Source organism: Carassius carassius, chromosome 21 (genome assembly GCF_963082965.1).
Source record: "Carassius carassius chromosome 21, fCarCar2.1, whole genome shotgun sequence".
NCBI lineage: Eukaryota > Metazoa > Chordata > Actinopteri > Cypriniformes > Cyprinidae > Carassius > Carassius carassius.
The window spans coordinates 17861293-17932809 of NC_081775.1; the positions used below are offsets into that span (position 1 = coordinate 17861293).

Consider the following 71517-nt stretch of genomic DNA (forward strand, 5'->3'; position numbering starts at 1 on the left):
AATTAAGAGAGAAGCAAGGAAGAAGAGGCTACCCTCAGGTCCAGAGAACAATTTGGTGAATTCAGGCTGGTTACGTTACTCTAACGCTAATAGCTTCCTTTTAAGCAGGCCCCTTAAATGCTTGCTATTAACTTGTTTGAAGGTGGTTCTTCTCAAAATTGACAGCGGTGTGTTCATGACACTAACGTTAACCATTCAACTTCGAATTGATTCCGTAATCTTCCGGTAATAGTAGGCAAGACGATGTTTTGATTCAGACCGCACAAAGAGAAGAGGAGAAGATATACGGGTCTGTTGTGAATGTGTCTGTGAGAGCAAATATAGTGTAGTTACAGTAACTACAGTAGGTGCGTCAGAAATGATTAAACCAGAGGGGACATGTAAATAAATGTGAGCTGAACAAGCGCTTTTTTTTTTTTTACATATTGTTTCAAAGCAGCTTTACAGACATAACAGGAAAATGTTGAAATAATATTGTTAAATATAAGTAGGTAATACCTATTGCTTGACAAATAATATATATATATATATATTTCTCATTTTTGCCTATGTAGGAGATCCCAGTTTATTATTATTATAATTCTAATGATGACATGAGTAATGATACATGGTGATATTATTAATACACATGCTTATTCTTTCTCTGTCTCTCTTTCTGCCTACAGATGGCTGAAAAAGGTGAATGCTGTAGCAGCAAAGTGTGGGACTACTTCTGCAAATACTTTAACTTTAGTATTATAATTTATTTACAGTACACACACAGACTGTTAAAACCAGCTTCAACTGGAAGAAAGTAAAAGTGTTAAATGTTTAAAACCAGACTGTTTTTTGATCATTAAAAAATATATACTTTTGATGTGCAATTGTTTAGTCATTGAGACTGTAATCTAAGGCTTTTTTTTTAACATAGTCCATTCTGGAAAATGGTTTATACAGCCCACATACATAGAACAGGCAGATATTTTGCTATTGAATGTTGTGTAAATGCAGTTTATAGGAAATGGGTGTAATATCCAGATTATTTTTAAAATCAAAATATCGGCTTATAAATCGGCTCTTTTCGAGTTAATATCGGCATCGGCCCCCAAAAATCCATATCGGTCGGGCTCTATTATGTAGGTAGGGTAGAAGTAAGGGATTTATGCAATATGGTCATGCAGAATAAGGCATCAATATGTAATTAATAAGTACCAATAAAAATCCAGTATGCTTTATGCATGCTAGTAAGCAAGTGGTTAATAATGAGATTTGGGTTTTAACCTAAAGTGTTGCTATAATGATATATATTGTATGTGACCCACACTCATTTTATTATAAGATTTTGCCAAATTATATATGAGACTGTGCTGGTCTGTTTTTCTGTGTAAATGGCCCCTTACTCACCTCTGATCAGTCAGAACCATTTCAAAACTGTCACATTTATCTATTATCTTATTTAGACACTATCTAAATAAGCAATGTTGGAAACTCTGATTCTGGAGCTCACATTCTGAAGCAGGGAGATGTGCTGATAGCTGCCAGAGTTTCTCTTGTGTAATTTGTCCAGAGCAATTCAACCATTACAGGAAACAGATTCAGTGATGCCAGTTTCCATCAACAATTATTAAATATTTAAGAGCTACCCAATCAGAAAGAGTGTGCGGGGAGGGGGGGGGGGGGGGGGCACTGTGAGGGTGTAGGGGAAAAAATGAAATTGAAAAAAGAGACAGTAGAGTAATCGTAGTCATTCATTACATCAGGGTCGGGAAAACTTTGTCTTTGTCTTTGTGTAGGATCCATGTAATGTTTCAGGTCAGTGATTCAGGTCCAGACATTTCTCTGGTTTCCTGCAGCGCTGATTGAAGGTGCACAACTGATCTGTGATCAGATTAATGAATTCAATAAATGAATAAATGAACATTGAATGAATGTGGCACCATTCATCCTCCGTATCAGTTTCCACGTCTGTAATTCTCTTTGGCGGTAATATGATGCTTCACATTCACATGAACAGACTCTTTTTTTTTTTTCAGACCCCACCGAGGTAATACAGACGTCAGCTAGGCGAGACCCTCAGGTTATTGTATACTGAGAGAGAGAGAGAGAGAAAGACAGAGAGATATATAAGGACAGGATGAAACTCAATCTGTCAAAACTCAGTAACTGGCACAGTGCCCTGCAGTCATATGAGTCCGTTCTGTTAGCAGTGCAATAACTAGACTGTAAGCAGAGCTCAGACCGCAGGCTGCTATAGATCAGGACTGGCGGTGCTTTTCAAGACTGGGGAAGCACAGATATCACTGTGCATTGATCTATTTTTATTTTTGTGTCTGCAGTGTTGCACCGAAAAACTGTTTTTCAAACTTATACTTAACAGTGAAAATAACTGAACAAAATCAGAGCTGTATTTTTGTATAAGTACAAAAGAGGATACGCAGCAACCAAAAATATTAAGTGTTTTACAGTGGGCTTTAATTGTGTATCTATCTCCTAGCACAATGCATACGCCTGAGTATTAACTTTTTAAGAGTCAATAATTTACAGTCAAACCAAAATTTATTCAGACACCTTCAACATTTCTCACCTCATCACAGTTTATTCGCTATAGTTTAGAAAATAATATATGATAAGAAAATAATAAAATATGATAAGAAGAAGAAAGAGTTAAACTCTTGTTAATGCCATCTTGATAATGCCATCCTTCTGTTAGACTGTCTCACAAATTAATTAGGTTGAATAGCTGTCAGCTGTTAAATTTAAGTACACAATTAGATAAAACCAATTTAGGTATTAATAAAGGTATTAAAGGTTGCATTGGCAATTAAAGATTTTTTGTTTGTTTGTTTGTTTGTTTGACTGTACAGGTGCATCTAAAAAAATAATTTAAAAAAATTGTACACAAACTGAAATATTTCAAGAGTTTTTTTTTTATTCTGATGGTTACCACTTACAGCTTAGGAAAAAAAAAAAAATCAGTATCTCAAAAAAATTTGAATATTCCATTTGGAGCTTGATTAATTTTAATTTACTGGGTAGCAGACATCCCAACCTGCAAAAAGTCATTTCAGGGAGGTATCCCCCCCCCCCTAAAAAGGAAGGAAATAAATCTCAGCTGTAGTCACCTTCTCAGTGAGACTTTGCTGAATGGGAGAACTGAGATATATTAGAGCAGCCTTCCCTGCGCTTAGCCTCCCTAACATGTTGTGGTCCCTAACAGATATAAAAGCATAAAATATTATTTCTATAAGTTATAGGCCTATGTAATTATCCTTTAATTGTGTTTAAATATGTTACTTTTACTATTTATATAATCTGCTTATACAATTTATGTAAACTGCTTTTATTTATTTTCCATTGCAACTTTAAACAGGTCTAAGGAGTTGGTTGTTTTCATGTAGCCTTGGCAACTAACCTGAATAATATGCAGATGAAATTAAACTTGTCAACTCATCTCAACATGCCTTTTGCAATCATATAACCCTCCATGGGCAATGCTTGAGCAAGACTGTCATTATGTTTGACACCTATAAGACAGTAGTACACTTTCGTGTAGTCTGCCGTAAAATGTGTCTTATACTTTTTTTGTTTTGTGGCACTCTCCCTCTGCCATGGTGCTCCTGTTTCTAGATAGACATAACTGATTAATTTTGTTCAGGACAAGAGATAAAAGCCCGCCCACACTGACAATTGATTGGTTGATTTCCAGAAACAGGCCAATCAGGATGCTCTCTGTCTTACATGCGCTTCGCACACACGCACATTAGCGCACACACACGCAAGGTCTCTCGCTCCCTCTCCCTCTCTGCCGTGAGTGCGCTACACGGTTTGAAACACAGTAGGCCTATCTGTTTCGCATGCGCGCTTTTGCTCGCTCGGTCTAGATTCCGGGAGATTTTAACTAATTGGCGGGTCTCAGGGAGCCGCTTTCAATATGCGGGAGACTCCCGGAACTTCCGGGAGACTTGGGATGTCTGGGGTAGCAATTGTAGCAATTGGGTTAGTTTAGAGCATGCAACCACAATTATGGGAAAGACTACTGACTTGACAGCTGCTGTCACATTCCTAGAACCAAGCCACTCCTGAACCAGAAAAAATGTCAGAAGCATTTCACCTGGGGTAAGAAGAAAAAGAACTGGACTGTTGCTCAGTGGTCCGAAATCCTCTTTTTAGATGAAAGTAAATTGTGCATTTCATTTGTAAATCAAGGTCTGGAGTAAGGAGGAAGACTGGAGAGGCATAGAATCCAAAGTCCAAGTTTTCCGAAGTCAATGTTGATGTGGGTGCCGTGACATCTGCTGGTGTTGGTCCATTGTGTTTTATCAAGTCCGAAGTCAATGCAGCCATCACTTCATGCTTCCATCTGCTGACAAGCATGACTTGGCCCACAGTGCCAAAACCGTGATATTACTGTGCTTGATTGGCCAGCCAACTCATCTGACCTGAACCTCACAGAGAATCTATGGGGTATTGTGAAGAGGAAGATAAGTAACATCTGACAAACAATACTGAAGGCGGAGGAGCTGAAGGCCGCTATCAAAGCAACCTGGACTTCAATAACACTTCACCAGTGACACAGGCTGATCTTCTCCATGCCACGCCACACTGAAGCCCCAACCAAGTATTGAGGGCATAATTAAACCTGCTTTGGAAATATTGAACATATCTGTTTTGTAAATCTTTTTTTGATGGATCTTTGAGAAAATATTCACATTTTTTGAGATACTGAATTTTTAATTTTCCTAAGCTGTATGTCATAACCATCAGAATAAAAAAAAAAAATCTTTAAATATTTCAGTTTATGTGCAATTAATCTAGAATATAATAAAGTTTGCTTTTTTGAAATTCAAATTTTTTTCAATTTTATAGTGTTTATTTATATTTTGAATTTTATTTTATTTTTATATTTTCCATTATCATTTAAATTTTCTTTAAAAGTTTGAGTAATTTTATTATTTTTAGATTAGATTGTTTATTTATTTTTCTTTTTTTTTTAAATATCTAGTTAGCTTTTGATCATTGTTTTTTTTATTTGAGTAATTCTGGATCAGTTATGACAACATTCAGGATAGATTGTCTAGATCTGTTATGCTGCTGCTGCTGCAGAACAAGTAAACTTGCTTCTGCTAGATGCTCAAATCATAAATTTAAAAAGATACATGCTGCTGCTGCTAGATTGAGGAATCTAGACAGTTGATGTTGGGGAGGCATGGGAAATGCATGGTGTGCAGACATAGCATTCACCTAATACATCCTGGTTATAGGTAACTGGTTATGAGTATGTGAGTATCTGATTGACTGAAAATATTCAACTGAAGGAACTAATTAGAAAGCAAGAAGAGTTTCATGGCTGAACTATTCATTACTTAATCTTAAAAATGTTGCTATGTTTACTTCATGAAATGGAGTACAGTAAGTTTAAGTTTTTTATTTTTATTGTATTTCAGTTTAAGGATTATTTAAATGAAAGTTTAAAAGATTTTGAGAAATTTAGCATGAATGGGTGCCGTCAGAAAGATTGTTCAAACAGCCATAATAAACAAATTCATCATGAAGAGTTTTAACTTCCTAACATTAGTTCCAGGTAAAATATGAGTCTTCTATCCATGTTTCTTCCCAAAGTCTTATCTGAATCAGGAGAGAAATATGCACAGATCAAGCACTGTTTACAAGTGAAAATAGTGTTGGTTGTGTTGATTACTTACTGTCATTTTCATCAGCTGTTTGAACACAAATTCTGACGGCACCCATTCACTGCAGAGGATCCATTGGTGAGCAAATCTGTTGTTGGAGATGAAGAAACAAATTCATACTAATTCATCTTGGATGGAGTACATTTCAGCAATTTTTTTATTTTTGGGTGACTGTGTCTTTAACATTTATTTTATTTGAATGCATATAAAAAAATACATACAAATGATATATTCAGTTGACAATTACAGCATCATGGAGACAAAATGCAGTGGTTGAAATCCCCAAGTCCAATGAAGAGTCAGACACTTTTTCTAAAGCAAATAGTGCTCATGCTGATTTTATAGACTACCGGTGAAGAACTGCATCTGGCGGGACCCAAAATGACATGTTTAGAGCATCTTGTTCAATAAGCATTGATCTTTTCTTCATTAAATCAATGGTACAGGTATCTGCGATAGACAAAGCTCCTCCCCCAGGGAAAGTCTTCAAGGTTAGCTTAAAAAGGTGCAATGACTAACAGGCTAACCAGAGGCTGTTTTGTTTAAATGGAAGTCAGATGAGGCGATAAGCTCAATACACTGAATAAACTGCTCATCACTTAATATGACAGCCTGGCCGCAAGACATTTTCATTGTGGAGGGAGCTATATTTGGACTTTACCATGAAAAAAGAAGGTCTTTTTACAAGGGGAGTCATTTCATTACAGTCAATCATTCATTTATGGCACTTCCCACTCATTTCTATGGTTACAGACTGCCATACAAATTTTTAAAGCATTTCAATGAGATCACATAAGATTTCGTAATTGGGCCTTGTTTCTTCTTCCTGCCGATCATCAACCCACAGGTGATTTTGAGACCTCTAGATGAGACCTGATGGACATCATCCTGATGCCTTAATTTCAGCTTGTTCTTCTGAGCAGGAAGAAAACATGGTTTTAATGCAGTGTCTGAGCAGAATGAGATGAGAACAATCAGTCTGGATGACTGCTGCGATTCTCAGCAGCTGTACGATCATTTGATGGATTGAGACACTGAGGCATCAATGTCAGAATGAAAAGACATAATCTGTCAGAGTTAATCATATAAATAATTTATCATTCTGGTGAAGACACTGAGTGATCCGAGGGCCCTCTGCTCAGAAGGGGAGATGATTTAAAGTGGATAAAAAAAAGAAAAACAAGGTTTAAAGTGACAATCACAGTTAAGCATCCTCATCTTAATCACTGACTAAGTATACATGCAAAGCAATATTCTGATATTAATCAGAATTTGGTCATATTTTTATTATGTAAATGCCATTTAAAAGTATTTTGTTCAATATTTTGTTTAAAATAATTTGATTAGGCCAATATACTACTTTTTTTTATTCATTTTTATCGTATGTTGTCCATTTGAATGAATTCTATAACATTTTTGTGATTTCATTGTTTTTATTTTTGTTTTTTTATTACATAAAGTCAAACTAAAATGATAAAAAATAAGTTTTAGGTAACTATAATAACCTTGTTAAAAAAAAAAAATCTACCAAAGGGGTTACACAAATAATCAAAGGGAAAACACGATTATTTTTCACCACATTGGCTATTGTTTTAAGCAAAAACTCGTTTTGGTTCATTTTTAAGAAAACAAGAGTTAATATCTCATAATTTTTCTTGATTTTAGAGTGCTAGATATACTGGAAAACAAGACAACATGCAGAGTAAGAAAATGTATTCAAGTGTCTAGAAATATGAATATGATTACTATTCACAGTATTGAGTCACATAATTATACCTTATTCAGAATATCCACTTTAAATGATATAGAAATTATTTTTATTGTATATTTGTTCATGTCCAAATAAAAATTATTAGAGAAAGAAAAAGATTGAAAGTCACTGAATGCTCTTTGTTTATTTGGATTATAATGATTACAGTATACAAAAATATTCCAATCTTCAGAATAAAATCTCAACCAGAAAGTATTGTTGTTAACCCATATCCATTGTTTTTACTGATGGAGCACTGCTGGAATTGTGGGATACGGCACACCTGGTGCCAATTGTGCCTCATCGACACTACTATAAATTCTTGTCACCAGCACCTGGTTATATGAACCCAATTTCGTGGCCAGAGGTAGCAGCTAAATCATTACGCCACAACCAAAATGATCACCGCCAGGTCTCACGCCTAGAAATAAATGGTCTGTTCTGCCATTCCCTTTTCCCTTTGAAGACACAATGTGTCTTTTGTTATCACAGCTTTCACTTGCTAAGATACTCTCTTTATCTTTAGTTTATTCTGGGGAGTAAAAGGAGGGAGGAGTCCTGCTAATTTATTCCTAATCAAAAAGTCAGTTTCACAGTGATGTCTTTTGAACTTCATCCCTTTTTAGTATGTACAGCACACAACTCTATCACTCAGCTATGCAAAAAAAGGTTCATGGAGGAACTTGATAAAACGCTTTTGCGCTCCCAGTTGTATCAAGAGAGGTGAGAAGAGGAGGGCTGGGGAGAGAAGAGGGTGTGAAAAGAGAGGTGAAGATAAGAGGGTGAAGATGAAGAGCTCTTTGAGCTGGTGAAGACAGACTGATATAATTACGTGAGATTATATGCAAGATTTTTGGATTAATCAATATTATTCTGAAGTAATCTAAAAAAAAAAAGTGTTCAGTGAGAAAAGAATGTAATGAAGGAAAGTGAACTGTTTTATAGGAGGCAAACAGCTTTCCAAATGGCTTTTTGGATCCCAGTGCAGCAGTTCATTATTGTGGACAACCTCTCTTAAAGCTCATTTCTAATGAACAAAAACATCCATAATTAAATCACAGCAGAACTCGGTTCTCATTTACTTTTAACTCAGGAAGTGAAGTGTGTTTTCCCGAGTGTTTTATTTCAGATGTGACTGCTCTGTTCGCACAGATCATGGTTTACACTGAATGACAATGATTTCACATGCTGAATTCATTTGGACTCTTTCTAAGAGTATTCATATTCCACATTTCATTGTAGACGAACTAGATATTGTCAGTACAAAACGTGCCTACTTTAAATAAAAATGTTTTGTTCCTAGAAATAAAACAGACTTGCCATTTCTGCTGAAAGGTTACAGAAGACATCTAAAAGCAAAAGACTAAAGACAAACCTGAAATATTTCTAGTTCTTCAAAACCATAAAAAAAGAGATATGTCTCAAAAGACTAAATCTCCGTTAATCTTCTTTTGGATCAAAGAAGGGTAAGGACATACTCTAATAAGATTTCCAGTCATACTGGGCCTCAGAACTACTTTAAGAAGACAGGAAACACAATTAAAGCGAAGTCATTATTTTCTTAATTAAAATAAAGAAATTCATCCTTTTCTTAATTAACATTCCCCCAAGCAGAATCAAAATCTTTAGAATCAAAAATGAGAGAAGAAGAGAAGAGAAGAGAAGAGAAGAGAAGAGAAGAGAAGAGAAGAGAAGAGAAGAGAAGAGGGGAAAATGTTCATTATACAGTGTTTTTATTCCTGCATTGATCCAGTTCTATATTCACATAATGTTCCATCACTGTAATGTAAAACACTCTTGTATGCCATTTACTGTAATCATGTTGGGCTCATTTACAGTACAGTAGTTCCATATCCTCTGCCTCGCTTCTTCTGATGCCCACGTCTTTTACCTCTCTGATGAGCTCTCTCTTGTCGAGAGCGAGTTGCTTGGAAAAGTTGTGTCACCCACAGATCTGGTTTCATTTGAGAAGCAGAATAGTGTTAAAAGGTTTCTATCGCTTTAAGATTCAAGCTACAACATACAGCACCTCTGCCAGTGGTGATGCGTGATAAATTAGAGCATTCCCACTATAATGCTGTCTGTAACTGATGCCAGTGTGTAAAGTGGAGTCCACTACACAATTTCACGCAATTATATGATACTGCAGTTGAGCTCAAGCTCACTGTGTGCTGCAAGAGTCACTTGAAAGGTTCCATTATAATCAAAGATCGCTTGCAGTGTGGATGGGTGCTAAACTATAGCTCATTGCGTATATAATCAATATAAAGGAAAGGAAAGGAAAGGAAAAGAAAGGCTCTCTCTTGCTCAGAAAAAAGAGAAGAAAATGTTATAAAATCATTCTCAGTCATTCTACAGAACTGCTCAAGAGAACTTTTTTTTTGTTACCATTAAAAGATGAATCACCCAGAAATGGATTCGGAGGGTTTTCCATTTCTCTAGTCAACAGTCTCACATTTAAGCATGATCATTATACAACATTTACAAAGAACATCAGCGGCTGACAGCACAGTTAGCAACTTTAGTATACTGCACCTTTGAAGCAGAGGACTAGTTAAGAGATGCCTTGACTCACAGAGCTACATTTATATATTGCCTTCATAAAGGTCTGTAGCATAAACTAATCCATCACGCATATTTATCCCTTAGCAATAGCTCTAAATCAGTCTGATCGTAGCCACTGTCACTCTTCACCAGACTAGAATTAAAATACAAAAACAGGAGATATGAGTTATGGAATATTAATAACCCTCATTTCCAGCACTCTGCTCTTTCAGATGCTAATTACAGATTAACAACTGAACACAGGGCTTAGATATGACTCAATGTAATATCACCCTGCCTGGCAGATGAGCATAAACTCACCTCGGCTGGATCTGTTCTGTGTTTTAATCTTTATTAGTATTGTGAGTTTGATCCATTAGTCACTTTCATATAAACTACTAATCCCTGATGGATTAGCAATGAGAAAAAATGATTAAAAATGCTTTTGACAATAAACAAAATGTATATAATGGTTGTGTAAGTATAGAATGGTTAGATATAGTTAGAACTGATTGAATTCTGGTTACAAGGTTGGCTCAGGATCGGTATAAAACTAGTTTGTTGCATTACCTTAAAAACATTGCCACAGTAAAAGATGCAATGGGGATTAGAAATTTAAAATATACCAGAATATATTGCCTACAGTTCTATGTGTATTTGCACCTTCCTGGAATGTGGTCAAAATCCTCCAAATGTGGCTGAGAGAGCCGATCACAATCCAATTCACATCTGTAATATGATTCTGGGTCTGGATGCTGTCTGTTGTTTAAATTGAAGAAACTTTTTGAGAGTTTAAAGTTTCTCACTGGAGAAAATGAAACATCCGAAATGTGTGGGAATTCTCCCATGAGATGTATCGATTAGTTAATTCTTATTCATACAGCTGACTGTCAGACATCCCACATCTGTTACAAACAAAGTCACAGAATCACAACTTTCTTCTGAGAAGAGGACTGTGTGGGATACAGGGTTAATGGGGCCCAAGTGAGATCATGACAATGGCTTCGATCAGTAATATAAAAAGTAATATAAAAATGTGTGAGATGATGAGTTATTTGTTTTTGTAATGAGAAAGAGCTAATAAAATAAACACAAGGTTATATTCATATATATTATATATATATTAGGTGATGTAACTTTTCAACCTATTTTTAGCACCATTTTTTCCTGTAGTGTGACAAATGAACTACTAAATGTCTTTCTTAATATCATGTCATCGAAACTGAATTCATAATTAAACAATCTTTTGAAATTATTTCTTTCCTTTTATTCTTGACAATGTCATGTGAATGTGTTATCAACTAGTAAGCATTTTCATAATTTATTTTCTGTTGAACTTGAGTGTTTTGATGAACATGTCCGTGGTGATAGATGCATTACTCAGGTTCACTGCAGTGCACTGTATGAATAAATTATGCAAATTACTGTTTATTGTTGTACTGTTTGCTTTTATGTATGCTACGGTTGTTGTATTTGCTGTCGCTTTATTGATCTTGTGGTGATTATTTAGCGCTTATCTTTTACTTAATATGTTTTCTTCTTGTTTATCATTGTTCTTGTGGTTTGTGCATGTCAATGTGTTGAGGCTGATGCATGTTTGCATGTCCACGTTTGGTGGAAGTGTTCACCCACATTGAAAGGATTCGGTACGTTGCAATGGGATGAAATTAGATCTGACACATTTGTTGAATGAAGCAAGACCTAGATCTAATTTTATCGGTTCCACATCATGCTACTGTAAAGTGAATACGAAGCATCTTCACATTTGAAGTTATTATGTACCCATTTAATACGGGCCACCTCACGAAGCCCCCCGGGATGTTAGGGCCCTAGGAGACGTCCTATATATAACTTATGAACCAAACCTAGTTGGAATGGAGATGGCCGGTTCTTTGCAACCTTGAGTGGTTTTGTCCCCAAGGGTAGAGTTTAATGCAATTTTTTATTTAACCTAATCCCTACTTAGATCTGTCATGTTGACAATAGATACACCAGAATCACTTAATTTGCTATCTAGTTACCGTACTTAACTGTCTATTTAAACAAAGAACCACTTGTATGTATTATTAATGTACCAAATTTAAATTGTGAAGAGGAATAATGACTTATTTTTAAACCTTTTCCTCACACATAGATGTCATGTGACTTGAAATGTAGTGCATGACTCCCATCCACCACTTTTAGGATGTTTGTGCTTTTGAAGATTGTTAGTTACAATAATCTTCTCTCATCCTTGATCCATTTCCCTTTGTGTTCCACAGATAATAAAAATATTTTATATGGCTTTGGGTTTTAAAATACCTGAGGCTGAATAAATAGTCGTTTTCATTAAACTAATCTCTTAAAAATGCAATTGCAAAGCAGTTTTGCTTTTATTTACTTATTTTAATAAATTATTAAGATTTTTAAAAGCTGTTTCTGACAACTAAATGTTTGTAGGCCTTTTTTAACACTGCATGTTTTCAAGAGAGAAAAGAATGTTCACTTTCATTATACTTAAACTATTATTTGACAGGGAACAAGAAAAGTGTATGCATGTTAAAAGTGCAATTTTTCACAGCAGAACTTCACTGTTATTCTTGGCTCCTTTATCTTAAATTGCTTATTCTCCCTCATTTTTATGAACCAAAAGTAACTGCAAAAGGAAGAATAATTTTTCATGATTCCTCATTATGCAAACATTTGGCAGCTATACTGATCAGTCAGATTATGGTGGTCGTGGTTGGAGGGGAAAGCACAAAAGTTTGTCTAGGTTCAAAGAGGGGCATGACAAAAAAATTTGAGAACGACTGCAATACACGTCTTTAAACCTGTCACACTGTGAGTTCGGAGACATTTTGCAGATTCAGCTTTCCTGATGTAGCGTTGTGGCTCCGAGCAGGGTTGCATGATAGAGCTGCTATTCTGCATGCAAATGTATAATAACTGACTGTCATACATTATAGTTTGTGGCAGTGAATATACTATGCATCACTGGCTCCTGGTTGATAATAATTCACTGTAAGTTTATGGGTATTTATTTATTGTAAAGGAATGAACTTGACACATACTTCTCTCTCCTCCTCATTTACACTCCTAAGACATATACTTTGTGTCTTTCTACGACTGTATTTCACTCTGCCCCTTTCTGCAGTCCGTTTTTCTTAGAGAGATGCGTGGAATTGCGAGTTACTGGTGTGAATATTTAATGCTAGCTTGGAGGGGAGAGAGGCCCATAAACAACCGAACGCTGGATCTGTTCGAGCTGTAACTCTTCTGGCCCGAGCTGTAACCTCCCTCTCTAAACACCTTCATTCATTTTAAATTACATCTCATTCAGTTCTCCAACTGCCCGCAATGCTTGAATGCTGCTCTTTATGATCTTTAGTCCTGAAGTATATGTGTATCACCATGATGACCCTTATGTGGCACATATTTTCTTTCGTACCTATGAAAATGATGTTTACAGTTTTTGCAGAGGTATGAAGTATACACACAGTGAATATGATCAATTATGTTACACAACATCTTACAACATTTCCGGTCATTGAAATCTCTTGGCTGAGCAGTATTCCAAGAACACTGATATATACAGTCCAACAGTACTTTTCACTGCTTGTGTTTGCATATTTTTTAAAGTTTTTTTTTTTTTTTTTACTTGTCAGTTTCTCAAAATGACAATGTGAGCTCGTGCGAGAGAAACTAAAAATGCTTCAAGAAGTTGCGCAAGATGTCCATAATGTTCAGTGTCCACTTCTCAGCCTGTGTATAGCCTGCTGTTTAGATTTTCCTGTGATTCTTTCTAGAAGTTACATTGATAGTAAGTAGCAACAAGTAACTGCAATCAGGGAATCATTCATTCAGCTGATTTGTTCAAAAACACAAATTCATTCAGGAACAATTGACTGAGTTTCTGAGGGAGTCATTGAATCATTCATTCGACTGAGTCATTCGAAACAGATTCATTGCAGACTGCTGTGTGTTGACCTTCTCTGGCTTTGTTTGGAAATATTTTCATTGGTGGATCAAAACTAGACAAAATAACTGATAATATTGTCTCTAAAATATACAGTAAGTCACATTATGCTCTTGTTTATTGAACTCTTGTAAGCTGTGTATATATATAGTGAGTAAAACAAGTTTGCAAACATACCTTTAAAAATGAGTCTGTGTCTGTTATAGATATCTTTGAATTTGACGTGTCCTCCTTCTTTCATTCTTCTTGTGCTTTAAAAGACCTATGAAGTGTATTTACAGTTCTCCACAAATGACCTCTATCAGGATGAACACTTTGGATGAATATTTCTCCTGGACGTCGCTTCTCCTCCCATCATCAATAATAAATCAAGATCAAATCATAACGTACGTATCAGGTCTGAATAAAACATGAGTCTTAATCCTGAAAGGAAATGGAGCCAGTTTCCAAAGGTATATTGTGACATGAAAATGTATTAGTGAAATGAGCTAGTAAATCAGGTTGGAGAAATCTCTGAGTAAAACATAAAATATGCAAACGCAGGAGTATATTATTAGATCTACGCTAATACATTCATTTAGAGTGCTGCTTAGTGTGTGATGGAATACTAAGATCTGAAGCACTCCAATGCTACAGAGATTTCTTCACACAAACGTCGCGCTCTCGCTTCCATCAACAATCTCTTTATATTCTGTCACTCATTGTGTGAACTGAGTCTTTCTTTTATAGATTGGAGGAAAGCGAGTTTAGTGAAACTTAATGTAATAGGCAAGCTCAAGATTACATCTTTCGGTCCCTATCTCTCCCGAAGTTATTTGTCTTGCACCTCATTGTCTTTCTCTCTTTTTACATATTTGTTAATCATTATGACAGCCTTGAGCATACAGTTGTCACTGAAGCATGTCAGTGAGTGAGAGAAACCTCTTTTTCAGTGTCATTTAAAGCGGGATGACAGCTCAGTTTGGTGATTTTACAGAGTGAGTTTAGTTTAGATGCACTATGTTTTTATCTCAAGTGGTTTCTTCAACAGCTAGGGCTGTTCAAGTTTTCACAGCAGTATTGTTTATTTGTATTTTGGCAGTGAGATGATCCATTTGTGAACCTTTGAAAGAGTCCAGAAACTCAAAGTCCACAGCTCTCACTAAATTACCATGTTTAAGTTGTTGTAGCTGCATACCAGGCCTTGGGATCTGGCTTGTGTCAAATACGTATAAACGCATGGGATCTATAGGTGCTGTTTGTTAAAGTAAGAGTGTAAAAGCCTGCAGATACTGTATATCAACATCTGTTGGTAACTATTTGCTAGCTAATTTTTGTGCATCATTAATATAGTTAATAGAGAGTGTTTGTGTTTCTGCAGTTGCTGGATAAAAGCCTATGTTGCAAATATATATTTTTTCAATTTATTTTCAAATAGACTCAGCAAAATTGTACTTCTAGCTACGCCTTTGCTACGCTCATGCAATGCATCACTGCTCTGGAATATACTTTTACCTGTAAATACGGCCATGGAAATAAATATGCACTGCTTAGGCTTGTGGTAGAAAAAGGCGTTGGATTTGCCCCTTGACACCCAATTTATTGTAACATTTGTTCTTTGATACATTTCTCTGTCATATTTTGTCTCATTTTGGTGAGTACGGATAAAAATAGCAAACTAAATGGAGCCATTCGCTAAAATATAGTTTATTAACAACTATTTAAACAGGGATTGTGTAGAAATGCTAATGCTCCCTCCACATGAACAAATACTAGTTTATTTTGTATTTGAGACAATTATACACCACCTTTCTCCTACATCAGAGTAAACTTCCAGTGACCCAGTTAAACCCAGCCTCTCTCAATCTGACGACACAGTCACTAACCTAACCTGTCTGGGGTGAAAATGGCACATAATCATTCACAACAAGGTTGTAGCCAATTTCTCCAACATGCTTGTGCATAGACCTGTTATGATTATGTATGTTGTATATATTATATTTATGGTAATTGAATCAGCTCAGAGATGTTCGAAGCAAGAGCAAAGAAGTGAAAAAGATGGAGCTAAATAAAGTTTCAAACTCTCATTAGCATCAGTGATGATGAGTCAATAAATACAATTATTAATGTTTTTTCTCTCTCCCTCTTATCGTCTCTGTCTTTCTCTCTTTTATATCAGAAGCAGTGTCTCTTTGGTGCTTTAAGGCTTTAAGGGGGATTATGACAATCAGCCAGAGCTTTTGAAAGCCCTTTAGAAATAATTACCTCTGTCACACGCTCTTTCTCTCTTTCTCCTACTTATTTATTGATTTAGAAGTGGTGCTATAGAACAATGGAACAAATATGAGTTCCGGAACACATTCAGAATGTTAAAAACTTAATTTTACAGTGCTTCTTAATGACCATTAAAAGCCTTCTAGCCATTACAGAATGAAGTGTGCAGGCAGACCAGCATGCTCTCAGAAGAAAACATCACTCTGTTGAGTTTCATCTGTCACTCTGGTACCGTTATTAACTCATTTAGAACGTTTCACTCTGGTGCCATTATCATCTAATTTCTGTGGTTTTCCAAAGGGTTTGCTCATCCAAAAATGTAAATTCTGTCAACATTTACTCACTATCGTGGTTTTTTCAAAACCCATGTGATTTTTTGTTTACCAAAATTTAACACAAAATGTTCCTTATGGCTGAGCAGGGCTCAATATTGTATTATTGAGGAATACAAGTATTCATTTAATAGCAAAATACATGACACAAATTTTAGTTCCAGTTCCCTCACCATTCTTCTGTTAATAGATGAATAGCTCAGTAATGTAAACTTGGCTGTGATGTTGCCACAGTTACATTATTAGACGTATAATGACACCCCCCTTAACACCATTGTGCTTTGCCAAGATCCTCAAAATACTTTCCACAAAGTACTGATATTAATTCGCTGAGAGAATACAAGTTTTCATATAGATATATTCTGTATTAATCCTTCACAGGAAATAAGTCACTAATATACATCATGTGTCATACCACTGGACTTTAGAATATGTTGTACATAGAACAGAGCACACTGCGTAATAACACATCACATAGAAACTATATTAAATACACCAGAGTAAATGGTTTGTAAACCCAGTGTCTAGTCACTGTAACATTGTGTTTAGAGACTAATGATAGTGTTTGTTTATCTTTGACTAAGAAGCCACTGATTTTTTTTTTATATGATTATTTAAACTGAATTTTGTCTATTTTTATTAATAATTTCAGGGGGAGAAAAGAAGGAAGCATCAACTGAACATTTAAAAAGATGTCAGAGATTTTCCTTCTCACCGAACAGAGTTTACAGATCCGGAGGGTTTCACACCATTCCCACAGCACAGACATACCCCCATGCTGTTTTAGCAAGAATAGCAGCATACTTCTTTATTTGTAAGTTGCTCAATGTGTTTATGTGTGTGCAGACTTTGCTTTGAGAGCAGATGGATATCAAGTGGCTTTAAAGGGATGGTTTTGTCCAAAAATAAAAATTCTGTCATCATTTACTCGTCTTCATACTGTTCCAAATCTGTGTGAGTTTCTTTATTTTGTTAAACACAAAACAATTTTTTTTAAGGAATGTTGGTAACCAAACAGTTGCTGGTAGCTTCTGATTCATATAGTATTTTTTGAAGTCAGTGGCTACTGTGTGGTTAAATATAAACATCACAAATAAACATTCAGTAAGTATAAACATCTGCTTTTCATAAGTTTATAGGCATGATAAAACTTATAGGGATAGTTTACCCAAAAATGAAAATTACCCAAATGATTTACGTAACTCAAGCCATGCTAAAGTAGGTGTATATGACTTTTTTCTTTGAGTTATATTAATAAATGTCCCGGGTTTTCCAAGCTTTATGATAGCAGTGAATGGGCGTTGAGATTTTGAAGTCCAATAAAGTGCATCCATCCATCATAAAAAGTACTCAACACAGCTCCAGGGGGTAAATAAAGGTCTTCTAAATTTAATTGATGTACAGTATTTATGTGTGAAAAAGATCCAAATTTATTTATTTAAACCATAATCATATCTTCTGCTAACTGTCTTTTGCCCATTCAGGAGAGCGGCGTTCCAGTGGATGATGTAGGACAGGGCTCTTCAATTAGTTTTCGCTGAGGGCCGAATTCTGCCAACGATACCAAGCCATGGGCCACTGACCCTATATATATATATATATATATATATGTGAATATACAATGTTGCAGCTGACGTTGCGTTTAAATTTTCATGCCACATTATTTGAAATAAGCGTGGGCCAAACATTTTTCTCTAGCGGGCCGTCTATTGAGGAACCCTAATGTAGGACATAGGCATAGATAGATAGACAAAATGTGGAATTTCATGTCTTCGTTTTTGGATTGAAAGCATCACTGAAGCTGCATGAACCACAATTTTGCGCAAAACCTGATGATCCTTATATCCAGCAAGACACTTCATGCTTTCATGATATAGAAGGGATCAAATTAGATTTTGAATTCCAGTCCAGACTATTTCAATATAGGCAACTTTATTGAAATAAATTGTACTACAGAAAAGAAAAATATCACACATTATAATCAGACATAAAACAAAACCTAGATAGATGGAAAGAGAGAGAGAGAAGCTGTTTAAAAATAGAACTCTGACAGAACCATTGGGACCAACACATGTTCATGAATATTAATGAACCTCACACATGTTCCAGGATTCCAAACAGACACAAATCTCTCTCTGTCTTCATTTTCCTTTATCTGTCCCTTTCCCTACTCCACACTGATAAATGAATTACAGATGGAATTATTGGGCAATATTATTATTTTTTGTTCTATAGCTTGTATTTAATCTTCATACCTAATGTGTGTTTCTTTTAGCTCTGTCATCTCACAGAGAAAGTACAAAGAAAAGAACAGTTTTTTAAGGTTTAACGTTTCCTGAACTGAGGTAAATATACTCCACAAAGTAATCATGGCCCTCCCGGTGCTTATTTATTTGTTTCAGTTACACATGCTGGGGTGAGAACTAGAGTTTATAGAGTAAATGAATTAATAATGAGCAGCCCCTCCCCTTTCCCCTCCCCACTGCTTACATTCCTCAGGGATTCCTCCCTCATTAATAATTCATCCCCTGTCAACTCAAGTATTCCTGCCCTCAACGATGCGACAGTTCACACTGGGATTACGCATGTGGGCCTGTGTGTGTCTAACATGGATGGTTCTCTCACTGTCTACTTATATACACTCCTATTCAATGATGTGTGTCTGCATCTAGATGTGTGTGTTACCTTCCATCCACTCCATCGGAGATAGACCATGCCATTATTTAGGTCATTCTATGTGTCAAGAAGGTCATTATCTAGGTCATAATGGCTATTTGGAATGTAATGAATCTTTTTTTATTTTTTTATTTCCTGTGTTGTAGACAAACACCTGCTGTTGCACACTTGGCCAGTCTGAGATGAAGTGCCACGCTTGGAGGTGGGTGGGGGGTAAAAACTCCAAGAGTGGCACACCAGAGCCTGTTTTCTTCTGTGATTGAAATGAACACACGCAACACACACACACACTTCAAGGCTGTGTCTGTTTTGTTAGTTGGTGCACTAAGGGTACACAAAAATGACTAATTTAAATAAGCCAGCGCAAACTGTGTTAAAAGCCAAGTGAGGACCTGTCTCCTCTGGCTCAAGTGACACATAAACAATTGTGCAGTCTTTGTGTTTCTGCAGCTGCTGTGGTTGAGTTTGGCATTTACAAGATACTCCTCTCATTCTGTTTATCTAGCATTGAAGACAAATGCTATTAAACTCTTCTTCTCTCTGCAGATGATTGACCCGTGTCTCCTCTATGAAAGGACACCGGGTGTTTGAATGGGCGTGCTAATATGCAGTGCTGGAGGATCTGATTATCAGGCAATATGTGTTTCTCCTCTACAGTTCTCAAAGGAAGAGCCTTGGAGATTCAGAGTGGCATCTGTAGAAAGCCGTACAAATCCTATTATAGAACTTAACCTTCTGTAAAACTTGCATTAAGGCTTGCCTCAAGGTTACTTGTACCTTTAGAACTTATTTGCCTTGAGGCAGTCTTTCTGGCTTTCAGTATCGTTCAGTTGCAGGTAGTTTTGTGAAGGAAGAAAACTATTTTCACAAAAACATTTCTAGCAAATTTGACAAATTTCAAAGGAAAAGCAACAGACACATTGAATTAAATGGGAAATGTTGAAGTAGAAATACTGAAATAATATTTTCTTGTAAAATATACTCTTGACATGGATGTTCACATATCCAGGTCTAGAAACTTTTCCAGCCGAATCACAAATAGCATTTGTAGATAAAAATAAGACAAAAAAATATATATCATAAAAATGTTTCATACAAAAAGTGTATTGCTGCACTTAAAAAAAATTGTTAAAAAGCACTAAAACTGTGTAGAACCAGAGGAACCCCATTCATTTTAGATTTTAGATGTGTTACTCCACTTTCACATGTTGGCAATGAATAGGAATTTACAACAATTGCAAAAGCCATTTCAAATCAATTTTATGCTTTTCTGAGGTCAAAAAGTCTTGTGTGTGGGCCCTGGATTATTTCCCTATTAGGGGAAAAAGGTTCACAACACATTATCTTTCCACTGATGTATGGTTTATTAGGATCAGACAATATTTGGTCGAGATTCAACTATTTGAAAATCTGGAATCTGGAGGGTGCAAAAAAAATCAAAATACTGATCAAATCACCTTTAAAGTTTAAAGTTCTTAGCAATGCATATTACCAATCAAAAATTAAGTTATGGTATATTTACCGTGGGAAATTTACAAAATATCTTCCTGGAACTTGATCTTTACATGATTTTTTGCATAAAAGAAAAATCTATTATACAATGTTTTTTTGGCTATTGCTACAAATATACCCCAGTGACTTAAGACTGGTTTTGTGATCCAGCGTCACATATAGTACCTTAATCAACACAAAGAACCACTGAAGAACCATACTGGGCTTAACGGGGTCTCTATTATGGTAGGAGTGCTACTGTCACAATCATTAGCTGGAGTGATGATTCCAACAGAGGGCATTCCACTCAGGACTCTGGCATTTTTTTTCCATCCCCTTTTTCGAACTCCATTTCCCACCCTGCCTCATTCCTAGGACTGATTGCACACACACCTGCATCTAATTACACACACACACACACACACATTTAAGCAGCACAATCACTCTCAGTCTTTGCGAAGTCTTGTTTAGTTTTGTCTGGCAGTTCCAAGTGATTTCCTAGTGTTTGTTCCTTCCGTGTTTGACTTTGGATTGTTTATACCGACTGTGATTCTCTGCTGCCTGCCCCGACCTCTGCTTGTTACTGTTGCTGATTTTGGATAACCCTTGACATACCTGATGCTGTTTTATATATTCTATTATGCTATAAATAAATTAAATCATGTTTGGAGTGAAATGAGGGAGAGTAAGTGATGATCAAATTTTCATTATTGGGTGAACTATCTTTACATAGTTACTGAAAATTTTGCCCATTACTCTCTAAAAATTATTGTAAAAACAGGATCAAGTGTACTGTTATTATGAAGGAAATTCCCCTATATGTTTTATACGAGTTTACATGAGTTAAAGGAAATGTCCTGATATACTGTACATACATACTTTCTTGCAGTGCTTTCTTGTTTTTCTTGTTCTTGCAGTTGTCTTTGAATAACATGTAAATGTAAAAGTCAAGTCTAAACGGGTGTTTGCTGACATGACAGACTATGGCAGATGCTGTGTTTGGTATGATCATTTACATGACAAAAGGTTTGAAGCACACTGGTTTTTAATGTCACTTTTATCACTTACTGGGCTTAGTATATTTTATGTCAGAGGTTTTATGAGTAATCATGTTTCCCTGAGGGTTTGCCTCTAATTTTCCACCCTCTGCTCTATTGATTCTCAATTAAAAACAACTATCGCCTGAAAACAAGATCATGTCACAACATTTCACCATTCTCATAGATCAGCTCTCATCATGTAAAGCCTAAGGAGCAGTTCTGAGATTCCTTGCAGCTGAAACCATTCTTTTTCTGGTGTAATCAGCAACAAGGTGCACTTATTTGAATGTTTACAGCATTCCATATTAGAGATGTTTAAATGTAATAACTTACTTTCTTCTGACAGGATCCTTTTTAACGGTATAGTTCACCCAAAAATGAAATTTAGCTGAAAGCGTAGCTTTATTTGACCTAAAACCATCACTTCTTGCCAAAATCCATAATAAAGCTTCCACTAGTTAAAAAGTCCACCTCTTATTGTTCTCTAACATCAAAATTTACCAATAGTTTTGTTCAAAACTTTTAAACAGTACCTGATCTGTGAATATTTCTCTCCTGATTCAAATGATTAAATTCTTTCAATAGAGAAAGAAATATTATGCACATATGACTTATATTTTAGCTGGAAGCAACCATTTGAAGTTAAAAATGTCTTAATGATCTATTTATTACAAACACACAGCTTTCCACTTCAATGTAGTCATGTTGATTACTTGTGGATTATTGTGATGTTTTTATGTGCTGTTTAGACTTTCATTCTGATGGCACCCATTCACTGCAGATGATCCATTGGCAAGCAACTGATATAATGCAAAAGAAAATCTGTTCTGATGAAGAAACAAACTCATCTACATCTTAGATGGACTGAGGTTAATTTTCAGCAATTGTTCAGTGCTGGATAAAATATTCCTTTAATAAAAGTCTTCTTCTATCTTTAAACCAGCTGAAACAGAAGTTAAATGAAATTTCAGTCAGTTTTTAATCAGAATAAAATGGCAACAATTTTAGTTGGAAATAATAAAATTTTTATCTTACCCCCAATGTCACTAACAAAATCAAAAAACCCTTTTAAAAACAATGTTCGTCAGTAATTTCTCAGCATGATATTAACATTACATGTCCTTTACCTATGAGATCTGGCTTTGACCAATCGGATGCCAGCTCTGTCAATGAGCTCCAGCATGCACCCCACACACAGGTCCTCATTCTTTCAGACAGCACTGGAGCAGCTCAGGGCCTCAGCAGTCATTATGTCTTAAACTCACAGGGGTGTAGACACACTCATCCTCACCCACAACTGGTTTATGAAGCTTTTTAGCAATCTAGCAAATCTGATTCAGGACCAGCAGCGAAGATCTTCCCTTCATTCACACCTGACAGATTAGACTGTCACATTCTTCCTCTCTCTACTGGATGAATGAATGGAAAGGACGTCCCTAGGAAAAAATGTGTTCTCTCTCTCATGCTGCCTCACACCACTGTCCATAGAGGACACCCTTTCAAAATTAAGAACTATTTCTACCCCAGAGAGAGCACCAAAAATGAGACAAAGGGTTACTCTCGCCTCTCCTTCCTCTGTTTTCTCTGCTTAAATGCTTTGGATATGGCACTTAACATGTAGTGCATGGTAATTGCTGTAAAATCTCATTGGTCTTTCTATCCCATATGAAATATGGTGGAGATGAGCACAATGGTTCTGGAAGTGCTTGGACTGATTAATATTTTATGATTTTTCTCTCTTGATTTGTGAATAAGTGAACAGAAGAGCTTCAGCAATGAGAGAAAGGCTCAGCCCAGGAGAGACCCAGTCTGCCATCTAACATATTCAAGGTCATTAGTTACCCAGAGGCCTGAAGCCATTAAAACTGGTCAACATTTGTAGATCCGATAACTCTTAGGTTGTACACTATCGTTCAGGGTTTTTATTTATTTATTTTTAAAATGTTTTTAAAAGAAGTTTCCTAAGCTCACAAAGGTGTACTAATTTGATTACAATAAATAATAATACTATTACAATAAATAATAACATTAGCAATAAGAATAAGAATAAATAATAACATAATAACATAATAACATTAATAATAATAATACATTGAAAACATTAATGCATTTATGCATGTTAATGTTAATTTATTACATTAAGATGAATAATTGCTGCTCAGTTTTTGTTTAACTTTTGCATTAACTATATTCTTTACTTATGTTAATATTTAACTTATTGTAAAGTGTTACCTATATATTTAACCCAATGATATTGATCTAAACAATAATTTAATATAGCAGTCCAACATGTATAATAAACCAGTCCATTGATATATACAATTCAACTTATTTCAATATGTGCAATAGGATATACAGTATCATAAAAAAACACCTTTGTAGGACAAGACTGGGTTGGATTGTGAAAGGTGTGTTGCAAGATGTTGAAATGGTAAGAGGCATTCATGACATCCGCCAAAATGGAAAGTCATTTCAGAGGCAAAGGTATTTCATTTTGATAAAATATTACATTTGTTCTTATTTGGAGTAACATGCACCTATTAATCGTCCACAATGAGATCTGGAACATGCACTAAGAAAGTAAATAGGGCCCATTCTGATTTCAGTTGACTTGAATGTTAATAATATCCTTGAATTCTTGCGTTGTTGTAATGCATCTCCTTCATCCCGCAATATTATATAACCGTTTTTCAAGATGGTATATCACAGTGCCATGCACAGTTATAGAAAGCTTAAATTATTGTTGAGAAATAAACGCTTTAATAATGCCCTGCAGTCATTGTCAGACTATGCACTTTGATGTAGTTTACTTTCAGAGAATTATGAATATTTCTGAGCTTTTGATTTCACAGGCACAAATATTTATGTCAAAGCTCTAGTCACATACTTTATTTAGGATAAATCTCTCTGTTCCTGCATCAAATAGTTTATAGTAAATACATCAAAGCCCCTTCCCACCAAAAAAAAAACCCTCTGAATGCCAAGTTGAATGCACATCTTTTAGAATGTGTTCGTGTTCCTTTTTAAAGCAAAGCATTAAAGAGAAATCAAGTTTTTATTTGTCCTGTAGAATACTGCTTCATTCTCCTCAACAACTGACATCTGGGAGAAAAGCACCTCTGTCTATCCATAAATGAATAAAAGTAACACTATTCAAGAATTCAAGAACACTAATTATGGAAATTACAGAATCATGCTCATAGTATAGGAACTGAAGATAAATCTTCTTTTTGCATTGTTACAGATGCATTCAGAGCTGAAAGGTGTCATTAATGCATTAAAAATAAAGGAACATGAGACAATTTATGGACCATGACAGACGGTTGCTGAGATGGTGTGAGTGCAACAATTGTTCTGTTGTAAACTTAATCACCGTGGGCTATTTTCTCAATGATTTTGGCATTTTATCAGTCTCTCTCTATCTCTTTCTCTCTCTCTGTGTGTGTGTGTGTGCTCTTGTTTTTGTGACATATCAGGACACAACTCTGTATATTGACATGGGTATGACACAGGTATTATTAGGAGAGGGTGACTTATGAGGACATAACCCATGTCCCCATTTTTCAAAACGCTTATAAATCATACAGAATGAGTTTTTTTGAGAAAGTAAAAATGCACAAAGTTTCCTGTGAGGGTTAGGGTTAGGTGTAGGATAGAATATATAGTTTGTACAGTATAAAAACCATTATGCCTATGGGATGTCCCCACTTTTCAAAAAAAAAAAAAAACATGTGTGTGTGTGTGTGTGTGTGTGTGTTAGAAAGAAATTATGCTGATACTTGTCCCCATTAAAGAGTGGAATGGGTCTTAATGGGCCACTGTTCCAGTTTAGCCATGACATTATGATTGAAGGTGAGTTCTTTTGTGAATATACATAATAATAATGAGCAAAATTTCAAAGGGCTGTTACATGGTCAGTAGAAACCCACTGCCTTTTCCATTTCACTTTAGTATCTCCTCCTACATAACTAGCCCTTCATAACCAGAGATTTGACTTAACAGCATGTGAAAATAAAAATACAAATATTTTAAACATATAAAGTGACTGTGAATGCATTATAAATCAACAGTTAATACATATTATGTAACAAATGATTTCTGTTTTGAAAGAAAAATGTTGTTCTCTTCAACTTTCTGTTTATTAAAGAGACCTGGGGGGAAAACCCATGGTGTTGACAAAAATATAAAGCAGCATGACTGTCTTTAGGATATACTGAGCACTTTGTATTAATTTTTAAATTGTAATAATATTTCACAGTATTGCATTTATGAGTGATAATATATATATATATATATATATATATATATACACACACACAAATATAATTTTAGTTTTTTTGTTTTTTAATTAGAAACTGACTGAAAGACTGTGTTGGTGCATAGGTGTGCTATCTGGTGCTCTGACCGTCTCTGACTCTGGATTGCTCGGCCCACTAGTTCTGCTGAAGCCAGCGGTGGACTCACCCAGAGACAACTGAGCATCAGCAAAGCACTCTGGGATGGAATGGTTTGCTCACTTTGCTGAGTTCTGCTGAACTCTCAGCTCCGCAGGCTGGAAGAACCTCGGTCAAACATTATTGGTAGGTTCTTCTCCCTTCAGTGGGAGCTTGTATCTTTGGGCTTTAGAGAAGGTTTAACTCTGACCCACATTTCACCATTACTACACTGATCTATAGGCCAAGACACCAGGGATTAAATTAAATATGACTAAATTACTCACACAAGCACTTACTGCCTGGGTACAGGGAATAGAGCCAACACTGAGCTGAAGAAACTGCACGCACTCCTCGCCACTGTCTTGTGCCCAATACAAGACATTGAGTGCCTCAATGAACAAGTAGAGCACCTTGTCCAATTTAAAGGACATACAAATGACATGTTATATAGCACACACCATTTCCTAGCCCTGCTCTCATGCCCTCACTTCCCACTGGTATTAGTCCATGCACTTATGAAAGTATGAGGCAGAAAAGCAGGACTGAACTGAGACAGAATGAGCTCCACTATACTAGTGTAATTACATTTTGATTCTCACTGACAGGAGATCATTTTGTTTTACTGGTTAAAGACTAAAGACACACTGGCTGCAGGTTTTTGTTCCTGTTTTGTGAAACAAGACTTACTTTCTGAATGTTTTTGTTTTGTAAATACTGGCTGGTGATCTTTCACACTACAGAAAGCAAAGCTTATTATTATTTTTTTTTTCAAAGAATAAAAGAGGATACAGCACTGGTTTATTCTAGTTCAGTTCTAGTTTAGTTCCTACAATACTAACATAGCCTACATTAAGTATTTTGTAATGCTTGCTAAATTGGATTCCAAAGATGCAGTAAATGGTCTCTTGATCCATCAAACAGGTTCAAAGTTGTCGTAACTGGCAGTTATGTGCTGCCCTCTGCTGGTCATCGCTGAATGCGACGTTTGAGGAACTATGCCTGCTTTACAACGCTGTACATCAATTTCCATATTCATGAGGCTAGGCTAATGATGTTCAGTAACTATAGGAATTAAGCCATGCATACTGTGGGCGTTGTTTCCCACAGACTAGGTTTGAAAACAAAAACAAAAAATTCTGAAAATAGAATTAGGGTAGACTGGGTACAGTTGGTACAGGGATACATTTGAAACACCTTAATTTGCGTGCGCAACAAGTCTGATCTGTGATATTTGCTTCGCACATGCGTATTAGTGTCCTCTTCGATCGTGGGAAATCTGAGGTACGTGCGCTTCTCCAGTCCGAAAATATCGGAGAGACTTTTTTTTTTTCTAAGGTGAGTTTTTCACTTCACCACGTCCCTTCCACATCGAATAGTTTCTCATCCTTACATGACTGCTGTTTGTGATATTTTTAAACTGTCTACTTCTTATTGACATATTTTCTAACATGAAGGACATAAGGATATTAGGGCATGTTGTAAAATATGCCAGCTGATAAATGAGTACAGTTGATACACCCTTTCTAGGTGGTTAGATCTGCAGTTACAGAGGCCCAAACTACATTTGCCATAAGTGACAGAGGTGACTCCAAGAGTGCATATAGCATTATGATAGACTGAATGACTGTTGTTTTGTTTTTGGTTTATTAGGCTATTTTTATTATGTTTTATTTATAATTTTTTATTGTTATTATGTTTATTAGGTTATTGTGTGCATTTGGTCTGTTTTATTACTGCTGTTTGCAATATATATATATATATATATATATATAATTTTTTTTTTTTTTTTTTTTTTTTACTGCTACTCAGCCTCCTGTTACTATTAAAATGATGAACTGAAATTAAATATTGTATCACTGTTTGCCATTACTGTACAATGTTTTACAAATGAACTACTTTTAACTAAACAGATAATCAATAAAATGGAAACAAAAACTGTTGAATTTTCATTTTTAAAAGGTATTTTACATTTGCAATTAATTGGTTAGGCAGCTTTACAGCATTACGGATAGTGTCTCAACTGTTCTCGGGTACTGTTCCAACTGTACCCATGTCAGTAAAAAAAAAAAAAGCTTCTTGTGTTAATAAGCTAATTGTGGCAAATATGACCTACTTATGGATGTTAATAATTATTAATATTTTAGTAGACAAGTAAAGGAAATGTCATATGAAAAATCACTTATTTTCAGTCCCTAGTTTTGGTGTGTTAACGGAAAAAGCAAAAAGTATTCCAACTGTTCCCAGTCTACTCTATATTTTTTCTTAAATAACACATAGGCCTACTCCTTCAGTCCGTACTATTCTCATATCATATACAAGTGTGAACTTTATTCACCCGTGTGTCTTCCCAATCGAAAGGTTGTGAGTTCGAGTCCCGGGCCGGCAGGAATTGTGGGTGGGGGGAGTGCATGTACAGTTCTCTCTCCACCTTCAATACCATGACTTAGGTGCCCTTGAGCAAGGCACCGAACCCCCAACTGCTCCCCAGGCGCCGCAGCATAAATGGCTGCCCACTGCTCCGGGTGTGTGCTCACAGTGTGTGTGTGTGTTCACTGCTCTGTGTGTGTGCATTTCGGATGGGTTAAATGCAGAGCACAAATTCTGAGTATGGGTCACCATACTTGGCTGAATGTCACTTCACTATGAAGTAGTGTTTACTGTATATAAGGCTTGCATGATTTCCATACAATTAAATAGTGGTCATGTTTGTCAAGCAATGTTTAAGACAATTAATTTTCAGTGAAGAACATGCTTTTCAGTGTGTTCTTCACGCACATTTGGCTTCAGAAAAAAAATATACTGGATATAGCCAAATCCTTTTCAGAGCCAATGTTCTTCATCCTTTCCTTCAATGTAAGTGAGCAGTGTGAACAATATCAGCTGCAAATACACACAAATGCATATTTTTTAAAAACACTATAATAGCTTGTTTTCATTGCACTATGATTTGGGATGCATGAATTAGGATAGACGGTGTTTAAATTGGGATGCAGCAGTAGCAAGGTGCAAAGTGTGAATCAAAGGGAAATCAAACCTACACACATCTCTCACATCATATACACATTTTCTTTCTCTCACACGCACATCGTGACTCACCTCCACTGAAACAGACACTGTAAAAGGTAACATTCATCATCAGTCTATCCAAAGGATATCAAGTGGCACTGATGGAGCTTTAAAGACACACACACACACACACATGCACAATGTGTGCACTTCAGTCTGCAACACTATATGACTGATTACCATGTTTATTTGTGTTTGTGTACCAACCTTTGTCTTTGCTTAGAAGTGTATTATTTAAAGTCAATCCACAAATAATAATGAGAGAAATTATATTTTGATATCTGATAACACAGTTATACAAAGATTATACAATGTCAAGTATAGATCGTTCAGTAGGGTGTGGTTCAGTCTGTAATTTCAAGCATCATGTTCTTATGTTTAGGGTGTGTTTCAGATTGAGGTTTGGCTCTCTTAGTTTAGCACTGAGATGATGCAACAAGGGATGTTTTTCTTGTTCAAGTGTCGAGTGTGTAACCGAGGATCCTATAAGCACTCTTGGACTCTGTAACTGTTCAAAAATGAATATGCCTCTGTTGTAATACAATAAATTATGTCTAGACCTTTACAAAAATTCTGAGCGGAGGCACTAAACAAGTGGTTCTCAACTTTTTGTCCAAGGTGATATTTAAAGGCACCCCATGTTTCTGGTACTTCTGCTGCCTTTGTTTTTTGCCCATCCCCCCTCCCCCCATTCAAACAGAAACTTGCAGTGTCAATGTATTGAATAATTAAATATATTAATAATAAATTAGAAAAAATATTACATTATGTATTAATTTTGTTTGCAATTACAGGATGATTGTTCTAAATTATATAAATACCCCATAGTATATTTAGACATTACTTAACATAAATTAAAAATATCCATTAATTCGATTTTTCACAGTCTAAAAATTTCACTTTTAATATTCCCATTCAAACCCTGGTTGGTAAAAATGACATTTGCTGTCAACAAATTACAAAAAGAAAAACTACCTTTTTTTTGTTTAGATTTTTAGCTATTTTATGACCTTTGATAAAGTTTACTTTTGCAATATTGTTTTGTCTTATTTTCAATTATAACTATTTACACAATGGCAAGAAAATGAGCAGGATGAAAATAAAGTATGTCAAAGTCTGGATTTGATCAATTTTACAGTAAAATAAAATACAATACAAATTTTATTTCTATAGCACATTTAAAACACCTACTGTTGACCAAATGCTTTCCAGCAACATTACATACAATCACAGAAACAAAATGTAAAAACCTCATCCATCTAATCAATTTTAAAAGCTCTACCAAAAAGGTATGGTTTCAATCTAGACTTAAAAGCATCCACAGGTGGGGAAGATTTAATGTGCATTGGGAGAGGGTTCCGTAATCGAGGAGCAGCACCTGCGAAAGCCCTTCGAGTTTAATCTCATTTTGGGAACATGAAGAATCATATGATTTGAAGATCTCAAGTTTCTAGAACTTTGATAAGGAATGAATAAGTCCACATTATATTTTGGAGCAATGCCATGCAATGCTTTAAAAACCATCAGCAAGACCTTGAATTCTAAATTCTACAGGCAACCAGTGTAAAGAAAACAAAACTGGAGTAATCCAGCAGTATATGAATACCTATATAAACAGAATTACAGTAATCGATGTTTGATGACACAAAGGCATGAATAATAGTCTCCAGATCCTTAAAAGAGAGAAATGTTTTCAGTTTAGAGATAATTATGAGTTGATAGAAGGCAGCCCTCACAACACTAGTAACCTGCTTATCTAAAACTATCACTGAATCCATCATAACACCCAAATTCTTAACATGATCTTAAAGACTAATCTTTATAGTGGCAAACCTACTTATAATTTCCCTGGAAGCAGAAGAAGGTCCAAAAACAACACACTCAGTCTTATTAGTGTTCAGATGAAAGAAAATTGCCTGCCAACCAGGCTCTTATCTCACCTAAACACTGAAGTCCATCAAATGATTGAGAAACATTTGGAACTATTGGGATATATAACTGATTGTCATCTCTGTATAAATTATACATAATGTTATATTTATGAAAAGTTGTGCTCAAAGGGCCCATATATAATGAAAATAAAATAGGCCCAAGTATAGACCTCTGTGGCACACCACTATGTAATTTAGCTGATGTAGAACACAGATCTCCAAGACAGAATGAGAAAGATCTATCTTTTAAATATGATTTAAACCATTCTAGAGCAGTGCCCTTAACACCTACATCTTCTAAACGCTGCAATAAAATACCATGATCAACGGTATCAAAAGCAGCCATGAGATCAAGTAAAATAAGAATAACTACCTTTCCTGAATCAACTGCCAATAGAATATCACTAAAAACCTTAAGAAGGGTGGATTCTGTTACTATGAAGAGACCTAAAACAGGGCAGCTGTGGCCTAATGGTTAGAGAGTCGGACTTGTAACCCGAAGGTCACAGGTTTGAGTCTCAGTGCTGGCAGGAGTTGTAGGTAGAGGGAGTGAATGAACAGCGCTCTCTTCACCCTCATGGCTGAAGTGCCCTTGAACAAGGCACTGAACCCCCAGTTGCTCCCAGGCGCTGGATATATAGCTGCCCACTGCTCTGGGTGTGTGTTCACTCTTCACTGCTGTGTGTGTTCACTTGGATGGGTTTAATTCAGCGCACCAATTCTGAGCATGGGTCACCATACTTGGCAAATGTCACAACTTTCACTTTTTTCACTTACACTAAAACCTGACTGGAACATATCTAAAACAGCATTCATATCTAAATATGATGTAAGCGGAGACAGAACAACCTTCTCTACAGTTTTTGATGAGAAAGGTAGTTTTGATATAGGTCAGTAATTACTTAAAACAGTATAGTCCAAATTTAGTTTCTTAAGAAGTGGCTGCACTGCTGCATGTTTGAAACAAGCAGGAACATTTCCATTAATTAAACTACTATTAAAAAGAGATTGAAGAGTTTTACCTAAAAGATCAAACAATTTTAATCATCTTTTGATAATTTGATGCAAAAAGCATAATGGAGTGATACTGAAACTATAGAAATTAATTAAAACAATATTTAAAATATTTTAAAGAAGGAACAGGATATGTAAAATATGCAAACATTAACCTCCACAGTGATTGCATTATTCAAATTTGAATAAATATGAATTACATTTTCAATAAAATGATTCTAAATGAATTACATTTGTTAATGAGTTAAATCTGTGTAATAAAGAAACAGGATTTCCATTTATTAAAATTATTATGATGATGTATAATTTAAAAAAAATTGTATATAAATGTAATTTATTCAAATGAAAATTTCAGTTTTGATGAAAATGTCAGTGATGATAATGATTTATTATGAGTTGCACAGTGGCTGTGCTATTCATCATATCTGTGTAATTGTGTGTGTGGCTTCAGCTGGTGTGGAATAGAGATGTCATGACAGCCAAGTGATATGGGAGAAAGAAAGAGGGGAAAAACAGCTTCACATAGAGAGAAAGAGACAGCCAGAGACACAGTGAGAGTGAAAACAAAGGGCTAAAGATCCTGAGTGGAATCTATTAGTGTAAAAGCTCTGAGGATGAGAGACAAATGGCCTGGTTAGTCGATACTGGCAGCAGCAGTGTCTCCTGTCTGGTTTTATTTCTTTTCAAACTGAGATCACGACCAGAAGGACAACTCATTTGTTTTATTAAATATATCTCTGTCTTTCTCTCTCTCACACACATCTCTATCTCAGAGGGAAATAAAAACAAACCAAATAATAGTAACAGAACACAGGCAGCTTTAAAGACAAATGGAAGTAAAATGAGTGAAAAAACACATATATGAACATACAGCAACACACACATACAGTATGCATTATTTTGTTATTGAGGGAAGTGCTTTGCAAATATTCTCATTACAGATGACCTAAAACCATTATGACATTCAACAGCATCCAAATAGCTTATAGAAAAGCATTGAATGATGATTTCATTACACACATACAGAGGCCAGGGTGCAGTGGGGAATTACGCACATAAACACATCTCATTTGCATACATAAATGCATCTTTTTATCCATTTCACCGCGTCTCAATTGAACCGCGATTCAAAACAATTTCATGCATGCAAGAATAGTGCGGTGACCACACGAGCCAGACAAGCACTCATTCAGGTCAAACAAAAAACCAAAACAGCGATCAATCTCAATACAAACTCACAAAGTTTAAAACAACAACAACATTACACCTAGTCAGGGTAGCGCAATACTTAATTTCTGGACAGGAATGAAAATGAGACTGTGATAGAAAGTCCGTTAAATGGATTTCACTGATTATTCAGCTAAAGAAATGTCTTTCAAAACTCCATAAAACAATTGTTGAGTTGTGAAAGTTACTTTAAGACTTTAATACAGTGCGTGCCATTGGAAAGACCAGTGCTGTAGTACTATAAGGTCCTATAGTTACTCCAAAAAATGTATTATAAACTCATTAATAGTTACTCCTTTCAACAGTAATATTATTACTTATTAGTTTCTGGCAACAGTAATTAGTTGCATTACTAGTTACATTACTTTTCTTTCACGCCCCACATAAGTTGCATATATCTTCAACACAAAATTCTTCTAAAATGTTAATTACAATATATTTCTGCCTCATCATTTGACCAAAATCCTCATCGCATCGCAGACACAAGTTATTACAAACAATCAGTGGTGATTAATAATATCCTATAAGTAAAAGTGTTCTATTATTCTCATTAATTGTCATGCTGAAGCTAACTGTAGCTATAATTTCTCTGTTATACCCATATACAATTATATTCCATGATGTATTTTAGCAGAAGAAATCATATAATTTCATAAGAAAATGTTTCATTCTCAAAAAATATTTTATACAGTCTATATCGGGATCAGAAGGATATGGATAGGCAAGCCATGCAAGGCAAAAGTAATGCCACAACTTACACATCAGGGTTCAGATCACCTTTATTCATGACAAAATCAATGTGATGGGAAACTTTCCTCTGCTGAATGTAAGATTTTTCATATTCCATATGCCTGCTGCATTGGTGACTTCATGCTTGTGCAAGTCGAGACTAGTAACTAGCTGTCTTGTGAATAGTACTTGAATATTCCTGAGGTGAAATTAATATCCTGCCAGTCACTCTTTCCAAACAGTCATTTGATGTCTTTCCCTGTTTGTGTCCATGAGGGGGCGCCATAGATGAGGTTAGGAGGAGCTTATTAACATTCACTGAAATTCAAATAAAGGCGCATTTATTAGCTCACCTTTGCCATGACTCATTACTACTAGCTAGACAGTATTTAGAAACACATCCGGTTGCATTAGAGAGTAATACGTATCGGGTCTGAGGAATCTATACATGTTTTTACGCTTGAAAATATCATCAATATTTTGTTTTTATAAAAAGTAAGCATGTTTTACATTAATATTTCATGAATGTCTGAAAAACATTTACCTCACAAACGAGTAATGTGTCCATAGTTATCGATACAAATTAAAATGTACATTTAAAGAGACCCTGGCATTTGAACAGTAATGTACTCAAATCACTACAATAAACTGCATGCAAAATAAACAACCGTAGACAAAGACACTGAACCGACGCTTACTTAGCTCCTCCCCTTACATCATAACATCCAATCCGAACGGATCATTCTGGCTAGGGCTCTCCGCCTATTGGCTGAACGATCTGTCAGTGGCAGCGGTACATATTTTCGGCCGGGACAGTAGCACGACCAGCAGCAGCGAAAGTGAGAAATAACTCCGTGAACTGGGATAATTCTGACCGCGAGGACTGATGAGCAAATAAAAACACATATGAAGGTAAAACAATTAATATTTCATGGAATTTTCTTTTTTTGAAAATGATAGAGGGCGTGAATGTGAACTGGAGAGTGTGCTGGAGTGGAAGAGTGAATCTCATGAGATCCCAGGATAGATTTCCAGTACATTATCTCGCTATATTATGACATGTGCACATCGGTTTTAAATATGATAAACACTGATTTCTTAGCCACACAGTATTCTTTCATACTCGTGCACTTAATGCAGCATCACTAGACTTGTTTTTATGGATTTAGATACAACTAGATAATTATTTGTATGAGCTTTATTGTATGTTCACTAAATGCTATATAACACAGTGTTACAAACAGTCTTTTGTCCCTGTTTCTGTTTGTACGGGCTGATGTCAGACATCTGATAGTTGGTTCTTCACATATTTGAGAAGTGCACTGATTTGCCTGTTTAGCAGCAAATGTTCAGAGTGATTTTTTTAAAACACTGAAAGGAAAGCTTTGTGTCCAACAGGAAACCTGATATCCACAGAAGTGCTTTTTTTTGCTAAGCAGGACTTGGATTTATGGCTCTTATTGCTAATCACGCAGCTTATAAAAGATTAACCATGCACTGATTCTTAAAACATGGGACAGATCTTCACCTGCCATTATTAGTTCCTGAAACGGCAACACTTTCACTTGGATAATCAGAATAGGTAGAATAGGTAGAATTCAAATATATATTAACTTAAGAAAAGCAGTTAAATGTGTATATTTTAAAGAACTATTACTAATGTCAATGTACTTGCTGTGTACTTTAGGTTAGGTTATTTAATATATGTTATAAGGCTTATATCTGTGTGTGTAGTTTTAGTCAACACCAGATATTTATGAAAAAAAAAAATGAATGTATAAACGTGCACAATGCACATACAGTACATAATATCTGCACAAAGTACCAATCCTCACCCTCTTCCCATTTTCACATACTATGAGTTTAACTAGCTCATATAGGTAAAAATATTTGACACATTGTTTTTGTGATTTTGTGATAGCGTTTATCCTTGATCTTTAGCACTCTTTGTGCCAGTGTTTAAGAATCTGCAAAACTTTTTTTTCTCGTAATGGATTTGCTTTCAGATACGTTTGCCTGAGATTTGGACACATTTGTTAAAATGTTAATCTGAATGTAATCGCTCAGTTGATGTGTTTATTTGAATCAAATAAGCAGTGATTTTTAAACAAGCAGACATGTGAGTGTTTGTCAGTGGTTGAAGAGCAAAAATGTGGTCTAGCCTGTATGCAGTGAAATGCTCTGTTTTGACTGGCATGTCAGAATCAGTCAATTGAGAGCTGGGTTCAAGACATTCTCTTGGGTCAGGACGTAATTACACCAAAGAAGAGCTTGCTTTATTTTGCAGATTTTCCTTTAGGTCTAATGTATCCAGTTAATGGCCAGTTTTCCTTCAGTTTGAGAATGTGGCCCATATAACGTCAAAGACTGTAAGTAAGTAAATAAGTAAGATTTAGCTGTAAGTAAATCAGTGCTTAGAACAATAAACATTGTGGGCAAATGAGAAAGTGCTGGAATGATCTTTTTAGCAATAATGTCAATGACAGCAGAAGTCTGAAGTCATGGTTTGTCACCTTAGTAACCACTGGGTGGTTTGTTTGATGCCCACTCTATACAAATTTACTTCAGAACCGCAAATCTGCAGCAATGAGGAAGCTATGCTCAGTAAAATGTCAATGTCAATGTCACCTTTATTTATATAGCGCTTTAAACAAAATACATTGCGTCAAAGCAACTGAACAACATTCATTAGGAAAACAGTGTCAATAATGCAAAAATGATAGTTAAAGGCAGTTCATCATTGGATTCAGTTATGTCATCTCTGTTCAGTTAAATAGTGTCTGTGCATTTATTTGAAATCAAGTCAACGATATCGCTGTAGATGAAGTGTCCCCAACTAAGCAAGCCAGAGGCGACAGCGGCAAGGAACCGAAACTCCATCGGTGACAGAATGGAGAAAAAAACCTTGGGAGAAACCAGGCTCAGTTGGGGGGCCAGTTCTCCTCTGACCAGACGAAACCAGTAGTTCAATTCCAGGCTGCAGCAAAGTCAGATTGTGCAGAAGAATCATCTGTTTCCTGTGGTCTTGTCCTGGTGCTCCTTTGAGACAAGGTCTTTACAGGGGATCTGTATCTGGGGCTCTAGTTGTCCTGGTCTCCGCTGTCTTTCAGGGATGTAGAGGTCCTTTCTAGGTGCTGATCCAGCATCTGGTCTGGATACGTACTGGATCCGGGTGACTGCAGTGACCCTCTGATCTGGACACAGACTGGATCTGGTGGCCACGGTGACCTTGGAACAAGAGAGAAACAGACAAATATTAGCGTAGATGCCATTCTTCTAATGATGTAGCAAGTACATAGGTTGTTATGGGAAGTGTTTCCGGTTCCGGTTTACCTAATTAATGCAGCCTAAAAATCCTTTAACGGATTTGGATAATAAAAGCATATTAGTATGTTATGTGTATGCCAGGTTAAAGAGATGGGTCTTTAATCTAGATTTAAACTGCAAGAGTGTGTCTGCCTCCCGAACAATGTTAGGTAGGTTATTCCAGAGTTTGGGCGCCAAATAGGAAAAGGATCTGCCGCCTGCAGTTGATTTTGATATTCTAGGTATTATCAAATTGCCTGAGGTTTGAGAACGTAGCGGACGTAGAGGATTATAATGTAAAAGGAGCTCATTCAAATACGAAGGTGCTAAACCATTCAGGGCTTTATAAGTAATAAGCAATATTTTAAAATCTATGCGATGCTTGATAGGGAGCCAGTGCAGTGTTGACAGGACCGGGCTAATATGGTCATACTTCCTGGTTCTAGTAAGAACTCTTGCTGCTGCATTTTGGACTAGCTGTAGTTTGTTTACTAAGCGTGCAGAACAACCACCCAATAAAGCATTACAATAATCTAACCTTGAGGTCATAAATGCATGGATTAACATTTCTGCATTTGACATTGAGAGCATAGGCCGTAATTTAGATATATTTTTGAGATGGAAAAATGCAGTTTTACAAATGCTAGAAACGTGGCTTTCTAAGGAAAGATTGCGATCAAGTAGCACACCTAGGTTCCTAACTGATGACGAAGAATTGACAGAGCAACCATCAAGTCTTAGACAGTGTTCTAGGTTATTACAAGCAGAGTTTTTAGGTCCTATAATTAACACCTCTGTTTTTTCAGAATTTAGCAGTAAGAAATTACTCGTCATCCAGTTTTTTATATCGACTATGCAATCCATTAGTTTTTCAAATTGGTGTGTTTCACCGGGCTGCGAAGAAATATAGAGCTGAGTATCATCAGCATAACAGTGAAAGCTAACACCATGTTTCCTGATGATATAAAGGGTAATCAAGTCAACGATATCGCTGTAGATGAAGTGTCCCCAACTAAGCAAGCCAGAGGCGACAGCGGCAAGGAACCGAAACTCCATCGGTGACAGAATGGAGAAAAAAACCTTGGGAGAAACCAGGCTCAGTTGGGGGGCCAGTTCTCCTCTGACCAGACGAAACCAGTAGTTCAATTCCAGGCTGCAGCAAAGTCAGATTGTGCAGAAGAATCATCTGTTTCCTGTGGTCTTGTCCTGGTGCTCCTTTGAGACAAGTAGACTTAGTAGACTTGACAAGGGTAGACTTGACGAGGGTAACATATAAAGCGTGAAGAGTATCGGCCCTAGTACTGAGCCTTGAGGTACTCCATACTGCACTTGTGATCGATAGGATACATCTTCATTCACTGCTACGAACTGATGGCGGTCATATAAGTACGATTTAAACCATGCTAATGCACTTCCACTGATGCCAACAAAGTGTTCAAGTCTATGCAAAAGAATGTTGTGGTCAATTGTGTCAAACGCAGCACTAAGATCCAATAAAACTAATAGAGAGATACACCCACGATCAGATGATAAGAGCAGATCATTTGTAACTCTAAGGAGAGCAGTCTCAGTACTATGATACGGTCTAAATCCTGACTGGAAATCCTCACATATACCATTTTTCTCTAAGAAGGAATATAATTGTGTGGATACCACCTTTTCTAGTATCTTGGACAGAAAAGGGAGATTCGAGATTGGTCTATAATTAACTAGTTCTTTGGGGTCAAGCTGTGGTTTTTTGATGAGAGGCTTAATAACAGCCAGTTTGAAGGTTTTGGGGACATGTCCTAATGACAATGAGGAATTAATAATAGTCAGAAGAGGATCTATGACTTCTGGAAGCACCTCTTTCAGGAGCTTAGATGGTATAGGGTCTAACATACATGTTGTTGGTTTAGATGATTTAACAAGTTTATACAATTCTTCCTCTCCTATGGTAGAGAATGAGTGGAACTGTTCCTCAGGGGGTCTATAGTGCACTGTCTGATGTGATACTGTAGCTGACGGCTGAATGGTTGCAATTTTATTTCTAATAATATCGATTTTAGAAGTAAAGTAGTTCATAAACTCATTACTGCTGTGGTGTTGGGAAATGTCAACACTTTATTTTTCGTTAATTTAGCCACTGTATTGAATAAATACCTGGGGTTATGTTTGTTTTCTTCTAAAAGAGAAGAAAAGTAATCGGATCTAGCAGTTTTTAATGCTTTTCTGTAGGATATGTTACTTTCCCGCCAAGCAATACGAAATACCTCTAGTTTTGTTTTCCTCCAGCTGCGCTCCATTTTTCGGGCTGCTCTCTTTAGGGTGCGAGTATGCTCATTATACCATGGTGTCAAACTGTTTTCCTTAACCTTCCTTAAGCGTAAAGGAGCAACTTTATTTAAAGTGCTAGAAAAGAGAGAGTCCATAGTTTCTGTTACATCATCAAGTTGTTCTGAGGTTTTGGATATGCTAAGGAATTTGGATACATCAGGAAGATAACTTAAAAAGTCTTTTGTGTTAGAAGTGATGGTTCTTCCATACTTGTAACAAGAAGTAGAATTTACAATTTTGGCTATATGAATTTTGCAAAGAACTAAATAATGATCTGAGATATCATCACTTGGCTGAATAATTTCAACACCATCAACATCAATTCCATGTGACAGTATTAAATCTAGAGTATGATTTCGACAATGAGTAGGTCCTGAAACGTGTTGTCTAACACCAATAGAGTTCAGAATGTCTATAAATGCTGATCCCAATGCATCGTTTTCATTATCAACATGGATATTAAAATCACCAACTATTAAAACTTTATCTGCAGCCAGAACTAACTCAGATGTAAAATCACCAAACTCTTTAATAAAAACACAGCGCTTCAACACAGCGCTTCAGTTTAGAGTTTAGGATACAGTATGTTGACCTCGTTTGTGCTGGGTTAATGGGTTTGGGTTAATGGGTTTGGGGTTACTATAATGTGCCAAATCACTGCATTTTGCTTTTATGCAAGTGTTATACAATAGCTCCCATTGTGAAATCATCTGCATGGTGCTATTTTTTTGTTGTTGTTTTCTATGATCTGAATACGGCTTCAGAATCTCGAATTTGTTGAAGTTGTTAATAAGATGTATCAGTGACAGGGAGAAGCAGATGCTCGATCAGCTGTTAATATAGTCAAGATGAATTAGTATGCATTACAGTCTCGTCTGGAGTCTCTTTCTGTTAATATTTGATTAATGTGTGTGTGTGGGGGGGGGGGGGGGGTGAATTCCTGGAATTCCTTTCGGTCTGTGTAATCCATATAGTGTTTCTCTTTTTCCCGCTCTCACACTCTCTGTGGCTGTGTGAAGATTGTGTTTGTTGCCAGATAATGGTTTTATTGGGCTTGTACAGGTTTAATGTGGGGTTACAGCATCAGAGCGGTGCCGTGAACCACACACCAATCTGACACATGTCCCGCTCTCTCATTACTGCTAATGATTCATTAAGCAAGCTGACATTATGCTGTGGTCTGATGTTTCTTTTAAGGATTACCCTCAGCAGCTGTGGGTTAAGTCTGAGGTTTAGTGAGTTTTCAGTGAGATGAGAGAAGAGAAAAGGTCTGTTCTTACAGAAGCATAAGATGCTGTAAAGGCAGTTCAAGCTAAATAATAATCTAGTTGTCATTGTTTACTCATTATCATGTCATCCCAAAACTGTATGCATTTTTTTATCTTCTGTGGAACACAAAAGGAGGAAGTTTAAAGATGGGATATAGTCTTCTTTTCTCCGTGCATTTATTCATTTTCAAGCACTGATAAAATCACATGAATATGGTCCATACTTTAAAGTCATATCTTTCCAGTGAATCTGTAGTTTAAATAACTGGTCCAAATGATTAGTGTATGAATCATGCCCATCTTGTTCTTGAGAATAAAGTATAAAGTAATAAATATCACTCTTTTTACCTCACATATAGCTTTAATATGACATATCCTGGCTAGTTGAGATTAAACATCCATCGGCCAGCTCAGTTCAGATAGTGGCTCTGCAATCAAGCTGACAATTTTTGCCAGAAATTTAAGTGTCCCCAACTAAGCAAACCAAAGGCAACAGTGGCAAGGAACCAAAACTCCATCAGTGACAGAAATGGAGAAAGAAACCTTGGGAGAAACCAGGTTCAGTCAGGGGGCCAGTTCTCCTCTGGCCAGACGAAACCATCATGCTGTGAACAAAAAAATATTGGTCTGTTGCTACAGGTTTTGTTAAGCATGCAAGAGGACTCTGGTTCCAATGACCTGATGTATAATTGTGTTTAATAAACCAAACAGAAGTCCAACTGATGTGACAGCCAGTGATTTGGCATTTTGAATAAAACATAAAATTATTACAGACAGTATTTCCTAATCCAAATGGTGATAGAACCTGAGCAGATTCTGTTGTTGGAAGGTTGTCAGCTGCAGTGTTTCATTTCTCACTTGTCATACCTGTGTTTGTCCAACTCTCACACAAACAATATAAGTGCATGTGGCTTTTATAGGTCCTCTTGAGAGGAAATGAAGCCAGGAAGGATGCACTTGTGATCTGCACGGATAGTGTTTTTACCGGATGCTGCAGGATGAAGATTCTTTCGGGAATAATAATGCTGTCTGTTTCCTATATAGATTGAGTGGATGTAAATAATGGGTTTACCGACCCTTTAGACACAAACTGAAAAGATAAGATGTTTTAGGCGGTTTGTGTCTCTGTCTGTGTAAGTGTTTATGTATTTGTTTGCATTTGATGTGGTCACTTGTGGTCACACCATTAATACCAGAGCAATTTATAAAAGCGTCAGTCAATGATGTCATAAAACCGAACATGCAACTCTTAACTAAGAAAATAACAGGTTCTTTATCCATGGTTTAATGCAAATATTAGGTGTATAGCCTATCAAACCAGACACATACACACAAACTCCAGTGGTAATACTGTGTGAGTTATAAAAGTGAATTCCAGTTTTAACACACACAGACACACATACTCTGGCTCTATTAACAGCCCCCATCCACAGTGGGATAGTAATGTCTGAATGACATCATTGACCTGAGATTATATTAAATGTGGTCAAGCTGTGCAACTTTCTATTCAATAGAAGGAAATAATAGAATACTTGTCATCCTAGTAACACACTGACATGTAACCAAATTGAATAATAAGTGATCTGATTAAATTGTCTTAGGGCAAAAACACCTAAGAAAGACACATTTATTTAGGTTTTTGATTCTGGGATTGATTGAAAAAGTCCTTGTGAAAGGTTTTAAAGCTATGTGATAAAAATAAGATGTATGATTTGTGCACATCAGTAAGCAGTTGCTCCTAACATATCATATTCTACATTATTTTATATAAAATACCATTTACAAGTTTGGGGTCAGTGAGATTTTATTTTAAGAAAAAAATCAGCAATTGATCAAGTGACAATAAAGGCAATTTTAATGTTATAAAGATATATATATTTCATATATATATATATATATATATATATATATATATATATATATATATATATATATATATATATATATATTTTTTTTTTTTTTTTTTTTTTTTTTTTTTTTTCAAATAAATGCTGTTCTTTTGTTATTTCTATTCATCAAAGAATTCTGAAAAAAAGATCATGGTTTCCACAAAAATATTAAGCAGCACAACCTTTTTCACCGTCGATAATAATAAGAACTTTTCTTGAACATCAAATCAGCATGATACTTTCAGATACTTTCTGAAGGATCATGTGACACTCAATACTGGAGTAATGATGCTGAAAATTCAACTTTTGCCATTACAGGAATAAATTGCATTCTAAAATATTAATAATATAAGCAGTTACTTTAAATTGTATGAACATTTCGCAATATCACTGTTTTTGCTGTATTTTTTATCAAATAAATTCAGCCTTGGATAAACGTAAACATTAAAAAAATCTTAAAGACCCCAAACTTTTGAATGGTACTTTGTAATAAATAACTGGTAATTAGTGTTGTCACGGTACCAAAATTTCAGTATTCGGTACCGATACCAGTGAAAATCCACGGTTCTCGGTACCAATTTCGGTACCAAAACAAAACACAAAAATATGCTAATTTAAAAAAAAAACTTTTTATCACTAAAAATAAAACCAATGCCATTCTTTATACTTATTTAAAATTGTGTTTAAAGTTCTTCTACAAGTAATATAATTATGAAAAACAGTAAACAAGTTTCACCCAAATTTAATTTTTCTTTTAATTTATGAAATTTAAACACATTTTATTTTTTGGTAAATAAAGTGGATTTGCTATTAAAATTAAAACATGGAAGACATATTGTGTGATTAATTTTTAATTAACAGTAGTAGCAGTATCACATACATTTTACAAAATAATAGTAATATTTCTAGCACAATGCCTTTATGTAAAAATGAATTTGTAATGAATGCATATTTGTCATTTATCTGAACTTAAGACTGGTGGTGATGCTTAAGACATTTTTGTTCATTGAGGGTTTCTGTAAAAAAAAAAATAGTAATAGATCATAATAATTATTATTAAAAGATAATAATACTACTAATTCTACTACCATACTAACAATATACAATGCACTATGGATTGATGAGCTGCTGGGTTCAAGAATATTAATCATGTTGTCTGCGTTCGGTCGAACTGATTTGCTGAAATCAAAACAGGGACGGTAAAAGATGAGCGCCAGCCAATGAAATTGCCATTTGCGCATTAGCTCCGCCCACTACCGGAGAAACCGGCATATCTTCTGCTTGTTCGAAAACATGAATAATTCTAAATGAACTACATTATTTTGACAGGAGAAGACAACAAAGAATATAGTTTACATGTAGCATGTCGATACAGCGTGGTAAGACTCTCGCTCTCTCTCTCTTTGCATGTGTGAGAAACAGAGCTATCAGCAAAGGGACGGCGAGTCGTGCTCCTTCACACAGAGTTTACAGTTCGGCAAATACCATAGACAGTAAAAAAGGCAAATACAGGTGTACTGTGCGTCCATTGAGACGAATTGAAAAGTACAGATCGCTTGATGGAGAGAGAACTCTGAAGCGCTCAGTGTTCAGCGAGTGAAAATATATCTGCGCCAATCTTATAATAGCCTCGAACACACACACACTGGCGAGTAAAATCTAAGAATTAGCCAATGGCTAACAATAGACATAATTTACTCGCCCTTAGTAAAATTTATTCACATATGCGAGTGATTTACTCGCAATGTAGAGGCTGTTTTGACGGTTTTCCGTGAATACCTTTAAATTGACACTGGTTTTACTCAAATGAAACGGTACAATGCTTGTGAAGTGACTCAGAACAGTTCTGGTGATGTTGTATGTCCTCATTATTGCAAGCGTCATGCACTTCAGTCTATGTAGTAAACAAACCATTCATTCATTCACACAGAGACGCGCAGAACATGCAGGATGCAGATTTCAACCAACTTTTGCGGCTTAACATTTACAGATACTGGTCCATATGGAGATTTTATTTGATTAATTTATGCTAACCTTGACAAATTCCGTGACTGTCCATATTAAAATGTAAGTTTCATTTTCATAACTGGATTTTGAGATTCCGTCCGCGTGTTCTGCTTTCGTGGAAATCATAGCGCTGTATGCATCCAGAACCGGGTTTGAACGGGTCCTCGGTACTACCGGTACTTAAAGAAACCTGGTACCGTCACATTTTAATTTTTTTAGTACTGACTTGGTACCGAAGTACCGGGTCTTTTGACAACACCACTGGTAATGATTCTGAATATAAATGCTAATAAAGCCACAACATGACGTGTCACACTATGTATGCTGCTGGAAGGAACACGGAACTGAGGATCATCGAAATAGTCTTTATTAATCCAACACAGGGATAAATCCAAACATGGAGAACCGGAGGAAGCCACACGTACTTGACTTGTAACTGGTAGACCCGACAACACTGAACTGAAAGGACACGGCTTATAAAGGCAGGTTGATTGGGACAACACAGGTGCTAGGAATGAAACAATTAAGATGGGACATGGAACACATGGAGGGAAAACACACCCTAATGAGACCAGGGGCGTGACATGTAGTGGATGTTACACCTGAGAGGTGCATTCATTTTCTGTTCTTCATCAATTATACCACAGTTACTACATTAATATATGTTTATCACAACACATTTAAGTATATTGTCAGGAAACAATGTGGAAAAATATTCAGCTGCAATGTGGTCATTAAACCTGAAACTAACTGTGCAATTATGAAAATTGTTCTACACCCTTAGAACGTTAGTCATTCAATCGAACATTGTTGATGATGATGATGTTCAGCTGTGGGTTAAGGGAGTAGGCTAATTATACAGAATGATCATAATTTGCACAAATATTTTATAAATCAGTGGTCACACAGATTGGGTTTGGGTGTTTGGCAGGTTTTCCTCTGTCCTTCTGCTCACATACACTCCAATATAAATGGAAATAAGAACCCAGACACACCAAGCCAAACCTTAATGGTTAAGAAATCCATCCATCCATTACACTGCAGCCGAATCCAGATCTGTCTGTGTCACTTGCAGTAAACAGAGAAATTATTCACAAGAGCATTCAAACACCCTGAATGTGTGTGTGTGTGTATGTGTGTGTGTGTGTGTGTGTGTGTGTGTGTGTGACTAGACTGAGGGAATCCGTTACAGTACAGCAGTTGAACTCGTTCACTGGAGACCTCTGTGCTGATATGCTAATAGCTTCCTGTGTTTATGTGGTCTGATGGAGAGCCAGACCACAATGTAGAGACGCCGAACACTGCTGTGCATGTGTTTTAATGTTCATGAATGCCAGACTCACACAAATGTCATTTCAGATCAAGAGTGATTCACTGATGAAATGTGTGGAACTTTATTGCGTTTCTAGGCCAGAGAATTTGATCTGTGTGTGTGTGTGTGTGTGTGTGTGTGTGGTATGATCCTGTTACATTGGTCTCAGTACAGTTATACAGTACATGACCTGCTAAAACATTGACTTATATCGGCAGACCTGTAAATCAGCGGTTTTGCTTCAGGGCCCAGACACTGAATTCATCTGTTTGTTTGTTACAGGGCAGCAGGATGAATGTGGAGACTCTCAGTAAAGCTGAACTTCTGATGCTGCTCAGCATTCTGGAAGGAGAACTGGAAGCACAAGATGTAGTCATACACACACTCAGGGTAAAAACACACACACACATGCATGCATGCATGTATAGCTGAACTGTGTCAAGAATAAAGTAAAGTTTGGCAAGAAATAAGAAAGGAACCAACAGAGAACAAGTAAAAAAAACTTGCAATACATGCAACTAGTATGTTGATAGCACATTTTTGCATTGTATTAGGTATTGCTAACACATTTGAGCACATTTTTACCATGTTTTAACTTTTTTCTAGCTTGGCTTAGCATGTTTTAGCATGTTGCCAAAGCTTGTGGCCAAACAAGTTTCCCTTGCACTTACCCTGCCTACAAACCAAAAACTCTAAACTTGCCCTAAACTCGTTAATGTTGCTGCTTGGGGCTAGTTGAGAGCGAGTTGTCATAGAACAACAAGTGTTTAGGGGAACAACCTATAGACTAGTTGTAGGCTTTCTTGTAGTTGTGTCTGCATATAAAGCTGGGATAGGAGAAAACATTGCATTGAAAAAATGACATATTTCAGCTTTAATAAATGTGAATTTTGAGCAGTTGTGAGATTTCAGATGTTATATTTTTACACATACTCCTCAGCTCTGTATGTGTATAGATTTGTGTTATGTAACAGGCATTATATGATCAGTGTTTAGTGTGGACTAGTGGTCAGGAACCACAGGAAGTGTGTCGGGGGTACTCAGGAAAGAGGCAGACAGGAGAACAATGGCAGGCAGTGCTATTCCTGTAAAACACACACATTTTTGTGGGGGCATTCCATAGATATAATTTTTTTGATACATATTATCTATTCTATATTTTCTATCCCCTTACCCTAAACATTTTCAGCTGTTTAAAGTTTTTATTAATTTATTATTAATTAAATTATTAAAAATTAATTATTAATTAAATAATTAATTATCAATATATTTTATTTATAACATATTAGCTAAAAACAATTTATGTAAAAATGTTATCTCGAAAAAAAGTTGTTACTTCTTAACACTTAAACAGGTGTTAGCACAGAGCCCAGCCCTACAGCTTTCTTTATCATTACTCACTTAATTCTCCATCTTCCATTTCATTTTATGCTTTGATAAGCACACAAATTAAATCAGCTGCGCTCAATTGAGTCTTTACTCCTCAAAACAAGAACAAATGAAGTTCATTTTTACGTGTACTCATACTGACACACAACAGGAGCCCACAGTGTTCCCTCTGGATATATATAGTGTGTGTGTGTGTGTGTGTTTTGTTAGGCCTGTAATTATTCTGTCTTATGCTGTAGTTAAAGAGTTAACACGCCGTTAATAACAGAGTACAGCAGCTTCACATGAGCTCGGGGGTGTGTGTAGGAGAGATGGAAACATGAGATGAGGGGCTCAGCCACTAAAGTGTCTCACTGTTACCTGCTGATCAGCTGCTGACTCTTTGCACTTGAGTATGAGATTAGTTTGTGGGACATTGAAAACAACACAGAGAAGCTTTTTGGTTATTGTGTATTCACAATGCATAGTTTCTTTTACAGACACATCTGTACTTTTTACAGTGATTTGTTGTCAACATCTTATATACATGAATAGGCTTTTTTCACACTGTGCACAAATCTGATTTGGTTTCCAAATTCAATCTTAAGGTCATTTTGCCAATGATCTGCTTTACAGTTCTGTCGGAAACCGTTTAGTCAGACAATAGCCAAGTTGGTAATTTACGCAAATTTATTCCTGTAATGGCAAAGCTGGATTTCAGTGTCCTTCAGAAATCCTTTTAATATGCTATATATTTCTAATATGATACAAAAGTGTGCTGCTTTATTAGGGGCCAAGCACCGAAGGTGCAAGGCACCTATTGTATCCGTTAGCGTAATTTTTTTCTTCCGCCGCAAGTCTATAGCAGCCCATAGAACCGATTTCGGGAAAGTTGTATAATTGGGCACACTGATAGAGGACAGTCCCAACATTAACTACATCAAATTTGAATTCCTTAATCCAACTCTCTAGCGCCACCACTTGTCCAAAGTTTCAATATTTTTATGCTAATAACTTTTGAACCTTAAGCCAGAAAATTATAATTCTTTTTTCCTCTGAATCCTTGGCTCATGCCAAGTCGATTTAACTCCAACATTTTTGAAAAACCTACTTTTTCGAACTCATCCTAGATGGTTAGTCCGATTTTCACGAGAATTGGCTCAGATCATCTTCAGACCATGCTGGCAAAAAGTTATGTAATTCAAGTTGATTAGTCCAACTGTTCTCGAATGACACGTGAACAAATTTGATGAAAAGCACGCAAAAATGCATGTGAGGCTATTTCTCGACAACGCTTTGGCATATTGAGACCAAACTTTGTGTGTTATAATAATCATGACCTGAGACTACCTGCAGTGTTTCGACACAGCGCCACCTAGTGGTCAGGAGATATGAAAAATGCATATTTTGGCTTATAACTTCTGAATGGTTTGGCCAAAAATCACACAACTGGTCTCTTTAGATTCAGTGAGTCACGTTGAGTCGAATGATATCCAGATTTCCCCTGTCAGACATTTTAGGCGTCGACCATTTTGAATTATGTTTTAAAATGCTGTATTTTTTGAATGCATTATCGTATTGTTACGAAAATAATTACAAAAATATTCGGCTCCATGCCCTGAAGGTACTCAAAAAGTTCGGTGGCAGCGCCACCTTGTGGTCAAGAGTTATAATGAAATATCTAAAAAATGCTAATAACTTTTGAATAAATTAGACTATTGAAATTAAAATGGTCTCCCTATATTCTTTGCGTCATGCCGAGAACACGAATCCAATTATTCCCAAATTGGCCAAACTTCCATTAATAATAAACCATTAACTAACCATGAATAATTACACTTTTATAAATGCTAATAACTTTTTAATGCATTAGCCTTTTGCAATGACACTGGTCTCAAAGTATTCCCTGTGTTATGCCGACAACATAGATACCAAATATGCCAGTGTAAGCTGAACTTCCGGTCCGCCATTTTGATTTATGTTGAAAACCGACTTTTTCAATTTCCTCATCAACCGTAGGTTTGATTTTCACCAAATTCGAATCAGATGATCTACAGACTGTGCTGACAAAAAGTTATGGATTTTGTGTCGATAGACAAAACCTTTTCGCATACCACCACGACAAATTTGAGGCATCATGCCAAAATGACACTTCAGCCTATATCACTGCAATGCTTTGGCATATTGACACCAAACTTTGTGTGTACCATTGTCATCGCCAAAATGATTTGATAACAGCGCCACCTCTTGGTCAAACGTGATAAGCCATTTAATCATATTTCTAGTGGTTGTATTTATGATTTTTCAGCCATTTCAATTACAATCATTCTTAAATTGCTGTAATTGCTCACTGCTGCATTTGGTATGGTCCTTCATGCCATGCTTAGCTCCTAAATTTGCCGTTGGAGTGCTTGGCCCCGTAATTGCTGGGGTAATTTTATTTATAAAAGTTTTTGTTTGCATGATTTTTTGATATAGAACATTCCGAAGAACAGCATTTATTAAAATAGACATCTTTTGTAACAATATTAAAGGTTTGACTGCCACTTTTGATTCATTCTAAGCATTCTTGATGAAAAAAAAAAAGTTTTTCTTTCTTTCTGTCTTTTTTTTTTTAACAATAGTGTAAATTCACTACTACTTGGAAGGATATTGTCAGCAGTGTCTGGTGCATCTGCCTTATTTACCTGTCCAAAACCACTGACTTATTGACACATTTACAATTCAGTACAGTGAAATTCAGTGAAAATGTCCTGATTATTATCAGATTGCAAATAACACATTGACATGTTTTTTTTTTTTGTTGTTGTTTTGTTTGCGATTTGTTTGCGGTCTACAGATTTCAGGCAGACTTATGAAATCAGATTTTTGCCTCCTGTCAGCACAAAGCCTTAGTGTGTAAGCGTGCCTCTTTTACTGCTCAGCCCTTGGCAAGATATTAAGTGTGTGTGTTTGTGTGTGTGTGTGTGTGTGTGTGTCTTTGTCAGTGTCTTTAAAAGCTTCATTTGACTTTCTTCCTGGGCAGTAAGGGCTTTAGTCACAGATGGAACCTTGAGAGGCCCTTTGGGCTTGAGTCTTTGATCATGAATGTTGCGTTGTGTGTGTGTGTGTATGTAAATGTATGTGTGCGCACACTTCAGTTCCTTCAGAATCTCCTGTATATCCCGGCCGTAGTGAAGCAGTGCATGCTATCAAAATGGTGTCAGTCACGTTAGATATTTTGAAAGCCTCCAGATCAACTGCAGCACTTTTTGCTCCACCTTCTGAGTTATTTTCCCATGGCTCATTCTGATGTAATGGAGAAGCCAGTATCCCGAGGGCTGGTGGTTAAAACGGGAAACCAGCCATTAGTATGACTCACTCACTCGCCGTTTCATCATCTTAGTCTTATAAAGGATGATCAGGTCTGTTCACAGGTCTCTGAAAGGGGAATTTCATGAATAGGGAATTCCCAGTTAAAATCACAGTCCAAACAGACTAAACAAGCCAGTTTGTTTGTTTTGTCCTAATAGAGAGGATGTCTAGCCCGTGTTTTACCTTAGAAATGTGACTCATTTCCACACACACACTCACTCACAGAGAAAACTTCTGAATTGCCCTGAGTGTGTGTTTGTGGGTTGATTAGAGGGATCTAAGATTCCTTCTGTGTGAACTTCCTTCCAGGAAGTCTCCTTATTCCACTCTGTCTCCGATGGTAAGCACCTCAGATCAGCAAGAGCTTGATTAAAAACAGCAACAGCACAAAGAGCGTCCTTGTCTGTCCTGAATATATATATGACTAATCTCACAGCAACACACACAGAGTAAAATAATATATTTAGTCAATAAATTACCAAAAAAACTAAAATAACTGAATCATGCTGCACTGAGACCCCACTGTGCGGGAATACCCATAAGCCCCTGCTTGTAAATAATCAAATAAATTATCCTTGGATGAGCAGTGGGTCTTAAAGGGATTATATAAATAGTTATTATTTAGAGCTAAGATAGTAAGTTAAATCATTCAATCTGAATGTCTTATGTTTAGAAACCTTCTATTCTCATTTTTTTTTCTACCAATAAACTCTTTTGCAAACTTAAGTTGTATGTCAGCTTTTGAGGAAGTTCTGGCTACTGAGTTGCAATTCTGTTGCAGTCCACCTACAAATGTACAACAAAAAATGGCTGTGCTGACTCAAGTAATATATTATATATTACAGGATGTCCTGAACTGTAATTAACTGCAGAGCTATTAGGGTATAGGCTGTTACTGTAAGTATGGCAACCGTTCCAGTAATTTACTGTGAAATATTTAATAGTGTAGAGAAATTAGTATTTTCAAACTAAACATCTTTATACTGACAGGCCTACATATAGTAGCTGGATTTCTGGTGGGAAAGGAATTTGCTAGTTTGTGTAAGTGCTGTCTGTCCCTGTTATTGTTTGTGTGGGTGTGTGTCTGGTCTGGATGTGAAGAGAGACAGTCAACAAAGCTTTGTTTACAACCAGAAAATATTATTATATTAATAAAGAAGTCAAATATTTAATTCAGATGTGTCAAATAAAAAAAGATACATTTCCATTCAAAAGTTTGGTGTCAGTAAGAAGTTTCTTATGCTAACCAAGGCTGCATTTATTTGATCAAAATACAGTAAAAACAGATATTATAAAGTATTACTACTACAATTTTAAATAGCCATTTTCAATTATTTAAAATGTAGTTTATTCCTGTGATGAAAACTGAATCACAGGATCCCAGTGTTACAGGATCCTTCAGAAATCGTTCTGATATCTGATATCGTACATTTGACGTATTCATTTATTCATTTAGCAAACATATTTATTTAATATACAAATAAATAAAGTGGTAAAAGTAGTTATTGTTGTATATCATTGCTGCTGCTGCTGCAAAGCAAGTACAGGAACTATACAGTGCTGTGACTATTTATACTGCTGTTGCACAAACAGCATAATAACCCATAACAGATCTATGCAGGTGGAGCTGGGGAAGGTGGAGGGTTTCAGAGGATCTCTGAAAGCGCACTGCAAACTGCTTTAGTGAATGCTAACCAGCCATTTAAATGTGAAGCAGTAAGCTCGTTGGCTGCGAATGTAACATGAAACAATCAGCTTGTGCCAAGTAGTTTAATGCTATGAGTATCATCAATTTGCATTAATGACCCATCATCCTGCGCCATTTAGAGTTCATGTCATAAATGTTTTCATAAATGTTGTATTGCCACTTTTGATAAATTTGATGTATACTTGCTGGAAAATTTACTAATTTTTTTCATAAAAAATTAAATCTTTATGACCCTGAACTTTTAGAATTCATTATATATCGAAATATTGTATGTTTGGACAGTGCTTTGCATTTGCAAAAGTGTTCCAGGTGGTTCTTTGCTCTTTTGCCAAAGTAAATCATTCTTCATATCATATCATTTATGTCTGTTGCACAAATTGTGTAGGGTGAGTTACAGCCCAAAATGTAATTGTTAGTGTATTAGATCAAATATATAACCCATAGTATGAGGCTATGAGCAGTACTAATAGTGGATGTTTGTCTTGTTGCTGTCTCATCTGTTTCCCTCGGTTGTGTCGCTCTCTGATCTCTGGATAAGGTCACTCAGGGGCCAGCAGGGCCACAGATGAAAGCCTCTATGGCTGGAAATGGACTGTAATTTTCTATAATGATGTTGAGTAGTATGCAACACTGCTTAAAGCTGAAGTTAAACAAATAAACTATCCAGCCTGGTGGTCTGAGACACACTTAACACACTCACACTGCTTCATTGTAGACGTAATTACAATATGAATTTCTGCTTGATACAGAGAGACTGATCAACAGAAAATGTATGTTAGTGTTAACAGCCTGGATTTAAATGGTTGTTGTGGTTACATCTGCTGCATTGTGTTGATCAATATGCCGATGTTCACACCCAGTACACACCACACCCTCTGTGATTCTCTGTGATTATTAAAAGACTTTGAGTCTCAGACTGAATTATCACAGATAATAACCATGCAAACGGCGGAAGCTGAGGTCTCTTGAAGTCTGGTTGGTTAAATATTACTTGTGATCAAGGAGATAAAAGTCTATGTTTTTGTTTGCATTGGTGTGTTTAAGGAGGACACAAGGCGTGCTCGTGAAAATTCCAAATGTGTATGCGTCATCTATACGTTAGCCTGATGAGTTCATGATTCTTCGCCTGTAATTCACAGTATCATATTGTATATTAGACATTTTTATTTACCCGAATTCACCAATATGGCATATTAGTTTGTAAATGTGCATTTAATTGTCATTCCATCTATTTTTATATTTAGATGACCTTTGCCTTCATCATATGAGGTAAAGTAAAAGCTGGATTTGAATTAATATTCACCCTATCTATTTTCTATACTTGTTGTTAACTGGGGTCAAAAAATCTGTGCATATCTTTTTTGTGTGTGTGTGTGTGTAATTGTTAATCAAAATGACAACTGGATCTTCCAGTAAAATGACAGATTTATCTCTGATTATGTATGCTGGAATTCACTAATCATTTAGTCAGCTTAAAGTGATATTTCACCTAAAAATTAAAATTCTGTCATTAACTCAATTACTTACCCTCATGTTGTTCCAAACCTGTAAGACATTCGTTCATCTTCAGAACACAAATTAAGATATTTTTGATGAAATCTGAGAGCTTTCTGACCCTCAATAGACCCTGTTGTCTTTGTTCACAAAGAAACACATAAAATGTATGTCACATGGACTATTTTATCTTTGTTTTTACCTTTCTGGGCCTTGAATGGTAGTTCTCTTGCTGTCTATACAGGGTCAGAAAGCTTATGTGTTTGGAATGACATTAGGGTGAGTAATTAATGACAACAAATACATTTTTTGGTGAACTATCCCTTTAAGCTTTCTTATAATCGGCTGCAAGCTCGCTGTTAAATCTGCCTCCATACATTCAACAGCCGATAGATAGAACCAAGTCACTGTCTTACAATTTTTTCTTTTTAGTATCAATATATATATATATATATTTCAGTCATTACAGCCCTCGAAAGGGATTGGCATGGTAATGTACGTGACAATGTTAATGTATTTGGTCTTGATAGAATAGATCTGCAATGCTGCTGCTGGTTCTGCAGCACAGCAAGTACCAAGACTTGCTACTGCCAATACATTATATATATATATATATATATATATATATATATATATATATATATATACAATACTTTTACACACAATACTATGAAATTTAAATGTTGACTAATAGTGGTACTAGTATTTTTACTTTTTACCTTTTTTTTCTTTCTTTTTTTTTTGAGGAGAGCAATTGACCAATTTGAAATAGCTATGATTTGAAACAGAAGAATGCAGCGGATGGAGGAACAGCATTAAAGGGCAGAGGAATACAGCAGGTTCCAGAAAATAAACCACATGTCTATTCCAGTCCTGAATTTAGTGTGCTTGTGTCTCCCATCTGCTGATCTGTTTCGTAAAACCACCCCATCCCTCCTAAATTAGTCACACTGCCCCCCGTTTCAGCCCTCACACAAGTACACACATGCACAATGACTAGTGAACAACACCCCCTACAGCTGGGCCTTTTGTGGTGTGAGCCCCCCTCTTCATTTCTTCAGCCCAGGGGAGGTTTAACACCTGCCTGCAGAGGAGGGGTCAGGGCTGTGATTATGTCTTGTGAAAATAGATCTGATAGTGACCATCTGTAATTGCATCACAATGTGTTTAGAAATCCTGTTTTCTGTTTATGTTTCTCATAAAAACACATGGCCCATATGCAAACATAATGTTAGGTATTAATCAGTCATTCTGTGAACTTGCTGTGTAATCACAACAGAAACCAGTCACTTATTCTTATCTTCTCCTATCTACCTTTGACATTTTTTAGGCACAACAGAGAGATGCATTTGTACAAGAACGATATGGACATTACAGCCTTCGTGACCCCTTCATAGCTCTGCTGAGAGACAGCGAGCTGGCTCAGGCTCAGGATGATGGAGAGCAGAGTCCTATGTGTCTGAACCCGCTGGGCGTGTTGAAGCTAGTGATGGCCCACTGCACCAACATGAAGGAGAAAATGATGAAACAGCTCGCTGCTGCAGAGAGGAGACACAGACGGGTGAGAGACAAAGACTGAGATCAGAGCTGCCTACCTAGGCTGTATTTTTAGACTCCTATGTGAAGGCTGTACTTTTAAAAATAAAGGTTCTTTATGGGCACCCTGTGGTTCCATGAACAACCTTTAAAAGCCATGAAATCTTTCCATTCCACAAAAGGTTCTTTATAGTGAAAACAGGATGTATAGATTTTGAAAATATTCTTAACACAAAGAAAATGGTTATTTTAAGAATTGTTCACTATAATGGTTCTTTAAGGACCCAAAAATGGTTCTTCTATGGCTTTGCTATCAAAGCTCCATGTAAGTACTTTTATTTGTGACCCTGGACAACAAAACCAGTAATAAGGGTACATTATTTGAAATTTAAATTTATACATAATCTGAAAAATAAATAAGCTTTCCATTGATGTATGGTTTGTTAGGATAGGACAATATTTGGCCAATATACAAGTATTTGAAAATATTGAATCTGAGGGTGCAATAAAATTCAAGTATTGAAAAAAAATCGCCTTTAAATTTGTCCAAATAAACTTTTAAGAAATGCATGTTACTAATCAAATATTAAGTTTGATATATTTATAGTAGGCAATTTACAAAATATCTTCATGGAACATAATCTTGACTTAATATCCTAATGATTTTTGGCTGAAAAGAATGCAATGTTGGCTATGGTTTTGTGGTCCATTCAGTGTTGGGGGTAACGCATTACAAGTAATGTGAGTAATGTAATCAGATTACTTTTTTCAGGTAATTAGTTATGTAACGCATTACTTTTTATTTTACAAGAAAATGTCTGAGTTACTTTTTTCAAATAAGTAATGCCAGATACTTTTTTTCCCATTTATTGATTGAAATCTCTCCTGTCCCCTTGTTGAGTGAATTCAGGAGTAAGAAGTTACTTTAGTTATAGAATAAATGTGAACATACAATAATTAATCTCACTCAAAAAAAAATAAAATAAAAAACAAATCATTTAGTTCTCCTCAAAATTAATAAAAATAGTTAAAAGCAACTCAGAATATGGCTCAAAGCTGCTATAATTAAATGTGTTAATACAAATATACTTTATGTGTTTAATCCCATTTTATTAAATCTATTTGCTGCTGACCTTTGATGATCCAATTAAACCATACTAATAAGCAAAAATTACACAAGATAAACTAACATTATCTTTTTCTTTTTTTATTGCTGAAGAGCGTTGAACTTTCTTCTTCAGTGTTCTTCTGTACAGACGTGAATTTATATTTCCTTCAGCCTGAGGCTTTTGGTGTGAAAGGGCTTTTACATTTGCCAAAAATAGAAGTGTTTATATTAAAAGCAAAAGAGCAAGCCCAGCCCAGATTTAAAAAGTATAGCAAAAGTAACATAACGTATTACTTTTAATAAAAAGTAACTAATACTGTATTCAAAACTGAATGTACTGAAATGTATGCTTATGGAACTGGTTCATTCAGTTCTTTGAAAAAAGGTTTTATTTAATTTCATTTATTTCAACATTGTATGAAAGATTAATCCAAAATTAAACAACTATTCTCTCTGTTATGTACATTGGGTGAGTCATATTTTGAAAGGGTTCAGATCTCTGAATAGCAATGTTTGATCTTCTGACCATACACTCTTTATTTTTTTGCTTCTATGTTAATTATGCCCATAAACATAAGAAACATAATGTGACTGATTTAATTTGACTCAAACGTTATTAACTCAAATGATATAATGTATGGCCACAGTTTATTAGGTGGTGTAGTCATAATTAGTCATCTTTCGTGAGCTGATGTTTGAATGTGTGCATGCCTGTAGGTAATAGCAGATTTAGAAGAAGAGAAACGACGGCGTGCTCAAGACAATGCTGCGGGTGATGACATCACTGCCATGCTGGAGAAGGAACGAGACAGACTTCTGCAACAGGTAACCAGGCAACGCCACCAAAATATATACACATGCTCAAACTGTGGCATTATAAATACAACATAAACTGCAAAATAAAAGCAATCACAGCACCCTGTGCCAGCAGAATTTGTGTGGCTTTGTTGTGTAACTGTTGCCGCAGATGTCTTTTCTACAGAGGAAAGGCTCCATTGTTTTATGGACTATGGTGCATAAGAGTCTGTCCACCTTTGTGTGTGTGTGTGTGTGTGTGTGTGTGTGTGTGTGTGTGTGTGTGTGTGTGTGTGTGTGTGTGTGTGTGTGTGTGTGCATTCCATGGTGTTTTTGTGTTTTTTTATGGGACTAGGATAAGGTGATGTTAAGGTCAAAGTACAGACTGCAGTATTATGTAAAAGGCCCTTCTCGCCCTGCCCTGCCCTGAGTTTCTCTTACTTACACACAAACACACACACACACTCTTACTTTTTTGGTTGCTTGACCATAGCTCTCACACATTCTGTATGCTTGTAAGGTCCTGAAGTCTTAAAGATATTGATAAGTATTGTTTGAGGCAGAAACAAGCAAGTGAACAAGATATTTTCAAGAACAGTTGTATGATGCATTTTTGATATAGTCTGCGTAGTCTTATTAACCCTCTGAGTTTACTAATATCTTTGAATTTTTAAAGTGACATCTCTTGCTTTTCCTCTTCACAGCTGGAGTTTGAGAGGGCTCAAGTCGAGCGTTTAGAACATGAGCGGTCAGTCCTGTCGAATCAAGCTGAGGAGGATTTAGCGCAGCAGCAACAGTTATCCTCGACACTGGCGAAAGAATGTCAGAAGGCTACAGCACGGGCAGAGAAGGAGAGCCAGCGTGTTGCAGAGCTCAGCCGCCAGCTGGAACAGGAGAGCAATATCATCAAATCCCTAAAGGGAGAGCTGGAGAGCGAACACGCTCATGCTCAGCAGATAGAGGCGAGAGCTGAGAGAAAGCTAGCTGAATTGGATACAGAGCGTGAGCAGATGAGAGGGAAACTACTGAAGGAAGAAAAACGATATCTGGAGCTTTTGGAGAAGTTCAATAGCCTAAAAAAAGAGTTGGAAGAAATGAAAGAAAGAGAAAAGGCGGCACTGGAAAAAGACGATGAAGAAAAGGTAAAAACTCTGCAGAAAGCAACCACAGGGATCACGCCTCTTATTAGTCAAACAGAAGTCGATGGCAAAGTCATTGCATCTAAATCATCTCCGCAACCCAAGCTAAATGGCCACCACACTCCCAGAGAACCAGAGTCTCCAGCAGACGAGAGATGCAAGGAAGTGGGATCAGCAGACAATTGGGTAGTGCACCCTGGAGGAAGTGGAGCCTTGCAGTGTCTCTCCCCCAGCAGTCCTGCCTCGTCCTCCCTTAGCTCATCTCCTTGCTCTTCCCCAGTACTAACCAAGCGTCTGGCCTCTATAGGCTGCTCTAGTCCGACCTATCCATCCTCCTACCAGGCCAGCATCAACCAGCGATTCCAAGCAGCACGCCACAAGTTTCAGCAGCAAGCTGAGGCAGAGCAGCATCATGGAGCATCTATTGTCCACTCGCCTCGAGACTTGTCTCCTACTGCAGCTGCTCCTACTACTCCAGACAATTCTACTGCAAAGCAGATTGCCCGCAACACTGTCACTCAGGTGCTGTCACGGTTCACGAGCCAACAAGCAACAAGTAAACCATCTCCGTCCAACAGCTCTCCCTTTGGCACTGATTACCGCAGCCTGGCCGCAGCCTCTTCGCCGACAGGGAAGAGCCCAGGGGTTCTTTCACCAGGAATCCGCTCACCAATTATTCCTAGGGCGGAAAAGATTAATCCAGCCCCTGTTCCTCCTAAAAAGCAGGGTGTCAACCAGTCTCCTGGCTCACCTGTTCCTTCTGGCAGGGCCAGCCACTTCCCTGAGCTCTCTGGGAGCTGTGGTCTCACCAGTGGTCAGGAAGATGCAAAAGAGCTTGACTTGGTCATGTCGTCATCTAGTTAACCAGCCTGGAGTTCACACCTGTTCTTAGCCTTCTCCACTCCATTCCATCCAATGGCATCTATAGCACTCTTGAGAACCTCAAGGTTCTTTTATTTTAACCCTTTAACCTTGTCATCTAATACTTGTCAATTCTTGTCCTTAAAGGGATAGTTCACCCAAAAATGAAAGTTCTGTTATTAATTACTTACCCTCATGTCATTACAAACCTGAAAGACATTCATTCATCTTTGGAACACAAATTAAGATATTTCTGATGGAATCTGAGAGCTTTCTGACCCTCCATAGACAGCAATGAAATTACCATGATCAATGCACAGAAACGTAGCAAGGAGGTCGGTAAAATAGCCCTTGTGACATCAGTTATTTTTGTGCGCAAAGAAAACAATAATAACAGTTTATTCAGCAATTATTCTTCCCAAGTTACCATCTTCCGCCATTTTGGAGTGTACCCCAGAAAGTAATCAATGTAATGATAGTTGTTTACGTTCAGCATGCACGTGCTTTCTCTGAACATCACGGCAGAAGACGGTAACTCAGGGAACAGTCCATTTAAGTACCTTGTTTTGGATGTCTCCTTATCTGAACCAGTTCAGGTCTTGGATCATTTACAAATGAGCAAATGTGGTAAAGAAAGACATCCAGAATATGGAATGATACAATACTGTGGGACTGAAAACCACTGATCTGAAAGGGCAGCCAATCCTTCTTCTGGAGAACTACCTTTCTGCAGAATTTTGCTCTAACTTTAATCAAACAATCCTGAACCAGCTAGCCAAGGTGTTTAGGATTACTTGAAGATAAAAGGGAGGTTGTGTTGGAACTGTGCTCTGCATGAAGGTAGCTTGGTTAACTCTGCTCTAGTGTACCTTGTTTGTTTTCTCCAAGGTTTTCTAACTCTGATTTTAGAGGGTCACCTACTGTACCTACCCTACCCAGATCAAACACTTCTAAACCAGCTAATCATAAGCCCCTTTCACACTGCACATTGGACCCGGAAAATTGCAGGAACATCGCCGGGTTGCCTTCTGTGTGAATGCAAACATGTCCCCGGATTGATTACGGGATTGACCCGTGTGTCGTAGAGATGATGCACGTTATCGCTCAACTTTTTTACCAGGTGTTTTGAAGGCAGATCAGTGTTTGCAATGAAAAATATATGTGTAAACTATAATGAAGCAGAGATCAGTTAGTTCCTCACTTTCCATGCTGTAGCTGAGATCGTTCGCTAGCTTAAGAGAAAGTAAACGTGCCTAGCGTTTTCAACTCGTACATTACACGTAACATCGTGATGTCATGTATCCTTATGGGACCTTTACGGGTTGTGTGTGAACGCAGGCACATATTCCAGGTAATTACTGGCAGTGTGAAAGTGCAGAATCTTGCGACCCGGGAACAATTGCCAGGACACATTACCCCGTGTATTTTCCGGAATCGCAGTGTGAAAGGGGCTATAGTCTAAATTATGTTGAAAGGTGGTCGTCCAGGAGCACGAGTAAGAGTAAGGCTGGCCACACACTAGACATTTTTCAAATCTTAACTCAAAGATGGTTTTAATCGTTTAAGCTTTATAATCATTCCATCTCAATCCATTGTTCCATCTTCTATCGACAGATCTCCCAAATCGTTTGGGTTAGAAAACCGGCTTTAAAATATTCTAGTTTGCAGGCGGCTTAACTGCACACAGAGGTGATGCCTCACTGAAAACCTTCGGTATCCCAGAAGAAACCTTAGCCTGAGCCCAACCCATCCTAACTGTGTAAAAAGTTTGAAAGGAACACACAGTCAACCTCTTAAATACTACTCCTGTAAGATAAAATCTATTTAAATATTATTTTAATGTTTTATTGCGTTTTTGATTTTTACAAAATTATTTTTTATTTATCCTAAAATGTTACTATTAGTCAATTCCTGATGACCTGCACAGAAAAAAATAAAATAAAAAAAATTAGTATATAAAGTAAAAACTATTCTAAGCAAATGGTGATTAACCAAGTCTTCAGCCAATCGGTCAGTCTTAATCTGTGTCTGGCGAATGTCTGACATTTATATTATGTTTATGGTAAATATAAAGTATTGCTTTTCTCACAAGCAGTAATATAATATGATGTGCAGTTGCTGTTAATTTCCAAAATCTATTTAGAAATTAAATACTGGAGATATGAACGGATATGAAACAAGTCATGGAAAAACCTCTGTCCTACTGTATTGCGCCATGACTACGTTGTACTCTAGTGTCAGTCTGAAGCACTGCTCAGGAAGCTGCCACCTGGTGGTTGGGAAGCATTAAACAACAGCCAAACCAGAGTACAATTTCTGTAAGTGAAGATTAAAAATTAAATTCTTCTCATGGGACATGATAGTTAACAATATTAACAATCGAGTCAAAACGTTATGTTCTGCGAATGTAAGTCTGGGTCTAATAACCATGCCTGGATATATTATTCCATCACTGATTTTTATGTTTATACTGTAGTCTTATCTTGAAATGTTTAATTTTTATTAAATATTAGGTAGAACCTATAGCACCAGTTTACATGACTCACAACCATGGTAAAAGCACAAGCGAGTAATGTCATCATTTAATGATTACTTTACCCCGGGACTTATTTTTCTTACCCGTGTCCTTCTTGAAGTCTTTTGACGTTTTAACTTTTTAGTATAAAACTAGACATGATTTTATATTTGTGTAAATATCTTGCTGGCATGAATACGCTTACGAGAGAACTAAGTATGTTGGGTTTTTATGAGTAAATGTGGTGCATGTATCTGTCCTGTGCTTCATAGGTTTCAGCTGCTCTACTGTCATTTAATGTTTCTGTTTTTAAATACCTCACCGTTTCTCCTACTGTACTGAATCTTAAGTAGCAGTTTAGATTTTAACTACTGGAATCTTTGTTTTTTTGTGCATCAATAAACCTTAACCGACACTTGGAATTTGTATATTTCTATTTCAAACTTTTTGCTAGTTGTATGAAAATAGTTTAAATTAGTTGCATTTTTTCCTAATTATTTTTTACGTTAGCAGTGTTGAATTAATTTATGACCAACTGTATTTATCCGCTAAGCTAATAAATGTTTTTTTTTTTTTTAAGTTTGCTTTTTCCCTATGCATTTGATATTTTGAATAGTCCTCACCCTTAAACATCACTAGGAATAAATCTGTAAAGATATCAGGCACAAACACAACAGTTTACACAATAAAGGCTCAGAAGTAACCATTTAGTCATTTTGGTGCCATTTACTGTGAACAGACATTATGTTTGCATGATTTAAAATCTGAAAAAATAAAGGTTATGAGACAGAGAATATGCCAGTCTTACAGGATGGGTGTATTTCACAGAGGATCTTTGATGGATGGAACAGTCAAGACAAACAAGGTTAACGTGAAAGCAGTGTAGCAGAAACATGCAAATGCAACACTGATGGAGCCCTCAGTACTCTGGACAAGAGAGAGACTCAGATTTACTGTGTGAGTTGCGGATTTGTTTCAGACTGTGGATACCCTAAATGCATCACAAGTACCTGTAACAGACAGTCTAAACCTCTACATGTGAAGAAAATTCATCTGGTGTATTAATGTAACAATCAAGACTTAATTTGGATGCATTTGCTACCAAAGAGGGTTATCCATAAATTTATTTATTCTGTCTTTTTGGGTTATTAAATCATTTTAGTTTAGCATACTGTGAGTCAGACAAAGATACGGTGGGAGCAGTAAAGACAGATGGCCACTCCAAACCCAGACACAAAGCCCATTCCCCTCCTCTCCTCTCCTCTCCTGACCTCATGCATTCATTCCCTGTTACAGCCTGGACAGTTGAGAACAGGACAGCAGGACATCTCATCTCTCCAGGTTGTCAGTAGGCGGAGGAGGAGGAAGGTGGGTGTGTCGTCTGATTGGGGTTTGGAGATATAGTGAGTGAGGCATTACTTATCCACCGTTTTGAAACACAAAAAACCGTTTGCACAAGCATTGCAGCTGTCACAGTTCACAAAAAAAGACAAAAATCAAAACAATACAAACTCTATGAGTGGCTTGCGAGCAGGTAAATGAGAGAAAAGCGACTATTGCAGATAATTTAGATCCACGATTTCCTCCAAGTTCTCATTTGAACCTCATCCACAGCTGAGACCCATCCAAGTCTATTAATGGCAGAAGGCTGAATGGAATCAAATCCTCTTTTAAACAGAAAAAAGTTTTTGACTTTTTTTTTTTTTTTTCATTTTTGGGAGACTTCTCCATGCTGAGTGAACGGCGTGTGGTGTTATGAGCGCAGACTCTGCACTTGAACAGAAGGAAGAGGAACCGGGTCGGTTTCTAAGCGTTTTGCATCTCTTTGCCGATCTTGTAGCTGAGGATCTTGTTCCAGTCGATCTTGGTGCGAGTGACGGGCAGCTGTCTGCGGAGAGCTTTGAAGGTGGTGTCTGACATTGTCTGGTAGTTCTCACTGATGGCCGTCTGGAGGGAAACATTTAAACAGCACAAATGTTACTGAATGCTGATCATCAAAATTAGGGATGCACGATCATATGAAATTCAAATTTACATAGATGTCAAATTTCTACCTGGTAATCATTTTCAGCATTTTCAATGATTTTTACAAACTCCTTGGCAGTCTGGGTTTCATTCTAGAGAGAAAAGGGCAGGAATTCACGTCACTCAACTGAATGTTTATGTGAATATATCTATTTTTTTTTTACTCACATTCACTACAATGGATTCCTCCACCTCTTTATGGCTCACCAGTTGTACATTACCATCCTCATAATAATGTACCTGTAGGAAAACAAATTATGTAACACTTTACACATCACATTTTTTTTCTCATCCCCACTATGCTAATCTGTCAGGTCTCACCTGGATCTTCAACACTCCCACCACCTGAGCTGATGACTGACTAACGGTGAACTTCCACTCTGACCTGCACCGGCCATTCCTGATGAGAGACAATCATCAGAGAGTCAGCGTACAATCAGATTTAGTCTTACTACGGGATCAGACTCAAGACATTGAACTGGACAATTCTAATTTCCAATCTCACCTAATTATAATTGCAAAATAAAACGTGGCAAGAGTAAATCAGTTTTTAATCGCCTTTAAGAGGTCCAAAAATGACAGCTGGCTGTACATAAGACCTACTATTTAACAAATACACTACCATTTAAAGACTCAGGGTCAGTGGTTATATATTTAAGGGGGGGGGGGGTTTGGGGTTGGGGGGGGCAGTAAAGACTATAAAATTGTTTATATTACACACAATTTTTTTTCTTTTGATTTTTCTAATAAAAAAGAATCCTGAAAAAAAAGACATTTTCATAAAAATATTAAATGGCACTGAAAACATTTAATGTGTCACTGAAGACTGAAATAATGGCTGCTGATAATTCGGATTTGCCATCACAGGAACAAATTACATGTAAAAATATGTTCAAATAGAAAATGGTTAATAATATTTGTAATTAAATTGTAAATAATAATTGTTATAATATGTAAAATATTACTGTATTTTGATCAACTAAATGGAGCCTTGGAGAGCATAAGATACTTTTTAAAACATTTACATTTTTAAAATTACACTTTTTTTTCTTTTCTGTTTTTTTTACATTTAAATCTTATCAATTCCAAATGTTGTGTTAAAACCTAAATGTACCAGAAATGCTGATTTAAATTATCATGAAAATGGCAAAGTTATGTAGGAAATCAGTTGCCTGGGACAAAGGGTCAATAATATAGTTTAGCAACATTATACATTAAGTATTCCAGAGAGCTGGGTATAAGGAGATTAAGCATTGAACATTGCTCACCAAAAGTTTTTGGGCTGGAACTGATGACCCTCAATACAAGCAATAATTGTTTGCTGTCCGTCAACAGTCTTCCCATACACCTGCGGCACAAACATCAGTGCACATGACTTCACAAACAATGGCTGCAGCAAGTGCTAACAGTAAGAGAATTTTCTGTTGAGTTTCCCATAGGAAAACTGAGTACCGTGCAGACTCCAGTGGGATAGTGCTCTTTCACATATGCACTGAGCGCTTCATCACAGGCGTCCCTCCAGGACCGGAGGGCAGTCTCTCCCTCATAGGGCTGAGGATCACTCGCTTCCTTTCGCAGGTGATCGAAACGGAATGACACCCGCTTCCGTGGGTCGAAGTACCGTCCCTGACCCAGATCTCCATGCTCAGTGATCAGAACCTGCAGGAATAGGATGTCCCTTCCTCTTTAGACAAAACTAATGAAACAGATCTGCAGCTCTCCTAATGCAGCAGCAAACACTCACAGTCCAATGCTCATGCCCGTCCTAATCACTCACAAAGTACACAAAGATCTCCAGAGAGCAGTTTTACAACCAGCTTGAATAAATAATGTCAATAGTGTGCTCTCTGTTCAAAACTAACACAGAGTATCATGGCAGCACAGGAACTAAACGTACGTATACATTTCCAAAACGACTGAAATTACTACATCTGTGAGACTTCAAAACGTTAACTTACCGACTCCTCACTACCATCCAGTTTGACAGGAGTGAACTGATCCATGTTATACTGAGCAAAGGCACTGTGAAACAGAACAGAAGAATGCAACGTGAATCCTTCTTAGGAAAACAAACTTTCAACTACATACAGATGCATCTAGACATAACGTGACAAATAAGATCTGTAAACTTACTGTGCTGCCCCTTCCCGGAGGAGGTTGTCATTGTTGAGGAGAAGTCGCACATCTACCAAAAAACACAATCATTAAAAATCAGTCACAAACCTAAACACAGGTCTGATATAATATATACAATATATAAATATATAATATATAAAACCTATCCATTGTGAAGCAGGAGCAAAGAAGAATCAAATCTCTTCTTGTGACTAGCACAAGTTTGTAGGAGGTATTGTGGGACTGCAGCTTCAGTTGGATAGGAGAGTGAGATCAAGAAACTGTACAAACGTTTGGGGCCAGTTCCATTTTTTTCAAAGAAAAATATGCTCTATACAGTCAAATCTGTAATACTGTGAAATATTACTGCAAGTTTTCTTATTTAAATTTTTTTTTAAATGTAGTTTATTTAATTTTCAGCAGCCATTTATCCAGTCTTCAGTATTACACGATCCTTTAGAAATCAGACAGTTGTTCTGCTTACCATTTCTGTAGAAATTGTTATTCTTTTTCCCATTTCAAAAGAACAGAATGTATTATATAATTACTTGTAACATTATAAATGTTATTGCATCTTTGTTGAAAACAAACATTAATTTTGTTAATGTAAAAAACAAAACAAAAAACAGACCTACACTAACTTATGTGACATGAGAACAGCCCACAATTTAGGTTTGTATGTTAGCATGGACTCATTAACTTTAATGTTAGCTAGTTTTGGCCAGAGATTTTTAGTTGAGCAGATTAAAATGGTAACTTAATGAGAGTATGACAACCAGAAAATGAACATTTTGTCTTTGGGATTGCCATTGGGATTGAATGCGTAGGGACATTTTGCTCCATTTTGTTTGGGTCTAGGAAATGTAATAAAATAAATTATAATACCTATCTTCTAAGGAAACATGGAATCAGTGTTACAAGTACCCCAGGTTCCTGATTTTGAACATAAACATCAAACCGATGTGAGCTTTGGCACGGAAACCTAAAGATGTCCGAGTTCCGCTCCCCATGCAACTTATACTCAACTACCATTGGCTCATTTGCGTTCGAGGGGAGGGGCTTACCGATAGGTCTTCTGATCCGCACTAATGGCAGGTCAGTGCAGTGCGAGCTCATTTGCATTTAAAGGGATACACTCTAAAACAGCTCTTTCTTTTAATAAATACTCATAACTTTATATTTTCCAGCTCTTATAATAAATGATCTGTTGGGTATTTTGGGCTGAAACTGCACGGACACATTATGGGAGCACCCAACACCAATATTACTTCTTGTAAAAAGGAGCATAATAGGTGCCCTTTAAGCATACTGAAAAATGACACTCACCATTGAACACTTCATTGAATTCTCCAGGGGGAGCGTGGGTCACAAAGTTAGCTGCGATGCGGACCTGCAGATATAACACATAATAAATTATGAGTGGGCACATGTTTGCCTCACTAAAACACTATGGCTTCAGCACTACTGAATCACAGCCAGTTTCCAGCGGGTGACTCTAGAGCTCAGGTTACCTCATATACACACTCTGGCCTGTAACACTTCACGAACACACACCGCTGAGTTCTCAACAATACACAAGTTACAATTGCATGTTTTAAACCCACATCACCCAAACTACTAAAAATCCAAAAACATCTCACTCAAACAGGACCAGGACTATTCCATGTCAGATCTGCCGTGCTCTGTTAAACTGATAGTTCATCCAAAAACATATTTTACCCAAAACTATTTTAAGTAGGGCTGAAACGATTCATCGAGGTACTCGATTACAAAAAATGATCGAGGCAAATTCCTCTGCCTCGAAACCTCTTTTAATTTATTTAAAATCTCAAGTCAGGTTCTTGCGCAATGATTTTTTTAATGTGACAACGCGTTTACGACACCCAGAAAGCAGAAGGAGACACAAGCGCTGCGTCCGAAGTCGCATACTGCAAGGAGTCAGCAGTGTTTTAATTTGAGGGCGCGAGCAAACATAAAGAGAACGTAGTGGCATGTGTCCATTGCAAGATAGAGCTGTCATACTACAACTAGGGCCCTGTGATTTCCGCGATGCAGAAAACGCGGAGGGAATCGCGGAATCCAGTCATAAAAAACTGATTTTTACAGTTTAACGTGGAATGGCATGGACATTTGCCAAATTTTGAATGAATTAATCAAAAATAGGTCATTGCACTTACATAAAATCACGATATGGACTAATATCTGTAAATATTAAGCCGGAACAATCTATTTAAATATGAATCCTGCATGTTCTGCGTGTCTGTGTTAATGAATGGAGCAGAAGCGCGTCTTCCTTTATTAGATAAATGTTTAAATGTTAAATGTTTAAATGTATTATAAATGCACTTTTTTTCTAAGTATTCACTGCTCTTTTCCACACAGCAGGTTTTTTTGTGTGTGTAAATTATTATAATTATTTTTTTTCTGGACAACCTTCTGATGGATTTTACTTTAAAAGGTGAGTTCCATTCAGGTTTCATGCCACTGTCACTTTATTCGAAGGATTGTTTACAATTTCACAGCATAAGCTGTTTCCCAGGTGTAAGTTGTGTGTTTACAGGAAAAAAATAATAAAATGCAATGTACTGCAAATTTATTCTGTTTTATTCTTATTCTTTGTGAAAATATTTTCTGAAAGATTCCTTAAGCTTTGTTCGGGATGTTAAACTACTTTAGGAGCCCTAAGGACTGCCATGGTGAAAACATTATTTGAAATCTCCTTGTGAAATCTGCTAGAGTATGGGTCAGTGTTTTGATTGCAGAAGAGTTTGACAAATGATTACTAACACATTATAAAACAAAACTCCAGGTATATTTTTGATGAGGATATGACCATGCAAAATGGTTAATATCTCTAAAAAGTCTTTGTTCAATGATAAAGACCCTTTGTTAATAATTTAATTGGAAAAAATGGGCAAAACTAAATTGTAAGTACATAAAGATTAATCGATTAATCGTAAAAATAATCGACAGATTAATCGATTATCAAAATAATCGTTAGTTGCAGCCCTAGTTTTAAATAAAGCATTTTCTGAGATGCACATTGAACATTAAACACACAAAACATTAATTTAATTTATCTTTTAATTATTGAAAATTAACAACTTTTTGGTAAACAAAGGGGATTTACTATTAAAAATAAAACATGGAAGAAATGTTGTGATTAAACCTTTAAAAAAAAATAATGTTTGATTTTTTTTTTTTTTGTGGTAGGCTATGTACATTCTGCTGAGCAATAGTCTTTAACCGGCCTTTTATTTTGACGGGTTGACGTACCTTTACAGTTCTGTGTATGTGATGTGACAGAGCGCCAACCTCCCGCTCTCTCTTGTGAGGCCAATAAGGAAGTGACTAAAACTGCAATTCATCGATTGGCCGCTTGAGGCTGGCTGCAAAAGGGAGTCAGTCCCATAGACTCCCCATGTTAAAATGCCCAACTTTACAGCAGGAAAAAACATGTTTACAGCCTGGTTCAAAAAATGATTTTGGTCTAAATAGCTCATTTTGCCCTTCATGACAACTGTGAGGGGGGTGAATGTTTTTATAACTCATCCGTTTAAATTATATTAAGACTTAAAGTTCTGCATAATTAAGGGCGTGGCCACTTGAGTGACAGGGAGATTGCCGCTGCTGACACTGCCGTCGCTAGGTGGGCGTGGCTAAAGCAACTAGCTCCTGCCTTTTTGCCCATCTTTGATTGTCCGGGAGAGTCGCGCGGTGACGCGCTGCCAAGATGGCGACGGCCCGCTCTACACACTTTAGGCTTCAAAAACTCTCTTCAGCAGTCTACGGGTGACGTCACGGACACTACGTCCATATTTTTATACAGTCTATGGATGTGACGCTAGTTTTACTCAAATCAAACGGTCAAATGCTCATGAAGTGACTGTCAGAGCAGTTCTGGAGATGTTGTTCATGTGTTCACGTCCTAGTGAGACAGCAGACGCTGAAATCACCGCGAGCGTCACGCGCGCTTCAGTGTGTGTTAATAAAGGAAGACGCGCTTCTGCTCCATTCATTAACACAGACACGCAGAACATGCAGGATTCATATTTAAATAGATTGTTCCGGCTTAATATTTACAGATATTAGTCCATATCGTGATTTGATGTAAGTGCAATGACCTATTTTTGATTAATTCATTCAAAATTTGGCAAATTCCGTGCCATTCCACGTTTAACTGTAAATTCCGTTTTTATCACTGGATTCCGCGATTCCCTCCGCGTTTTCTGCATCGCGGAAATCACAGGGCCCTAGTTGTAGTATGACAGCTCTATCTTGCAATGGACTCATGCCACTACGTTCTCTTTATGTTTGCTCGCGCCCTCAAATTAAAACACTGCTGACTCCTTGCAGTATGCGACTTCGGACGCAGCGCTTGTGTCTCCTTCCACTTTCTGGGTGTCGTAAACGCGTTGTGTCACATTAAAAAAATCATTGTGAAAGAACCTGACGTGAGATTTTAAATAAATTAAAAGAGGCTTCGAGGCAGAGGAATTTGCCTCGATCATTTTTTGTAATCGAGTTACTCAAGGAATCGCTTCAGCCCTATATTCCACTTTAATTAAGCAAAACCTATTTTATCCGATTACTGGATTAATAGATGGAATTTCTTGGTAGAATACTCGATTACTAAAATATTCGATAGCTACAGCCCTAATTTTAAGTACTTAAATTATTAATATTTGTGATTAAAAATATTTGTGAATATATATGAAGATTATTATGTAACAGTATAAGTGACTGGAGGGATTAGATCTCTCGGATGTCCTGGGAACACTTTGGGATCCCCCAGGATAAGATGGAGGAGGTGGCCAGGGAAAAAGACATTTGTTTCTTTACTCAGCCTGCTGCCACTGCGACCCTGACCCGGATCAGTAGTGGAAAATGGATGGATATAACAACAATTATTATTTTAAAAAATATATATTAATTAAAATAAGATAAAATATTACTGTTGTAATATTTCACTGTAAAATAAAATTAAAAAAAATAATAATTTAAAACACTGGATGCCATTAATTTTCATACAGCTAATGTCATTTAAACCCACCAAAAGAAGCGGTCAAGCACATATTTTCGACCAACAAAACCAGTTTAATAAATATGAAAGGAAAGAGATTAACATAAAGAGCAGCATCTGGAAATCTGCCTAATGAGAATCTCCAGTGGCCTCGCTGGGGAAGTCAACTGAGCCTGTAACGCAAAGCTCTGAAAGTATGCAGAAAATGATCACATGTAATTAAAGGGGAAGAAAATACGTGGCAGTTAAATGCAGCTTTTAGAAA

The 71517-nt window shown here is 36.6% G+C and overlaps 2 protein-coding genes across 2 annotated transcripts in view; one reads left to right on the forward strand and one right to left on the reverse strand.

The window, feature by feature from the left end:
• Positions 1–34894: 34894 nt before the first annotated feature.
• LOC132097682 (CTTNBP2 N-terminal-like protein) lies at positions 34895–59903 on the forward strand. The gene is made up of 5 exons (XM_059503554.1): positions 34895–35025; positions 46494–46601; positions 55466–55696; positions 57497–57604; positions 58279–59903. The coding sequence occupies exons 1-5, from the start codon at positions 35020–35022 to the stop codon at positions 59575–59577; spliced, it is 1752 nt and encodes a 583-aa protein (XP_059359537.1). The 5' UTR covers positions 34895–35019; the 3' UTR covers positions 59578–59903.
• A 2892-nt stretch (positions 59904–62795) lies between these two features.
• Positions 62796–71517, reverse strand: part of LOC132097683 (F-actin-capping protein subunit alpha-1-like) — a 9659-nt gene continuing 937 nt past the window's right edge. Inside the window, exons 2-10 of the mRNA XM_059503555.1 lie at positions 67556–67619; positions 66248–66299; positions 66073–66136; positions 65567–65773; positions 65383–65462; positions 64436–64514; positions 64283–64354; positions 64144–64206; positions 62796–64036 (exon numbers count right to left, since the gene is read on the reverse strand). Coding sequence (XP_059359538.1) covers positions 63896–64036; positions 64144–64206; positions 64283–64354; positions 64436–64514; positions 65383–65462; positions 65567–65773; positions 66073–66136; positions 66248–66299; positions 67556–67619 — 822 coding nt within the window. The 3' untranslated portion in view covers positions 62796–63895. The remainder of the gene's footprint in view (positions 64037–64143; positions 64207–64282; positions 64355–64435; positions 64515–65382; positions 65463–65566; positions 65774–66072; positions 66137–66247; positions 66300–67555; positions 67620–71517) is intronic.

What these genes read in the sequence shown, in the direction of transcription:
- LOC132097682 (XM_059503554.1), top strand. An exon ending in TAGTCATACACACACTCAGG is followed by an intron (nt 46,602 to 55,465) that starts GTAAAAACACAC and finishes GACATTTTTTAG; the next exon opens with GCACAACAGAGAGATGCATT. An exon ending in GAGACAGACTTCTGCAACAG is followed by an intron (nt 57,605 to 58,278) that starts GTAACCAGGCAA and finishes TCCTCTTCACAG; the next exon opens with CTGGAGTTTGAGAGGGCTCA.